The following is a 72,089-nucleotide window of genomic DNA, read 5'->3' on the forward strand; positions in this document are numbered from 1 at the left end:
CCCGTGCCCACTACTCTATCCCGGCCCCCCATGGGCCCATGGCCTACCGCGGCCGACTAGCCTGGTGCCCGGGGTACCCACTCAGCGATACTCACCTTTCGCAGCCACGCTCCCAAGCCCGTCAACAGGGCTCCTGCACCCCTCCAAATGGGTCTCGAGCCTACTTTCCCACCAACAGCAAAACGACCTCCATTTTCAATTTGACTAACCCAGCTAACTCACTTTACTCTGACCCCGGGGTCCCTTGGGCGGGAGTCACTCCTCCCCCCAATCACTCATCGCACCATGCATTCCCCATTCGCTCCACTCACACAGACCCGCTGGCCTCACTCACTCAACAAGTACTCACCTCACAACTCACCAACTCTTCAACACACACACCGCTGAACTCTGCCATCCTTCTAACTACCTCCCCTAACTAGCTCGTGCTCCCACGTCGTCCCTTAAACTACAGCACGTTCCTTTTAACCTACGTAGCTAAGCTACGTCCCCTCTACACATTCACAAGTCTGTCCATGTTCTCAAATGTCCCAAATAACTTTTATTTCCCAACCTAAAGCTCACTAAATCCCTCTACCTAATCCATTCCACGAACTCCATGAGGACTTACCCCTGCCCCATGAAGTCGGTCTAGCTAAGCTAACCCTTCCCCCTAACTAGTTTCCATCCTGTGCCCAAGCCAAGGGGGTCTTCCACCCCTTGCCCAGGAATCCTTTGCACCCGAAAGTGAGGCTTACTGTTTTTTTTTTGTTTTTTTTTTTCATGCGCAGCACCTGCGCGGCAACTCGCGCACTTTGCACCTGCCCGTGACGTCATGCAGCTGCACGTGTTCCTCGTCCCTCCTTGGACGGTACCATCCGGCAGAGATACCCCTCCTGCCGGATTCCAACCCCACGTGCAGCCATGGCGTCACCGTGCGCATATAAAAAAAAAACAAGCCCCACGTCTCGAGGGGTTCCCCACGCGAACACATGTGCTTTGCCCGTTGGAGCTTAACACACACGATCGCGTGGAGAACCCGTCCGGTCCAAATCCGTTTACCTGCCTAAACTTTGTCCGTCCGCGGGATCGGCAAATCCACCGCGTGCGTTTCCGGACCGGGACTTCACTCTCGCAAGCGAGCACGTGGTGGTCTCGTGCGTTGCACAGCACGAACCTCGTGCTCACTGCTGGGTGAACCCGGCACGGTCCCCGAAACAACTACAGCCGCTACTCGGCTTTCTCTCCTCTGTCGCCGTCTCCGTCTCCATTCCACACACGCATACCTGCGTGTTACGACGCACACAGTCCACACCATCACATTCACACCGGGAGACGCGGCTGCGTGCTCCCGCATGCCAACCGACATCTCCCTCTCATACCGCTCTCTCACACACACGGTCTCCCTTGCACACAGCGACCTTGCACACGGCCGTTCACTCACGCGTGCGGGGGCACTCACCCGCGGTGCCTCACTCGCACTCCGTGCCTCATCCACACACGCGGGGGCACTCACCCGCGGTTCCTCATCCACACACCGTCCCTCGCTCACACACGCGGGGGCACTCACCCGCGGTGCCTCATCCACACACCGTCCCTCGCTCACACACGCGGGGGCACTCAACCGCGGTGCCTCATCCACACACGCGGGGGCACTCACCCGCGGTGCCTCACCCACACTCCGTGCCTCATCCACACACGGCGTGCTGGGAAGCACGTACTCCGGCACCATCGCCACCACACCACTCACACACGGGGTCGCTTCCACACACGGGGACGCACTCACACCTTGCACCACACACACAGGGACAACCACACTGGGGATTCGTGTCCCCACAAGGGTCTCCGGGGCCTCTATACCTCCCAAGCTCTCCGTGCACTCGTTCACAGCACCCGTCCCCTCAACCTCGCAAAGCACGACCGAACTCACCTGGTCGTGACTCGCCTCAAGGGGGCATACTCCCTCCCCTCGTTCCTGGAGGAGGCCATCCAGGTGCTCGCACTGGGTCTCTACCCAGTCCGCCAGCTCAACCCCATTATCCTCCACTACCTCCGTGTGTGTGTGTGCGTCACTTACCCCGTCTTCATCGTGTAGTCTTCCCTCTATCGTTCCCATCTCCCGTGTCTCTGCCAACTCTTCACCCTTTACCTCTCTTGTCTCAACTATTATTTCTGTTGTCGTCATTTCGTGTCTCGTCTCACACGTTTTGGTCTCCCCATTTAATTTTTCCCTTTTGGTCACCGTCGATTCCTCTGTCACGACCCTCGCCCAACACGCCCCCCGAATTATTTTTTTACCCGCCTCCTCCGCGGGCCTGTCAGCCGTTGCACCCCCTTCCAGCTCGTTTGCTCCCACACGTGGAGTCGCCATTCCCAGCTCCCTGGTCACGGCCTTCATGCCCGCCTGCAGGCATCGGCCCATGTTCTGCGTCTCACCCCGCAGCTTTTTCGTTTCTTCCTTCATTTGCTGTGTACTCGCATCGATCTTTTCGTTCATGCTTTTCATTTCGTTTATAATTTCATTTGCGTTTGCATCCATCTTTTCGATCATTTCCGCATTCATCTTTTCGTTCATGCCTTTCATTTCGTTTGTATTTGCATCCATCCTTGCTGTCATTGCCGCCAGCATGGCGCATAGCTGGGCCATGTCGGATGCACTTTGGTGGAGAGGGGGGGGGGGAGGTGTCATACACCGCGGCCGCTGCCGCACCCATTTCGGGCTCTGGGTTCAGTTGGGCGAGTTCGTGTTCCTGCACAATCAACATTTCCTGCACGGGGATTCCATCCTGGACCATGGATTGTACACATTCTACATCCATTTCTAATACCCCCGGCTCCCGCTCGCCTTGAGACGCCATCTTGCTTCTCTTAAAGGGTTAATTTGAATAGCTCGTAATTTGGAGGGAATCGGGGGTCGCTTCTCTCACCCCTGGACCGATTCCCGTGAATTTAGCCGGAGACAGGAGAGCCCGTTTTCCCGTTCTCCGATACCAGTGCCGCGAGGAGGGCGATGGATTTGTATTGCACGACCTGACACCAGTGTTGCGGATTCGCGCCCGCCGGCGTGCTGACGGCCACGTAACTCGAATCGCGGCACGTCGCCCACCGGACGGACAATCCAGTCGTGACCCTCTCGGACTAACGCCGGGAACCAGTCACGGGTGGACCTTTCGGTCTCACCGCGATCGAGCCAATCAGCCCCCGCGTGGGATAGGGTTGCTCGCCAAATTCGACCTACCTAAGTACCCACGCGGAGGGTAGACCGGGCGATCGCACCTCGCCGCAGGTCGACTTCGGACACGGGCCACTTAAGCGACCCGTTCCGTACTATCGGGATAACCGAGCGTGTTATCGTCGACCTCGACGGTTCGATTAATTATCGGGCGTATTCAGCCCACTACCAACCCTTTACGTGAAGCAAGATGAGGATTCAATGAAGGAAATGACGAAGCGAAGCGGGAAACAGTTCAACACAAAGCACATTTATTCGCGATGAACGGAAAGCGCACATATTCAATTCCACCAAAAGCACACAGAAAAGAAAAACAATGCAATTTACACAAAAAGCAAATGCGACAATGCAGATCTAATACCGATTACGCGAGCACACGGCAACACTTATACAATTTTACTTCACAGACGGCGCCGACAACACATACCCAAAACCAAGGAAAGAATACCCTCAAGGATGAGGCGGGCCTGAGGCCGAGACCGGGTCGGGCCTACCCGTCTGGTGATGAGACGCGGAGCGGCGATGGTGCCTCAACTCCGCGGGCCTCGCGGGCAGTGTCTGGTAGGGGGTGGGAAAGGGGCTCCCTTGGTCGCACTATCTCAGCGCGGGGGGGAAACAGGAGGGGGTTGCTGATGCTCGGGGTATAGAGGATTTTTATTGTCCCGCGACGAGCGTCTCCACCACGGCCAGGTCGCGCTGTCGGCCTCCCTGGGGTGCAGCTCCCTGCACGACGCGAGCACCCCCTCGTCTGCCCTCGCCGCCTCTCCACAGCTCCGTCCCCTCCGCTCCGACTCCAACGCACACGACGACCAGCTCCTTCTTGCCAACTCCACCGCCCGCGAAGTCTTAACTCTCTGTTCTCTCTCGACTCTACTACTCTACTACTCACTGGACTGACGAACACGGTCGCTTATATCAGCCCCGTGGCTTCGCCCTCTCATCTTTGACCCCCTCCCTTCGACCTTTCACCTTGCTCCCCATTGGCCCGAGAAAAAGTGGGCGTGAATGCTTTTTGATCCATAAATTTGCATATATCGATCGCCCTCCAACGCCCTGGAGGCGGGGCCAAATCGCCCCTCGCTCACCGATTGGACGGCAAAAAGTGGGCGTGTGTCGTTTTTGATCCGTTTTTGAAGCACAAAATCCGTGATTTTGTACACGCTGTTCGGCGCGCGCCCTGCACGAGTCCAACACCGGTACCCACAAGCGGCGCAAGAACGGTGGCGATGCGACGGTTGCGAGGTGTGACGTGAAGGTCGTGGCGGTTGTGGTGAAGCGGCGTTGTGGTTGGTGGTTGATGTTGTGGTTGTGGTGGTAATCATGGCGGTTGGTCCAAAATAAAGATAGTAAAAGAAAAACGGCTATCCTGAAGAGTCGCAGCACGCATAAATGACATGTATTCCCACTAGACAACGGGTTTGGGCCTAACTACACATGTACTTACCGAGATATCTCACCTAAGGGACCTGAATGGTGGTTTGCGAATTTGGTAACCACAACAGTATTATTTATTTAGTTTGGTTCCAATCGTGTGTGGAGTCAGGCCAGCTGTACAGTGAGCCAATGGGTGTAAGATACAGCTCAACTAATTAGGTGTGCTGACCTATGGCCATGTTATATGTCACGTGCTATCTGTTAACCAATGAGATTGCATATAAATGAAAAAGCCAGAAAAGTGATCTTTAATGGTTGAGCTGGTGGATGAAAATACACTGAGGACGATCCTCGGATCGGACTTGGGCTGTGTGCCAAATTTGGTAGTTGTCGGTCCAGCATTCCTTGCAAAAAATGCGAACAAACACACAGACGGACAGGCATCCGACGAATCTTATTTTTCAGATTGACTGGCTTGTACCATTGATTGACCCTGCCATCTTCTTATTACAAATCATTGCCACAACATTTCGTTTACAGGTTTCTTGACCAGAAGACAACACGTTGTAATTGTCAGATCGAAACTGCCCCAAACCAGTCCATCTAAATTCACTCGCAGTTCTTGTCCTCTCCATCCCTCTCTCTTTATAACATCTAACTTTCTCTGATTCATTGACCTCACATTCCATGTTCCGATTTTGTGAACTTTTGAGAAGCTCAGAGGTTGACTTTCAGATTTGGTGACCATCGTGACTGGATTTCCATGCAGGTTTGATACAGTCCTGTCATAAATGCTAGTCCTACTCATCATAACATTTTTCTCTTCCCAGTGGCCATTCGGGTACGATCAAACATGGAGGGGTCCATCTTCTGGCCACGTAGGTTTCATGAATAGAAGTCATGATTGTTTTCCTTGGGATGTACAGATGTGGTCTGCACGCACGGAGGTGGTTTGCCTGTATCCGGGCAGTGTCGATAATAGACGGGTGATATTATCCATTGTTCAACATCATCTAATCCTCTGCCTAGCATCAAGGCAATGCAGCCATTACTTGCACTTTGTGCTAGCTGCCTGCATGGCCATCTACCACCGACTCCTATGGCTTCACGTAACCCTGATCAGAAGGCTAAAATGGGGGACTACACCTTGCCCAAGGGTGGCCCACTTGTTAATGAATGCAAAGGCAACCTCCTTTTAAAAAGGATTGCTGCCTTTACCCAATTTAACCCTTAGTCTTTGGTTTAAAATACCTGACCCACAAGGCAGTGGCAGATTTGGATTCAAAGTTTCCTTCTCCTCGATTTGCTACCTACCAAGGCGAACGAGCCCCATCTCCCCAAAGCAGTGATGGCATACATTGTTTAAATGTTTAGTTTCATACTAAAGAGCTGAAATATTAATGGAACAATCAACTGAGTTTAGCAATAGGATGAAGTGAAACTGAATTTTTAGTACAAGTTTCATGGAAGGACAAGGTATAATGGGCAGAGTGGAAATATCACAAGTTTGAGAGAGTAAGGTCATTATTGACAAGGTAGGAACAGCGACGACTATCAAATGTAGTTATGCATTGATGTTTGCAAATGAAACAGAGCATTTAACAATGCAGAACTTTCCCGGGGTTTATAGATTACAGAATATCTCAGAATGAACAACCAATGTCAAAGTACATCTGCATACAGACTAGACACAGAATGGCATGGACACACACCTGTACTTTCTGGAACGACCAAAGCTTATCCACGAACCTCGATACCTGTGCATTAAATAACAACTGTCAGCTCAAAAACTGTTATTTCTGCTAACCTAACCCACCTTGCATTTCTTTTACCTGCAGGACTATTGTTTAATACCATCCATCCATCTTGTCATCTCAATCTTCAACAACTCTTGATGATGTGTAGAAAAGACAACTCTTCACCTAGTTTGTTCAATGTACTTCCCACCCCTCATTCCTGGATTTAGCCTCCCAAATAAAAATAAAATTGCATTCCCCACCTAAAATATTGTCAACTCACACAGCAGTTATAATTCCACATCACGAACCGTGCACCAGGCCGACATGCCAGAGTTGAGAACACAGATTTAGTTATTACCTTAGCGCATAATCACAAGGCATTACTTTTGAAGGGGATGTGGGAGGGTGAGAGCGAGTGGAAGATTACCTGGGCTTGCAAAGCTGGTTATAATAGCAGTTCACTTAAAAAAATAAATAAAAAATTGTAAAACAGCTCATGAAACCAGTTAAGCAGTTGAGGGAGTGTGTAGCATTGGAATTCTCATACCTGTGCTACTTGTGAATATCTGCAGCTGTAGAGGAACTCGGGTAGAGTTTGAAACACGAAAGGGTTTACCTTGCGTAGCTTTTCTTTGCTGGAAGAGCATGGGGGTTAATTTATAGAAATCCTAGCCAGCTGGGGTAATTGATTCAGTGAGAACTGATTGGGTATTCCCTCCAATTACAGGTGACAGACCTGATTGGGTCTTAGTATTTGTATGTTAACTGCTATTGGCATGCAACGTGGTACATGCTTGGGAACCTCCATGGTGCACATTTCTGTCTATGCTGTCGCTGATGACTTATCAACAAGTGATGAAAGTGGTCTTGTGGCGGAGGGGGTTTGTAGCATTGGGATTCTCATGTATGTGCAACTTGTGAATGTCTGCAGCTGTTGAGGTACCCAAGTTGGATTTGAAACAGCAAAGGGATTATCTTGTGTAGCTTCCTGTACAGTGTTAACATGACTTCTTTTGATTGATTCAGGCTTCTCTTTTGATTAATCCCCAGCGAATTCAACCTCAACTCCTATGAGGTTGTTGTAATATCAAATCCATATTCAAGGTATAAAATCTAATTATGGTTCTATTAGATATAAAAATGTTATTTTTTTAAAAGACAATTATATCGAACTCTGCCGAAAGCTTGTAAATCTTTAACCATTCCTCTCCCTCCCTCCAAAATGTTTTTCCAGTTTTTCCTTCCTGAGACTTTGATTTTGTATCCATCTTGTCCAACCCGGCGTTCTCCCATACCTCTCATCCTTACCCACATCCCTTGTTTGTCTGTTTCCATTTATTTGGTCCATTGGCTCTGCTGTTGGTGTCCACCTCTCTCTCTCTCTTTTTGCTGTTCCTTTTGTGCTGTTTTATCCTGATGTGTTCTTTGTTCCAGCTCTTCCACAAGCCTTGACTTTGTATCAAATAATATTTTTCTAAAAGCTGGTCGAGTGCGCTAGTAGAGCCCATAGGCCATGTGTCACTCTTCAAACCACTGGCGGTATGGACAAGCACACTCTCAGGGCGGAGAAGCTCCTTGTGAGCCAACGGCCATCCATATCTAGTGCCCAACTGTGTCTGCGGACGTCCTCCTGCAGTTGGGTTAATTTTTTTATGAGGAGGTTGGTGGCAGGATTTGCACTCCGGCCACCGTAAAACCCTTCATTCCGCAAGACACAAAAACGCAAAAAAATCTGAAAACCCACTCCGTGGGAGTACCTCCTGTGCAGCTTCCCTTCGCAGGGCAGCTCACGGGAGGACGGGATTGGGTCAAAGCCTTCTAGACCCCCAATCTTTGATGATAGGAGGGAAACCACGGGGTAGCGTCCCTGGGTCAGATTGCGGGAGAGTGTGTTGGAGTGGTGCTGAGGTGTCGTCCACCAGACGGCGGTCTCCTTGGGTTAACCTGAGGCGGTCCCTTCGGGTGGGTGCCTGGAATGTCCTATCCCTAAGAGAGGATGATCACCTGTCTCTGTTATCATCTGAGCTCAAGCGTTTGGACATCGGGATTGCAGCTCTCTCTGAGGTTCGGAGACCGGATTGCGGCGAGATAATGGTGGGTGGTTACACCTACTATTGGTCTGGTCGCTCTGATGGTTACCATACCCAAGGAGTTTCTGTAGCTGTGTCCAATAAGCTGACACCAATGATAATTGAGGTAACACCAGTCAACGAGCGTATGAGATTAAGGAATCATCACTCCTTCGGTGTCATTTCCCTGGCCTCTGTTTATGCTCCGACTGAGGCGAGTGATCTCACCGTGAAGGATGAATTCTACACCACGCTCGAGTCTGTGGTTGATCAGTGCCCCAGACGAGATACACTTCTAGTCTTGGGGGATTTCAATGCATCGACTGGAACTGATAGGGATGGTTATGAGGTGTGTGTTGGTCCCCGTGGGTCAGGAACTATGAACCAGAATAGCACTAAGTTCCTTGACTTTGCAAGAAGTCATGGACTTAGGGTGGCTGGTTCATGGTTTCAGCGCCCACAAGCTCATCGCTGGACTTGGTATTCCAACGCTGGCGGTGTGGCAAAGGAGATTGACCATGTCCTCATTGACGGTCGTTGGAGGATGATCCAGAACTGCAGGGTCTACCGGAGTGCTCAGTTCCTCAATACTGACCACAGGCTTGTTGTAGCAACTCTAAAGCTGCACCTCAAATCCTGGAGAATGGTACCATCCCAGCCTAGGCTGGATGTTGGCAAGCTCAGGGATGAGAGAGTAGCTGAGGAGTTTGCAAACAGGCTGAGTGGACACTTGGGGGGTCTGGGTGCTTTGGGGGGTCCTGAAGAGTTGTGGAGTGCCTTCAAGACCACCGTGCTTGATGTTGCCGGTGGATGTCTTGGAACTCACTGCTGGGCAAAGAAGAATTTTGTCTCTCAAGGGACACTGGATACCATTGACCAGAGTCGCAGGGCCAGGCTGAATGGCAGAGCTGAGCTGTTCAGGGAGATGAGGCGTAAAACTGTACGTACACTGAGGGTGGACAAGGAGGCCTATGTGCGAGGAATCTGTGAGGGGGTAGAGCATCACCTGTGGACAGGTGATTCTCGTCCCGCTTTCAGGGGAATTCGCGCATTGCGTTCATCCAAGCCCATCCCTCGGAGCACTGCAGTTAGAGCAGAGAGTGGTAGACTTGACAGAGGAATCTGAAGTGAAGGCCCGCTCGGCCGGTTACTTTGAGTGGTTGTACCAGGCTGATCCACCAGCTGTCGAGTTGGACGTCAAGGGTGTTACAATCCCTGTTGCGGACCCTCTAATCAACTGTGGTCCACCTTCGCTTGTGGAAACATGGGCTGCGGTGAACCAGTTGAAACGGGGCAAAGCTCCAGGGATCTGTGGCATCCATGCTGAACTTCTCAAGGCTGGTGGAAATGCTGCACTTGTGTCGATGCATGCAGTTTTGTGCTCTGCCTGGAACACAGGCATCATCCCAACTGATTGGAAGAGGGGCCTTGTTGTTCCTCTCTGGAAAGGGAAGGGTGATCGCCAAGACTGCATCAACTACCGAGGGGTGACGCTGCTCTCAGTGCCGGGCAAGGTCTTTGCTCGGATAATTCTTGATAGGGTTCGCCACCATCTGCTTGAGCACCAGCATCCAGAGCAGTCAGGCTTTACACCAAAGAGGTCAACGATTGACCGTATCCTTGCTCTTCGTGTCCTCACCGAACGCAGAGGAGAGTTTCAGCAGGGGCTGCTTGCAGCCTATGTTGATCTCTGTAAAGCGTTTGATTCAGTGAATCAGGATGTCCTCTGGAGGATTCTTGGTCTTCGTGGGGTGCCACCAAAACAGATCGATCTGATGTCTGAACTCTACTCTGGTACTGAGAGTGCTGTGAAGTGTGGTGGTACCATCTCTGACTTATTTCCAGTTGTTACTGGAGTTCGTCAGGGGTGTGTACTGGCCCCCACACTTTTCAGCACTTGTATGGACTGGATTTTAGGGAGGATGTCGGAGAGATCAAGCTACGGTGCATCGTTTGGGAATGTCAAGATCTCGGACCTTGATTTTGCAGATGATGCAGTCATCTTTGCGGAGACTTTAGATATCCTTTTGGGGGCCCTCGACGTGCTGAATGAGGAGTCGGAGCCACTGGGATTATGGGTTTCTTGCGTCAAAACTAAGATCCAGGCTTTTGGTGACATCTTGGATGCTGCTGTCCTGTCTGTGTCTGTTTGTGGTGAGGATGTTGAGGTCGTGGAGAGATTCACTTACCTTGGAAGTGATATTCATGTCTCTGCTGGCTGTGAATCAGAGGTCAATAGACGTCTGGGTCGGGCCTGGGGAGTCATGGATTCACTGGATCATGGGGTATGGCGCTGCCGGTACCTGTAGGGGAGGACGAAAGTCTGAGTCTTCAGGTCCTTGGTACTTCCAGTCTTGCTCTATGGATGCGAGACTTGGACTCTGACCAAGGATCTGAGACCGAGACTTAATTCCTTTGGTACCAGGTCTCTTCGGAGAATCCTTGGCTATCACTGGTCAGATTTTGTGTCCAACGAGCGGTTGCTGGGAGAGACTCGGATGAGATTTGTTACCTGCATAGTCCGTGAGCGTCAGTTGCGGCTGTATGGTCATGTGGCTCGTTTTCCTGACGCTGATCCTGCTCACCAGATTCTCTCAGCGAGGGAGTCTCATGAGTGGAGGAGGCCAGTGGGCCGACCACGTGCCTCGTGGTTGCAGCAGGTTGACCATCATCTCAAGGAGATGGGGATGGGCCTGGCATCTGCCTGGGGGATGGCCAGACGGAGGCCCCTGGAGTACCGACGGAAAGTGGACGCAGCGACGCGCTGTTCTGGCACATGCTCCCATAGCTGACCTGACCTGACTCTTAGGCACTGTCATGGATAACTTGATATAATCCACATTCGAGGTGCAGAATCAACTTCTGGTTATATTGTTGCAAATTTGGAAGCTTACTGCACACAACAGCCAGGTCCAATAGATAAGCTATATTGGTAAGTATGTGTTTCTCGTTAGGGTCCCGTCCTATGTTTAATGAGTGATTAATTGTACGTGCGCTGTGAGTTATTTTGATAGTTAGGATTTAAATTACCAACAACAACAACGACGCCTGCCCTCGCTTCCTTCCACCATCATCCACCGGCACCATTGCACACGTGCGTGTCAGCACATATGTGGGCAGAGTCCAGTGTGCTCGGCGGGGTTTCTCTGGACGTTGGTGTGCTGGCTTCGCCCCAAATATGGGCACAAGCGTTACGCTCTGGCTTCGCCCCAAATATGGGCACAAGCGTTACGCTCTGGCTTCGCCCCAAATATGGGCACAAGCGTTACGCTCTGGCTTCGCCCCAAATATGGGCACAAGCGTTGCGCTCTGGCTTCGCCCCAAATATGGGCACAAGCGTTGCGCTCTGGCTTCGCACCAAATATGGGCACAAGCGTTGCGCTCTGGCTTGGCTCCAAATATGGGCATAGAGTGTTCTCTCTGCCCAATGAGGGAGTGTGAGCGGGGGATAAGAGAAGTGCGTGTGGGCCAAACGAGAGTTGAGAGAGTTGAGAATTGTCTGCTGGTCTTTGGTCTTCGGACATCTGGTAGTTTTCTGAAGCCAGTCATCGCCTTCCTGGGGTCCCACCAACAGAGCGTCTTCTCTTGTGGCCTGTGTGCCTGCGAGCCTGTCCCACGAGGATCGCCTGCCTGGGCTTGAAGCGGCATTGTGTGGCGGGTTCGAGTCCTGCAACACCGGATCGTCGAAGACCACACGAGGCGGGAAGGTCCAAGAATAGGCTCTGACCTCCAGCTCGCTTTTCCTCGAGCTGGAGGCCTCCAATAAATACCTGACGGGTCCGTTTCTTTTTGGGTGGACGTGTGTGTGTGTGTGTGTATGTGTGTGTGTGTGTGTGTGTGTGTGTGTGTGTGTGTGTGTGTGTGTGTGTGTGTGTGTGTGTGTGTGTGTGTGTGTGTGTGTGTGTGTGTGTGTGTGTGTGTGTGTGTGTGTGTGTGTGTGTGTGTGGCGCCAGTCTATTAAGTATAACTGCATAAGTACTTGTACATAAATTGCTATTCCCTCAGTATTCGGTTAACTACTCTGCCTTCTTGCGTGCTCTCCTGCCCCATTATAAATAAATATCCCTTTTGTTTAATGTTCCAGCTCGTTTCTGTATTTCTTTCATTGGCTTGGCACAGTGTGGATTGAGAAATAGCGAGGCGGTAAATTGTTCATTTGGTCCAACGGGCCTTGGTCATCTCCGCTCGGGTTACACACGGTTCGGGCTCGGTAACGGCTCGTTCCGCTCGAGGTCTGTCGAGGGAGTGAATTCCACGGTAGCTTTGTCCGTGTGGGTAATTAGGTATATTGAAGTTTGGCAATTGACCCTACCCCACACGGACGAATTATTGGCGATTCATGGTCCAGTAAGGGACCCGTGCCTTTCGGACTTATCCAAAAGGCACGACCTCAATTCCGTGTGTTCGGTGGAGCCGACTCTACTGCTCCCTCTAGCGGTCGTGCTCGCCACCGATACCTGGCCCAGTTACAATGTTAGACATAAAACATATTTTGGTTACAACAGACACCTTTGTGTAGTTATGCCGAAGGCCACTTAGGACGTTTTATTCAAGTAGGCTGTGCTATATTAAAGTTGATCTGTGTGCGGACTCATTCACATACACATACACAAACATACTTCGATTAGAATAGTCTCTCCCTTTTATGCAAGGCTGAAAATTTAATTCCAAAATAAGTTGAACAATAGACTTTGAACATTCAGGAAAAAATAAATTAAATGGAAGTAGATAAATAAAACCAGCAACCAAGGAGGTGCTCAAAGATGCTCCCCCATCAAAACAAAAGTTCAATTATGAACCAAATGCGATTTTTATGTAGATGGCAAAGGTTGAGGATGATGTAAGAAACTTTAACACTCAAGGAATTGAAAGATAACAGCGAAGAAACTAGAACGGCACTCAGTATAGCTCAGAGCCCGCCAGGCTGCACAGTTTATATTTTGTATCCCACTGAGAGGCCAGATATGGATCCAGACCTAAACCAAAATCGAATCCAATTGTTCTTGTCACCTACCCAACTCATCCACCTCGTTTTGTCAAAACTCATCCACAACGTTTTGAAATATCTTGCAATGTATAGTTCTTGGTCCCATCTCTCAATGGTGAAGAATCACGTTAAAAAAAATTATAGATCCGGATCTTCACCAAAATCTAATCAGTTTTGTCCTTATGTATGTGCTACTTGTGAACGATCAAAGATGAAATAGGTTGATGAAGTTTTTCACCAAGTTTCTTCTTATTTATCACCCAACCTGTATATACTTCAATTTAAATGAAATAGATTTTAACACGTCGACAGCCAGCTAAGACTATAATCGTCGTGCTCGGGGTACCACATTCTGGCACTACAAATATTCTCCTGAAAAAGATTACACCATTGTTTTGTGAACAGAATATGCTGCCGTGCCAGATAATGCAACAAATGATCTGTTGGAATTTCTGTGAACATAAATCCATGTAAAAATTGTAATTATCATTATCAGTCTCCATCAAGTCCAGAAATATCGACTTCCGGATGCTATACTCTATTTGTACAAGATAACTATACTCCCACTTGTGGAGTACTGTTGCCACATTTGGGCTGGATCGCCAGAATGCCGTTGTCCTTATTAGACAGGCTCCAGAAGCATGTAGTCAATTTGGTTGGAGTAAAGCTCGGCTCTTCTCTACAAACACTTTCATATCGTACATCTGTTGCTCCTCTAAGTTTGCTTTGCAGATATTTTCATGGTAATTGCTCTATTGCTCTTTCCAACTTGGTACCTTCTGGCGGGGTCGTTTGTCAGGAAACTCATCTTGCCACCACTTCACCGCTATACACTCTGGCCATACCGAGGTGGCGACCGAAGAGCTATGCGAGTAACTTTTTTTCCATGTGCTGCATCAATTTGCAATTCTTTGCCGGTCACATGCTTCCCCACATCTTATGACCATTTTCTTTCAAGAATAATATAAAATAACTACCTCCTTCATCTTTGATCGGTCTTCTTTTCTTCATTTTTTACTTATATTTTGAAGCTATACACATTTAGTGGCTCTCAGCCTCGTTTAGGGCGAATTTAAATTTTAAAAAAGTCTCCATGAGAAGTTTTGCCACTTCATCTTCATTCACTTGTGCCATTTTGAAAGGTAATGACATGTTGCAAAAAGGAGAAAACACACGGTACTCAGCACATGGGCTACCGTGAGCAATGCCGTAACACCAACATTAATTCAGTGGTAAAAAAAAAAAAAAGAGTCCAACCAGATAGATCGTACCTGGCATATGTAATTGAAAATCTTGTCTCACTGCCTGCTACACGTTTTCACCTGGGGTTTCCCCAGCAATGGATAAGAAATGAACTTAGATTTGCTCATAGATTGTTAAAATTTGAAAACAAAGTAACGTATATGCATATGCATACTTGATTACTTGGCTTGCAAATGGGAGTGGTGTATACGATAAGAGTTGGCAGTCAACGTGTAAAGGATCTTTGTAAAAATCCAAAAGTTTACCACCATTGAAGGAGTCTTATCCATTACCTTATACACTGTAATAAGATGACATGGAGTCGTAGTTTAGGAGAATCATAGAACCCCCGATAATGTCCTATCTCACATGCCGTGCCCTCTCATGTTATATATATATATATATATATATATATATATATATATATATATATATATATATATATATATATATATATATATATATATATATATATATACACATGGGCGTCGATTGCTTTTGAAAAGTGGGGGGGACATTGCACGTCCAGACCACGAAGCCCGCTTCATGCCGGCGTGGACACAGCAAGTCTACCGTTGCAAGTTCTTGATTTTATACGCTCGTTGACGTGCTGCCTTCTGATCACACAAATCCGTTAAATTAATCTGACCATCTATCGACCATCTTTTTATCAAATGTATGCAGACGGAGCGAAATTAAACATTAATTATACACATTTCAAAGTTTCAAGTGTCATCAAAGAAATATATATATATATATATATATATATATATATATATATATATATATATATATATATATATATATATATATATATATATATATATATATATATTGTTGCGGATTCGTGCCCGCCGGCGTGCTGACGGCCACGTAACTCGAATCGCGGCACGTCGCCCACCGGACGGACAATCCAGTCGTGACCCTCTCGGACTAACGCCGGGAACCAGTCACGGGTGGACCTTTCGGTCTCACCGCGATCGAGCCAATCAGCCCCCGCGTGGGATAGGGTTGCTCGCCAAATTCGACCTACCTAAGTACCCACGCGGAGGGTAGACCGGGCGATCGCACCTCGCCGCAGGTCGACTTCGGACACGGGCCACTTAAGCGACCCGTTCCGTACTATCAGAATAACCGAGCGGTGTTATCGTCGACCTCGACGGTTCGATTAATTATCGGGCGTATTCAGCCCACTACCAACCCTTTACGTGAAGCAAGATGAGGATTCAATGGGAGAAATGACGAAGCGAAGCGGGAAACAGTTCAACACAAAGCACATTTATTCGCGATGAACGGAAAGCGCACATATACAATTCCACCAAAAGCACACAGAAAAGAAAAACAATTCCATTTACACAAAAAGCAAATATAAAAGCGAAAACACAATGCAGAGCTAATACCGACTACCGAGCACACGGCAACACTTATACAATTCTACTTCACAGACGGCGCCGACAACACATACCCAAAACCAAGGAAAAGAAATACCCTCAAGGATGAGGCGGGCCTGAGGCCGAGACCGGGTCGTGCCTACCCGTCTGGTGATGAGACGCGGAGCGGCGATGGCGCCTCAACTCCGCGGGCCTCGCGGACAGTGGCTGGTAGGGGGTGGGAAAGGGGCCCCCTTGGTCGCACTATCTCAGCGCGGGGGGAAACAGGAGGGGGTTGCTGATGCTCGGGGTATAGAGGATCTTTATTATCCCGCGACGAGCGTCTCCACCTCGGCCTGGTCGCGCTGTCGGCCTCCCTCGGGTGCAGCTCCCTGCACGACGCGAGCACCCCCTCGTCTGGTGTCGCCGCCTTTCCACAGCTCCGTCCCCTCCGTTCCGACTCCAACGCACACGACGAGCAGCTCCACTGCCCGCGAAGTCTTGACTCTCTGTTTCCGACTCTCCTACTCTCCTACTCTCCGCCTCTGGACTCTCGACTCTCCTACTCTCCGCCTCTGGACTCTCTGACCCTCTGACTGACGAACACGGTCCTTTTATCCCCCTGTAGCTTCGCCCTCTCCTCTTTGACCCCCTCCCTTCGACCTTTCACCTCGCTCCCCATTGGCCCGAGAAAAAGTGGGCGTGAAGGCTTTTTGATCCATAAATTTGCATATATCGATCGCCCTGGAGGCGGGGCCAAATCGCCCCTCGCTCACCGATTGGACGGCAAAAAGTGGGCGTGTGTCGTTTTTGATCCGTTTTTGAAGCACAAAATCCGTGATTTTGTACACGCTGTTCGGCGCGCGCCCTGCACGAGTCCAACACCGGTACCCACAGGCGGCGCAAGAACGGTGGCGATGCGACGGCTGCGAGGTGTGACGTGAAGGTCGTGGCGGTTGTGGTGAAGCGGCGTTGTGGTTGGTGGTTGATGTTGTGGTTGTGGTGGTAATCATGGCGGTTGGTCCAAAATAAAGATAGTAAAAGAAAAACGGCTATCCTGAAGAGTCGCAGCACGCATAAATGACATGTATTCCCACTAGACAACGGGTTTGGGCCTAACTACACATATACTTGCCGAGATATCTCACCTAAGGGACCTGAATGGTGGTTTGCGAATTTGGTAACCACAACACTACCCCCTCCCCTTTTTACAGACTCGTCCCGAGTCGTCAAATTTTCGTGTGCCATCATGTGTAGTTTTCCCCTAGTACATTTTACCTACGGATCCCTGAGTGCGACATTCATGGTATTCGTGTCCCCAAAATAAATAACCTGAGGGCTGCGTAACTATCTAAACAAACTCACTCACACGGACGACTTAAATAAAATTTCCGGCGCTAAGACATACATGCCGGGGGGCGCACTCATATTTACAGTACATCTTAACCTTAACTTACAAATTTTACACTAAACCATGGCCCAGGATCAATGAACTCTGCAAAAGAAAAGCAGTTAGCAGGGAGCCAGGCTGCTCGCATGCAGTCTCTGGCTCAAAACAATGCAGGTGACAGGGAACGTGGCTGGCTGCTCACACGCAGTCCAAGGCCTTCCTTTTTGAACTGAACGCAGTGAACCACAACGGTGCATGGGCTGCACAACGCAGTCTCCGTGCCAGCTCAAGTGGCACACGCAATGAGCACAACGAATGGATGCATGAACACAAACACGGTGCACGGGCCGCCACTGCAGGCCCGTGTTGTCGCTGCCAACAGGGCAGTTCTCGCAGCTTGCAAACTGTTGCCTTGATCCTGGCGCACATGGAAATGAACAGGGGGGGGGGCAAAGCAAAAATTGAACGGGGCTGGTGAACGTGGGCAGTGGGCATGGCATGGCAAAGGTGAGCAGGCAAACACAGCCCGCAGAAGAAGACCGCTGCAGGCAAACACAGCCGGCAGATGAACTGGCCGGCACAGGCCTTGCAGCAAAACAACAGCTGCCGATGAAGTTGGCCGGCCTCCGCCTTGAAGCAAAACACGGCCAGCCGATGAAGTTGGCCAGCCTTTGCCGTTCAATGGAGGTTGGTGGAGGGAGTGCGGTGGTGCTGGCCACTTGGAAGGCGGGCTCGGACCTACCTACCTGTCTCCCTCCCAACCTATCGCCTTTGCCTGTCACTGTACATACCCACTCCCTTAATTTGTCAAACCCCAATTTAGCCCCAACTTATTTTTCTATTTATTTATTTTATTATTTTTTTTTACTTCCCCACTATAAATCGTCCCCTAACCCCCTTTATCTTCCTTGTTCGGCTAACCTATCCTGTCACCTAGCCTACTCCCAACCCCTTCGTTCCCTTCCCGGAGGGGAACAAGGGAGAGCTTGCGTCCTGTGTCGAGGCCCAACGAAGCCTCAGAATGGCCTCCCCAGAGTTCGGCGATCTATAACCAAAGTGGGTCCAGCGGCCCACAACGACAGCGAGGGGATGGATGGTGCGGAGGGGTACACTTCCTAATCTACCCTAACCATTTAACAGTTAAACTACCCCGGGGCTTCCAACAAGCGCCTCTCGCTTAAACTATTGGTTCTAACAACCCAGATTCCCGTCGCCTGTGTTGGTGTCCTCACAATTTCGGGCCTCGCCCCCCAATTTTCTCTCCGTGCCCTCACACGGTCTCCTGGCTGGGACACGTGGCTCCCTTTGGCAGGCACGACCCTCTGCCGAATCTCCCGCTATGGCACCCCCGGGCACTACACTGCCTCCGAGCCTACCAGCTCCCTAACACCGGGGAGTGCCCCCCATGGCACCTCCCCTGAAACGCACACGTGGCAGGCCGGCCTCCCGGGCCCCTTTCCGAGGGTCACCCGTGCCCACAACACTGCCCACGCGGCTAATGGCGCCCCGGGCCCCCGCACCAAGCAGGCGCACCCGTGCCCACTACTCTATCCCGGCCCCCCATGGGCCCTTGGCCTACCACGGCCGACTAGCCTGGTGCCCGGGGTACCCACTCAGCGATACTCACCTTTCGCAGCCACGCTCCCAAGCCCGTCAACAGGGCTCCTGCACCCCTCCAAATGGGTCTCGAGCCTACTTTCCCACCAACAACAAAACGACCTCCATTTTTCAATTTGACTAACCCAGCTAACTCACTCTACACTGACCCCGGGGGTCCCTTGGGCGGGAGTCACTCCTCCCCCCAATCACTCATCGCATCATGCATTCCCCATTCACTCCACACACATAGACCCGCTGGCCTCACTCACTCACCAAGCACATGCCTCACAACTCACCAACTCTTCAACACACTCACCGCTGAACTCTGCCATCCTTCTATCTGCATCCCCTAACTAACTCGTGCTCCCACGTCGTCCCTTAAACTACAGCACGTTCCTTTTAACCTACGTAGCTAAACTACGTCCCCTCTACACATTCACAAGTCTGTCACTGTTCTCAAAATAATCCCATTTTATTTCCCAACCTAAAGCTCACTAAATCCCTCTACCTAATCCATTCCACGGACTCCATGAGGACTTACCCCTGCCCCATGGAGTCGGTCTAACTAAGCTAACCCTTCCCCCTAACTAGTTTCCATCCTGTGCCCAGGTAAGGGGGTCTTTCACCCCTTGTCCAGGAATCCTGTGCACCCGAAAGTGAGGCTTGCTTTTTTTTTTTTTTTTTTCATGCGCATCACCAGCGCGGCAACTCGCGCACTTTGCACCTGCCGGTGACGTCATGCAGCTGCACGTGTTCCTCGTCCCTCCTTGGACGGTACCATCCGGCAGAGATACCCCTCCTGCCGGATTCCAACCCCACGTGCAGCCATGGCGTCACCGTGCGCAAAGAAAAAACACAAGCCCCACGTCTCGAGGGGTTCCCCACGCGAACACATGTGCTTTGCCCGTTGGAGCTGAACACACACGATCGCGTGGAGAACCCGTCCGGTCCAAATCCGTCATCCTGCCTAAACTTTGTCCGTCCGCGGGATCGGCAAATCCACCGCTGGCGTTTCCGGACCGGGACTTCACTCTCGCAAGCGAGCACGTGGTGGTCTCGTGCGTTGCACAGCACGAACCTCGTGCTCACTGCTGGGTGAACCCGGCACGGTCCTCGAAACAACTACAGCCGCTACTCGGCTTTCGTTTCTCCCATGTCGCCGTCTCCGTCTCCATTCCACACACGCATACCTGCGTGTTACGACGCACACAGTCCACCCCATCACATTCACACCGGGAGACGCGGCTGCGTGCTCCCGCATGCCAACCGACATCTCCCTCACATACCGCTCTCTCACACACACGGTCTCCCTTGCATACAGCGGCCTTGCACACGGCCGTTCACTCACGCGTGCCTCACTACTCACACAAACCATACTACTCACACACGCGGGGGCACTCAACCGCTGTGCCTCATCCACACACCGTGCCTCACTCATACACGCGGGGGTACTCAACCGCGGTGCCTCATCCACACACGGTTCCTCACCCACACACGCGGGGGCACTAACCCGCGGTGCCTCACTCACACTGGCCGTTTCACTCACACACACGGCCTCACTCATACACGGTGCCTCATCCACACACGCGGGGGCACTCAACCGCGGTGTCTCATCCATACTCCGTTCCTCACTCACACATACGGGGGCACTCACCCGCGGTTCCTCACCCACACACGCGGGGGAACTCAACCGCGGTGCCTCATCCACACACGGCGTGCTGGGAAGCACGTACTCTGGCACCATCGCCACCACACCACTCACACACGGGGTCGCTTCCACACACGGGAACGCACTCACGCCTTGCACCACACACAGGGACAACCACACTGGGGATTTGTGTCCCCACAAGGGTCTCCGGGGCCTCTACACCCCCCAAGCTCTCCAAGCACCCGTTCACAGCACTCGTCCCCTCAACCTCGCGAAGCACGACCGAACTCACCTGGTCGTGACTCGCCTCAAGGGGGCATACTCCCTCCCCTCGTTCCTGGAGGAGGCCATCCAGGTGCTCGCACCGGGTCCCTACCCAGTCCGCCAGCTCACCCCCATTATCCTCCACTACCTCTGTGTGTGTGTGTGTGCGTCACTTACCCCGTCTTCATCGTGCAGTCTCTCCTCTATTTTTTCTGTCTCCCGTGTCTCTGCCAACTCGGTCACCTCTTCACCCTTAACCTCCTTTGTCTCAACTATTATTATTTCCTTTGTCACGGCTTTCATGCCCGCCTGCAGGCATCGGCCCATGTTCTGCGTCTCACCCCGCAGCTTTTTCGTTTCTTCCTTCATTTGCTGTGTATTCGCATCCATCTTTTCGTTCATGCTTTTTATTCCGTTTATAAATTCAGTTGTGTTTGCATCCATTTTTTGTGTATTCGCATCCATCTTTTCGTTCATTCCTTTCATTTCGTTTTTCATATTCGCATCCATTTTTTCGATCATTTGTTTGTTCATGCCTTTCATTTCGTTTTTCATTTCATTTGTCATTGCCGCCAGCATGGCGCATAGCTGGGCCATGTCGGGTGCGCTTGAGTGAGCCGTTTCGGCAGGGGTTGGGGAAGGGTCTTGGTGGAGAGGGGGGGGGGAGGTGTCATACACCGCGGCCGCTGCCGCACCCACCTCGGGCCCTGGGTTCAGTTGGGCGAGTCCGTGTTCCTGCACAATCAACATTTCCTGCACGGGGATTTCATCCTGAGCCATGGATTCTACACATTCTACATCCATTTCTAATACCCCCGGCTCCCGCTCGCCTTGATACGCCATCTTGCTTCTCGTAAAGGGTTAATTTGCTCGCTCGTAATTTGGAGGGAATCGGGCGTCGCTTCTCTCACCCCTGGACCGATTCCCGTGAATTTAGCCGGAGACAGGAGAGCCCGTTTTCCTGTTCTCCGATACCAGTGCCGCGAGGAGGGCGATGAATTTGTATCGCACGACCTGACACCAGTGTTGCGGATTTCGCGCCCGCCGGCGTGCTGACGGCCACGTAACTCGAATCGCGGCACGTCGCCCACCGGACGGACAATCCAGTCGTGACCCTCTCGGACTAACGCCGGGAACCAGTCACGGGTGGACCTTTCGGTCTCACCGCGATCGAGCCAATCAGCCCCCGCGTGGGATAGGGTTGCTCGCCAAATTCGACCTACCAAAGTACCCACGCGGAGGGTAGACCGGGCGATTGCACCTCACCGCAGGTCGACTTCGGACACGGGCCACTTAAGCGACCCGTTCCGTACTATCAGAATAACCGAGCGGTGTTATCGTCGACCTCGACGGTTCGATTAATTATCGGGCGTATTCAGCCCACTACCAACCCTTTACGTGAAGCAAGATGAGGATTCAATGGGAGAAATGACGAAGCGAAGCGGGAAACAGTTCAACACAAAGCACATTTATTCGCGATGAACGGAAAGCACACATATACAATTCCACCAAAAGCACACAGAAAAGAAAAACAATTCCATTTACACAAAAAGCAAATATAAAAGCGAAAACACAATGCAGAGCTAATACCGACTACCGAGCACATGGCAACACTTATACAATTCTACTTCACAGACGGCGCTGACAACACATACCCAAAACCAAGGAAAAGAAATACCCTCAAGGATGAGGCGGGCCTGAGGCCGAGACCGGGTCGCGCCTACCCGTCTGGTGATGAGACGCGGAGCGGCGATGGCGCCTCAACTCCGCGGGCCTCGCGGACAGTGGCTGGTAGGGGGTGGGAAAGGGGCCCCCTTGGTCGCACTATCTCAGCGCGGGGGGAAACAGGAGGGGGTTGCTGATGCTCGGGGTATAGAGGATCTTTATTATCCCGCGACGAGCGTCTCCACCTCGGCCAGGTCGCGCTGTCGGCCTCCCTCGGGTGCAGCTCCCTGCACGACGCGAGCACCCCCTCGTCTGGTGTCGCCGCCTTTCCACAGCTCCGTCCCCTCCGTTCCGACTCCAACGCACACGACGAGCAGCTCCACTGCCCGCGAAGTCTTGACTCTCTGTTTCCGACTCTCCTACTCTCCTACTCTCCGCCTCTGGACTCTCGACTCTCCTACTCTCCGCCTCTGGACTCTCTGACCCTCTGACTGACGAACACGGTCCTTTTATCCCCCTGTAGCTTCGCCCTCTCCTCTTTGACCCCCTCCCTTCGACCTTTCACCTCGCTCCCCATTGGCCCGAGAAAAAGTGGGCGTGAAGGCTTTTGATCCATAAATTTGCATATATCGATCGCCCTGGAGGCGGGGCCAAATCGCCCCTCGCTCACCGATTGGACGGCAAAAAGTGGGCGTGTGTCGTTTTTGATCCGTTTTTGAAGCACAAAATCCGTGATTTTGTACACGCTGTTCGGCGCGCGCCCTGCACGAGTCCAACACCGGTACCCACAGGCGGCGCAAGAACGGTGGCGATGCGACGGCTGCGAGGTGTGACGTGAAGGTCGTGGCGGTTGTGGTGAAGCGGCGTTGTGGTTGGTGGTTGATGTTGTGGTTGTGGTGGTAATCATGGCGGTTGGTCCAAAATAAAGATAGTAAAAGAAAAACGGCTATCCTGAAGAGTCGCAGCACGCATAAATGACATGTATTCCCACTAGACAGCGGGTTTGGGCCTAACTACACATATACTTGCCGAGATATCTCACCTAAGGGACCTGAATGGTGGTTTGCGAATTTGGTAACCACAACAATATATATATATATATATATATATATATATATATATATATATATATATATATATATATATATATATATATATATATATATATATATATATATATATATATATTGTTGCGATTTCGCGCCCGCCGGCGTGCGAGCGGCCACGTAACTCGAATCGCGGCACGTCGCCCACCGAACGGACAATTCTGTCGTGACCCTCTCGGACTAATGCTGGGAGCAAGTCATGGGTGGGCCTTTCGGCCTCACCACGATCGTGCCAATCGGCCCCCCGCGTGGGATAGGGTTGTTCGCCAAACTCGACCTACCTAAGTACCCACGCGGAGGGTAGATCGGGTGATCGCACCTCGCCGCAGGTCGACTCTGGACACGGGCCACTTAAGTGACCCATTCCGTACTAGCGGGATAACCAAGCGGTATCGTCGGCCTCGACGGTTCCGATTAATTAATTATCGGGCGTATTAAGCCCACTACCAACACTTTACGTGAAGCAAGATGGAGATTCAATTAAAGAAAAGAAGAAGCGAAACGGGAAAAACATTTCAACGTAATGCACATTTATTCCGCAGCACACGGAGAGCACACATATACAATTACAACAATTATGCACCAAAAGCAGATGTAACAAAAGAAACACAACAATGCAGATCTACTACCGACTACGCGTGCACACGGCAACACTTACACAGTTTTACTTTACAGACGGCGCCGACAACACATTTACTCAAAAGCAAAAGAAAAGGGCCACCCTCAAATTCAAGGGGACAGACGGGGCCTGTGGGCCGCGAGACCGGGTGGATCCCACCCGTGTCTTGTGATGAGCCGCAAATGTGGCGGCCGGCGGTGCCCCAACTCCGCGCTCCTTCGCGGGTTTCGTTGGCACTGCTTGGAGTGGGGTGGGAACGGGGCCTCCCCTTTTCGCACTATCTCAGCGCGGGGTGAAAAAAGGGGGACTTGTTGATGCTCTGGGGAAAGAGGATAGCTGGCTTGCTTGGGTCCCGCGACGAGCGACTCCACTGCGAGCTCGTCGCCGACCGCCGTCTTCCTTGCCTCGGACCCGAGCTATTCGATCTCTTCCCCAATTCTCCTCAGCCGACTGCAGCGAATCACCTCGACCGCGCTCCAGGCTTCCTCTCTCTGCAGCTCCCCGACAGACTCCGAACCCCAACAGACTCCGACCTCCGACAGACTGACTCTCCTCCAGACCCGACTTGACTGCCTCGACCTTTTCTCCAACTGACTGCCTCGAACTCATCTCCAACTGACTAAATTCACCCCACGCTCGGCGCTTTATAGTCCGGCAGGAGAACCCATATGAAAATTTCTGGATCAGAACGAGCTCGGGGGTGGAGCCACGCTCGCCCATTGGACGGAGAAAAAGGGGCGTCAGTCTCCCCTGATCCTCGAATTTGCATATATCGATTCTACTCCGACGCGCCTGGAGGCGGGGCCAAACCGCCCCGCGCTTGCTGATTGGACGGATCAGAAGTGGGAGTGTATCATTCCTGATCCGAATTCTCCTCGGAAAGGCCGCACTTTGCACCCGCGGCTCAGCGCGCGTCCCGCACGAGGCCAGGACAGCCTGACGCTCGGTGCCCACAAGCGGTGCGGGAATGTCCGCAGAAGGAGAGGCGAAGGTGGTGGAGGGTTTAAAGTGGTGGTCCATGGCCATGGCGATGTTTGGAATGGCGGTGATGCGATGTTTGCGGGAGCGAGTTGTGAAGGTAAAGGTCGTGGCTGTTGGCGTTGTTGTTGTTGTGAAGCGGCGTTGCGGTTGGTGGTTGTTGTGTGATGGCGGTTGAGACGTGGTTAGTTCAAAATAAAGATAGAACAGAAAAACGGCTATCTCAAAAGGTCCTAGCCCGAATGAATCACATTTATTCCCTCTAAACAACGGGTTTGGGGCTAACTACACATGTACTTACAGAGATATCTCACCTACAGGACCTGAATGGTGGTTTGCGAATTTCCTCAACCGCATCAATATATATATATATATATATATATATATATATATATATATATATATATATATATATATATATATATATATATACATATATATACATATACATATATATATACATATACATATACATATATATATATATATATATATATATATATATATATATATATATATATATATATATATCAAGGTATCAAGTATACAGGAAGTATACAGGTATACTTCCTGTATCAAGTCTCTTCGGAAGCTTGCACTTACGAGGGAGGGTCACTGGATCGAGTTGGCACTGCTGGAGCTTTTGTTGTGCTGCTTCAAAAACCTCCTTAAACGTCTGGTCGGTACGGAGAGATTGGAGATTCTGTGCAGTTACCTTTGCAGCAGTAAGCATACCAGAGACGGTAACTTGTGAACCCTGAAGTGTCTTATTGAGGTATTCAAGGGATTGGACAACGGGCAATGATGCAAACAGACCGAGAACACACTTTCCTGATGAAAGACAGCTTCGAATACCGTTGGCTCGCGATACCGTGTTCGTACCAAAGTCATCACTTGCTTGTTGAAGGGCATCCAGTACCGCTTCAAAATTATCCAATATCGATTTCACGGCAGGAGAACGAGTTAAGCAACGCGTCAGGCAAATTGGCCTCAGGCGTGTAGGGCAAGTTGTGTCAGCATCGTCAGTGTGGATATTCAAGTACAGATGCTTGAATTTTCCAGTTGTTGTAGATGTTTCTGAGTACCTGGACATAATTAAGGGGGTCTCTTATGAACGGTGCAGTTTGTAGGGCTTTGGATGTAATGAGTTGGGTGACATGAGCTCCACAGTGAACATAATTGGCCAGCGGTTGGAGTTTTTTTAGCTGTGCTTGACAGCCCTTGTACTTTCCGGACATGTCTGCCCATCGTAAGTCTGCCCATCGTAAGATGGACATGCCCCATCGTAAGTCTGCGCTCTAAGGTGTTCAATAGGGAGTTGACACCGAATTAGGACATTCTGAAGCATCTTTCAAAGTGATACTCTGTTGTTGATGATACTTGGTAGAGGCCGATGAGATCTTCTTGAACATCAAAGGAATCCGTCACATAGCGCACACACACCGACTCCTGTTCATTACCCTGAATATCGTGCGTTCCATCAGTTACGAGTCCGAACTGAGTGGACATTTCATTCACGTTACTGCAGATATTTCTGAGGATGGCATGACTCATCAACTGGAGAATTTCGTTCTGAATTTCTCCACTTGTGAACGTCGTCTTCCTTGACAGCGACGTCTTGAGGTTTACATCATCCCCGGCCCGCAACTGTAAGAGCATTTTGAAATTCCCTTCAGAGGCATCCTTCCCACGAATTGCAAAACCTTACCAGGCTAAATATTGCAGGGAGGTCATAATCTTCAGAAGTGCTGACCATGCAGATCTTTGCTCTTCTAGCAGTTTGCTGCTCAGCTGCACATGGACACCAGGTTGACTTCTGCGACATTTCAGATTTTCAGAGGCAAGCCTATGTGTGTTTGATTGTTCGTGTTGTCTGAATTTTTCTGTAGCCTTTTCCCAGTTCCGAAAGCCCTTTGAGACAAATGTATCTTCTGCACAGCGGGCAAGTTCGGTAAGTTTTTCACGAGAAGTGTCCGTACAGGTGTGACAGAGTACACAGCCGATGCTCTGACCAAAATGAAGCCACGGAAAATCTTTGAACCACTGTTGTTGAAACTTCAACTTTCGGTTTGGCAGTATTTGGACTGGGATACAACTGGCATCATGGGGTTGAAAAGGCTGATCTGGGAAATTAGGCCAAGTACTCACACATGCACCCTTTTCTGCTATCTTCTCCTTTGAATCGTCCACCTCTTTCTGGGAACTTGATTGCTCCAGGAGAGTGGTCGGGGATGTGCTACTTGATGCTGTCACGAAAAAGTTTCTGATATCCATATCCTCTATGAAACGAGAAGGGAATTACATTTCAGTTGAATAAATTTTGACATGTGAATTATAAGGGTTATTTTTGCGTAACAGGGCATTTTTCAGGTAAACATACTTTTGGCTAGGTCACTATACCTCCAGGCACAATGTTGACATGTGATAAGCTTTGTGTAGCACATGTATTACGAAAAGAGCACTGATAGGAGTTCAGTTCTTAATTTAGCATCTGAGCTCCCAATTTTGCATTCCATTACTCACTTAGTTCCTGGCTACGCTCATATTACTTTTATTACTTTTGGTTAGGGTCAGATACCCTGGTATTTTATTACCTGGGATTATTAATATTCATCATTTTAATTAATCTGCATTGAATTAACCAATAAGCTAAAGTTGAGTGAGATGATTATGATATTATTGGTTCATAGTTAGCGTTGTCGTTAAAGATTGTGTTCTTGATTTGCATGCCATCAAAAGGGTTCACCAAAGGAATGAGCTAAAATCAGTTGTAATGTGAACATTTATGTCATTCTTTACCTCTCACAAACCACGAGACCAGGAGACGAGGGATTAAGATCTGTTGCCATCCGGACGTGCACTCTCTTCTTTCCAATTATTGTACATAGTTTGTTGATTTGTAAATACGTTCATCATTTCCACTAGTACGTGCCCGTACGTGCATGGCTGTACGTGCAAAAAAAAAAAAAACCACAACTTTGAAACCGCGTGCCTTTGTTTAAGTACTGTATAGTGCGATATAAGTTAGAAAGGTGAAATAAACCATTTTGGTCGCTAAAGGGGCCCAGAACCATTGTGGGATCGACATGGTGAAGAAGCAGCTGACAATCCTCTTTGCTTTATTTTCAATGCTGCATTTAAAATCTCTAATTTAATCATTCTAAATCACACAGTTTAATGAGACACCTTATTCTGTCGGTCTCTCCTTCGTCTTTGTCCTCGTGCAAACGGAAAATTATTCCGATGATGGCGGAAGAGAAATTCCTTCCAGAACGTTATTTTTCCCAGTAAAAATTGCAAGTTGTGGCTAAGCTACTAAGCTTAAGCCTTTTTAATCAGATTTTCGAGGTAATCTCATTACTACCCTATAGATACTGTATAACCCAAGAACAGAATTCAAAAATAATTTTGCGTTCGTTTGTCCGAACCACTTTTGTGAATTTTTCATATTTTTCAACAGCTACCTTTTAAAATCTATAATATAAACCTCATAAGTCCGACGACCGAATGATACCTCTCGTTTTGTAGGTCTATACCTCTCCTAAGTCCAAGTACCGATGAAAACATTATTACATTAACCGCCGCAAAAGCGAGTGAATCAGCGCATTTTAACCCAAGTATTCAAAGCTAATTTAGTCGCCAAAATACCCACTTTCCTTCGATTTTCACCCAGTTTTCAACGTTGGGATTTAGGCCACTGTTATCGACTGCAAAATATGAAGACAGAATTACAAAATATCTTTCCGTTCGTTCGTGCGACCCGGTAGAGTGAAACCGCGTCATCCTGCACAAGCTCCACCATCTCAATCAGCATACCAGGCCGCGAAATCTTTTATTGGCTTATAACTCGACGGTGCAAAGTCACAGGAATTAAACACACACATCATCGTGCAGGTAATAATATCAGGCATCCGGTGATATAAGTTAGAAAGGTGAAATAAACTATTTTGGTCGCTAAAGGGGCCGCGAGCCGTTGCGGCCTAATAGTATCCGAGGCGTGGCGCTCCGGGCCATGAAGCCGCGATTTCTTTCAGCACTCATAAAATGACGATACAAAGTCCGAAAACGTCCCAACATTCCTCAAAATGTCCAGGTCACGTTCCCTGTTAGTGGGTGAACAATCCAACACTTCGAGAATTCTGCTTCGCAATGATAGGAAGAGCCGACATCGAAGAATCAAAAAGCAACGTCGCTATGGACGCTTGGCCGGTGGGAGACCATGGCTTGGGAAGCACGGATTCTCAATGTTGAATTGTTAACCTATCATCTTTAATACAACTATAATAGACCAATAAAACTTCAATAGAGATTTAAAAATTTATTCTTGTATTTGAGGAGCATCTCGGCCTGGTTGTACTAGAGCAGCTCGTTTTGTGTTACGTCACTTACGTTCAATGAAAAAAGTGTGGGGGGGGGGGAAATTGATATGTTGTCCCCGCCCCCCCTTGGTAAAAAGTGTCCCCCCCATCCCCCACCAATCGACGCATATATATATATATATATATATATATATATATATATATATATATATATATATATATATATATATATATATATATATATATATATATATATATATATATATATATACATATATATATATATATACATATATATATATATACATATATATATATATACATATATATATATATATATATATATATATATATATGTATATATATATATATATATATGTATATATATATGTATATATATATATATATATATATATATATATATATATATATATATATATATATATGCCGGTAGGTGACATGGGTGGTCGCTATATAATTGCATACTAGTCATACAGTTTTTGACGGATCGGGCTGAAATTTTTTGCCAAAGAGGTTGATTATAGTGCGCATAAAAGCGCGGAAGCCGATTTTTGATTTTATTAAAAAAAATTCAAAGTCCCGTTGCTAGGCAACGGTGGCGTCCATAGCAACGGTGCTCAAAAACATACAACTAGATCCTGGTATGAACCTACCAGTCAAGTTTCATCAAAATCGGTTGACTCCTCTGGATTTTCATATTTTTCCTTCAGAGCTGTCCATTACATACATACAGACAGACAAGCTGGTAGGTGACATGGGTGGTCGCTATAAAATTGCATACTAGTCATAGTTTTTGACGGATCGGGCTGAAATTTTTTGACAAATAGGTTGATTATAATGCGCATAAAAGGCTGGAAGCCGATTTTGGATTTTGGATTATTTTTTTTTGATTTTTCAAAAATGTCAGTCCCGTTTCTCGGCAACGGTGGCGTCCATAGCGACGGTGCTCAAAAGCGTAGAACTAGATCCTGGTATGAATATACCAGTCAAGTTTTATCAAAATTGGTTGACTCCTCTGGCCTCCAGTGCTGTCCATTACATACATACAGACGGATGGAAAACCTGAGAATAACGGTAGCCTAGCGACCACCCAATGTATGTATATATATATATATATATATATATATATATATATATATATATATATATATATATATATATATATATATATATATATATATATATGATTATACATAATCATATATATTTATATATCTCATGGTTCTTGGAAATATTATGAAGGCTATTTATGTTCTACAGTGTACAAGTTTATAATTCAATTTAAATAAAAGTTTAAAGGTGTATAAGTTAATTAATTCTGGGTTTTACCACCGTTTTACCAAGTGTCTATTACATCACCCTATCTAATACGTTACATTAGTTATTTGTGCCTGTTATTTGTGTCCTTTATAACATCCTTAAAAACAGTAACTTTCCTGTTTGGAATGATTTTCAATTTTGTGTGACTGCCAGGCAGGCCAGACAGTGTAAAGATATCATCTCGCTCCCCTCTGTGGATGTGTGGTCAGGACAAATTCAGAGCCAAGGAACGGTAAAACGAGAAACTTGTCTTTATATTCATGTTCCAATTCATGTTCAAAATATAACATTCAATTTAAATAAGTTGTCCCTCGATCATAAACTGATAATTAAGACAGATGGACGGACAGACATGACCCAATTGCTTAACCGTGCTTTTCGCTTCACATGCGTGGGGTAACGACACAAATGAAAGCAAAAACAAACTATACACAGAAGAAACTAGAAGGGCAATCGGTAGAGCGATAACCTCCACCACGTAATGCCTGATCCACGAGAACATATCGGGCCCAATACATTTTTGAAATATCATGCGATCTATCGTTTTTGAGCCCTGTCTCTCAATGGTGAAGAATCACTTAAAAATTAAATAATTATCGTATCCAGATCCGAATTCGGATCTTCACCAAATTCGAGTCAATTCGTCCTTGCAACACACCCAACATATCCACCAAGTTTCGTCCGAATCCGTCCACAACTTTTTGAGATATTGCACTATATATAATTTTAGCTCCATCTCTCAATGGTGAAGAATCATTTTTAAAAATTCAAGTTGTCGGATCCGGACACGGATTTTCACCAAAATCGAAGCAATTAGTCGTGGTCACACACCCAACCTGTCCACCAAATTTCACCCGAATCCGTCCACAAATTTTTCAGATATTGAGCTTTATATCTGTTTTGCACTATCAATGATGAAGAATCATTTTATAAATTTCTAGTAGTCGAATCCGGATCCAGATCAACACCAAAATGTAATCAGTTCGTCCTTGTGACACATCGAACTTGTCCACAAAATTTCATTCGGATCCGTCTGCAACTTTTTGAGATATCCTGCACACAAACAGATAAACAAACAGACAAACAGACAGAAGAGGTGAAAACATAACCTCCTTCAACTTCGTTGGCAGCGGTATCAATGGATTAAATTAACAGAACATAAATTGAGGTTTGCTAACCTCCATGGGAAGGAAGAAGGTGACTTTATCTTCTCCCAACATGCTTCTACCTCACATTCCCACCGATCAATTTCATCCTCCATGGGAGGATCAACGTCTGCTAGTTTGAGAGTATGACAATCTACCTTCTCAGTGAAGACTTTTTCTGGAAAAAAAAATCTGAGAACAATGATGTTACCAAAGATCAGTGTGATCTAGTTCAAGTTCGTTTAGCAGCATCCACAAATCGCGTGCGTTGCATCACGGCAGCTCGGTTTTTCTGAGGACGACAGTGGTTGGCACGTCTTCAGTGGAACAGCTTGCTGGGTCAACATCTTTGGAATTTCTATCAAGAAGGAAAGGACTTCTGAGAGGGGCATGACACGCGGTGGTAATTATGATACAGAACTGAAAGGGCGTTCAGCTGAATGAAAGAGGCAGTTTTCTTGGCATCCGAGAAAAGGCCAAACACTGGGAAGTATTGATCAGGATGTTCCATATCGATTTTGTACTCTACTCGTTATACACCCGCTTTGCTATCTTGCACGACTGGACAATTCCACAGCATAAAGCGGTCAATGAAGGCGATAAGGTACAACCTGCAACATTGCACGACCACCTTTGGCCCTGCTGCGGGTAAAAGTTAAGCAGCTCTTCTGACAGCACCATTCTCCTTCATGACAAAGTGATCTGTTGGAGGACCGGTAGTGGGAGGTTTTTCCTCCTTCTTCATCTTTTTTGGAGGGAAGAAGGAGGACTGATTCAGGTCCGTGTGACTTTTATCTCTTTCTCAGTGCAAAAAAAATCATCAATAAATAAACAGTCGCATTCAATGCTGAAATGATGACTTTCAAAGTGCACACACGAAGATGGAGTATTTTTGGAAAGAAATGTGAGCCTTGTATATTACACAACACTATAAAAAACAACAACAACAACAACATGACCTTCACTTCTTTTCTATTCCTTATGATTATTTTGAGCAAACGAGAGTGCTCCATAATCGGCCATAATGGTTCACCGATTCAGTTCTCACTTGGATGGAAATGAAAGGCTGTCAACACGGATGCAAAATGTTTGTGCAACCGCTTTGGAAAAGTGATATGCGTGCCTCTAAAATTATCCAACTAATTCCCAGTGACATTTTTGTGCATCAGGATCATTATTTGGGTTCTCAGGACAACATTTAGAGGGTGAAGAGACACCTGCTATGGGTTACCGATTTACAATCCTCCATTTTCAATCAGCTTATGCAAAGCAGCAAAGAGCAGCATGTTCATGTTGACAATGCTGGCAGGACATTCAAAACAAAATATCATTGCGTTCATCTGATTCTCATGAATGCATTTTTCATAAATGTACTCATTTTGGATATGCACATTATACAAAGGGTACTCTTACCGTGGAACACTTGCTCTTCAAAAAAAAACCCAGCAGGATTAACATCACACGTCTAAATAGACAAATTGAATTGACGTTAATGAAATCCACGGCTCGCCTGTAAGGAGTATAATCAACCTGCTATCTCTTTCAATGAGGAAATGTTCATCCCAAGCTCTCTGTCCATCAGTAAGATTGACTGTCAAACCCATCAGTTTACTTATGTACACAATCCCTGGAAGAGGTCTCTGGAACTCCTTGGTCTTACTCCAAGTAAGGGGCATCTTCGGCGCTCCCTCTCCCTTTGTGTAACTTTTGAAAACGTTATGATGTGGGGGTGGTAGTGAGACCAGGCAGAAGTGAGGCGGTAGTGAGAGCAGGGAGTGGTCAAGCAATAGTGAGGGCAGGCAGGGGTGAGCGTGCAGCAATAGAGATAGGTAGGAATGAAGCCTGGAAGTTTTTGTTGGTGATAGAGTTCTGATAGAGACATTGGGTTCTGTGCAGTTTTGAAGAGGCAGAAGTTAGGGACATTGGAGGAAGTGTAAACGATATTGTATCGGGTCATGGCAGGAATATGTTTTTTGTGGTACATCTCAGAGCAATTGATGTAGATAAAGTTTACTCTGAGGTTTTTAAAAAATAGGTACAGGATATTGGTTAAGTTGCTTGAAAGCAAAGGGTTGTAAGGTCATGTTTTCTGGGATCCTCCCAAGATTAGGAAATGGAATATAATTTTTGAGCAGAGCGAGAGATAACTTATGGCTGGTGCAATGGTTTAGGGAGGAAGGTTTTACATTTTGGAAGCAGTGGGAATAATTTTAAGTGGAAAAGGATCGAAGTTTCCAAGTTGAAGGAGACAGGGCTTTATACATGAGAAAGGAAGCTGTTACAAGAGGATATGATAGAGATGTTTAAGATAATGAAAGGTCTCGATAAAATAAATGCGTTGTACATTCTGCACTCAAAAACTGCTTTCGCCCACCCACCCCTCGACCCTCAACCCCCAATTTTTTTTTTTTAAAGGTTCATTTTATTTTTAACAGCCTGATACTCCTGATCCTACTACACTTTTCTCATCCCCGCTCCTCCATTCCCGTAATGGAATTAAGTCTTTACCTTGATGGATTTATTTAATCTGGTGTTGGTGTAACACAGGCATGGTGGGCCGAATGGCCACCTCCTGAATCTAATTTCCTCATTATAGATTTGTGGTACGTGCACCCCCCAACCCCCCGAGCTTGGTGCCCCAGGTAGTCTACTGGATCGCCTGACCCAAAGCCAGCCCTGGTCTTACTCAGTCAAATCCTATTTTAGGTGCATCAAATCTCCGAAAATGACTTAAAGCCTGACCTCTCCACTTTCCCCCTCCCCCACCCCAACTGTCATCTCCATCTTTCTTCTTCAACTTCTCACCTCCTCCCACCAAGTTCTCAAGCATCTTTCACAACACAAACTCCTCAAACTCCTGCCCCCAACCCCAACTCCTCAACCCCCTCCACAAACTTCTGTCTGTCCTCTGCACCCCACCCCAATTCTGTCTTCCCCTCCATTCTTCTTCCTCAAGTCATTAACTCCCAACCCCTTTCTTCTTCACGTCCTCAACTCCCCCCAACCAAACCCCAAGTCCTCAACCCCAACCCAATATTAATTTTTAACCTCACCGTAGGAGAGGGTATTGCGTTTGGGTCCGTTTGTTTGTTTGTTTGTCCAAACAGAACTTAGTATTTTTCTCTGCATCTGCTTGTCAGATTGACACAAAACTTTCACAATTTGAGCGACGAGTCATACAGAATCTTTTATTGCTAATAATGACGTCATAGGTCACGCGGTGTAGTGGCCATGTTGGAAAAAAGATAAAACCTGGGATCTCAGTGTCTCTGAAACCACACGAAGGAAAAAATTGAAACTTGGCAAATGGCAAGTACTCCACATGGGGAAAAAGCATCATGTTTCATGATGTCATTAGGTGCCTTCGTTATGACGTCATTGTATACATAGAACGCGAAATCCCATCAGTATAAATTTATTGAGGGTCATCTAGGGATAAATTTGTACACAGGAAAAAAAAATGATGATGTCAATGGTCATGTGGTTTGGCAGCCATATTGTTTTTTTTAATTAAAAAAAAAAAAACCTTCAAAAACCTTCTTCTCTTAAACGATCAAACAGATCGAGGTGAAAATTTACACGTTTGACCACCTATCCATGAGGAACAAAACGTTCACACATATATGACGTCTTCGGTCACATGGTTTTTTTTTTTGGTTTTTTTGTATACCTTGTCGAAGCTCGTCTGAGAGCCAACACACAACGCACATCAAAGGGGCATGAGACAAGAGGGGAGGGAGTGGGAGGGACAAAACAGTGGAGAACAGACACATTAGGAGATCTGTGGAAGGAGAACATGGGGAATAGAAGATGGACATTACAGGGACTTTCAGGAAGGAAAGCAGAGAATTTGAAGGAAGAGGGCTTGGGTGGATTATCGGGGGTAGAAAAGATCGAGGATTTGGATGGGGGATGATAAGAGGTGGTGGTGAACAGCTGTTTTGAAAGCCTGGAGGGAAGAATGGGAAAGAATAGAGTGAGGGAGTTTATTCCAAAGGCGGGAAAAAGAGGAATGAAAGAGTGAAGGTGAGCAGTGATTCGTGATTTTGGTAGTTTTACCAGAAGGGGGTTGTTGGCTGACCGGGAGCGCCCTGAGGAAATGTGGTGGGGACAAATCGCAGAGAGAGCGGGGGGGGCAAGGCTAAAGATGAGATGGTAGAAGACAGAAAGACCACCAACCAACCTGCGGTGATTGAGTGAGAGGCCCAAAGACTCAGCCTCATTGCGGGAGATGGCGATGATCCGAAATGCCCTGGTTTCCACAGCGTGAAGCCGAGAAAGGTGGGGGGCAGGAGCACCAGCCCAGAGGGGAGAGCAGTACTCCATCAGGCTACTGACAAAAGCTTTGTAAGTGGTCAGGAGCTCAGGAGGGCCGAGCAAGGACTTTGCACGATGGAGGATTCCCAGTCGGCGACTGACTTTGGAGGCGAGGTTTGAAATGTGGCTTTCCCAGGAAAGGTCATGGCAGATAGTGAGACCCAGAAGCTTGAAAGAAAGGACTTCTCCCAGGGGATTGTTGGGAAAGTGGATGGGTGGGTTTTCTAAATGGTCCTTTCGAAGAGATATAGTGAGAGTGTGAGATTTGTCCGGATTGAAACACATGTTCCACGTGTTGGACCAGTTTGTGATTTATCCAGATCAGCAGTGAGCGAAGAAGCTGCTGCTTGCCGGTCTGAGGGATGACCGATGGTACGGCAGAGGGTGGAGTCATCAGCAAAGAGATATAGAGGATTTTCCACAGAGTCAGAGAGATCATTGATGAAAATCAGAAAAAGAACAGGGCCCAGAACGCTACCTTGAGGAACTCCAGACTGGACAGGAAGAGGAGATTAAAGAACTCCATTTAGGGCCACACGGTGACTGCGACAGGAGAGGAAGTCTCGAAGCCAAGAGTGGAGATGGCCTTTGATACCATGGGAAGAGAGTTTGGTGAGTAGGGCAGAGTGCCAAACTGTGTCAAAAGCACGTGATATGTCCAGGGATATGGCTTGGATTTCATGTCTGGCATTGAGGACCTCCATCCATTTTTGGGAGAGCAGAAGCAGCATATTCAGGGTAGAGTGACCAGGTCTGAAACCAAATTGATGATTGGAAATCAAGCCATTGGAGGAGAGGAAGGATTTCATGTCTGAAGCGATGATGGATTCCAGAACCTTGCTAATAATTGGGAGAAGGATGATTGGTCTGTAGTTGGAGGGATCTGTTTTTGCACCTTTGTATGCAGGGCAGTGATGTTTGCAGATTTCCAAGCAGATGGTAGATGACTTTGAGCAAATGAGAGGATGAGTAGAACAGAGAGAGGGTGAGCAAGAGCAAAAGAGCAGGCTTTGAGCACAAGTGGGCTGATGCCGTCTGGACCGGTTGCAGAATCCGAGTCAAGGTTTGACAGCAAGCTCTCCACCTTGTCAGGAGAAAAGGACACAGAGTCCAGGGATAATTGGGTGTGACTGGGTAAGGTGGGTAGAGAAAGTGATGGGTTTTTGACACAAGATTTAGCTGCAAACACCGAGTTTAGGCATTCAGCTTTTTCACGTGTGGTATCAGCAGTGCGGCCATTTGAGGTAAGGGAGGGGATGGAGGGGGAACATACATCAGAAACAGATTTGATTAAACGCCACCAGGATTTTGAGGAGGGAGAGAAGTTTGAGACTTCAGACTTGAGATAAGAAAGATGTTGTTTTCTGGATCTCCTGAGGGTAGATACACACTTGTTCCGAGCTTTATGGAAGGAACTGAGATTGCCCTCATTTGGGTTTGCTTTCCATGAGGCAAGTTGTTTCAGGACAACTGCCTCGTCACAAGCTTCAGTAAACCAAGGGCAGGATGAAGGGTAGGACAACTGAAGACGAGAGGGGATAAATCTGTGCATGAGGGAGAGCAAGTTTCTTTGAAAGAATTCCCAGGATGAGTTGATGTTGGAGAAAGTAGTGATAGGAGAGCAGTCTATAAGTTTGATGGCTGCTTGGAGACCCTGCCAGTCGGCTTGAGTGAAATGCCAGACTCGACGGCGGTGAGGTGGTTCTCTGATAACAGCCAGAGAGATGTCCACTTTGACAAGGACGTGGTCAGAAGAACCGATTGTAGCGGAGGAAGAGCAGCAGATATTGTCAGGGAAATTTGTCAAAATCAGATCCAGAAGAGATGGAGTACTATTGGTTGAGATCCGGGTGGGGAAGTTGTCCAATTGAGTCAGTCCCAATGAGTCGCAGAAAGCTTTTGCTGAGGTGCCATGACAGGTGAGAGAGGTCCTCACACCAGGTCAACTGGCATGATGACAATTGAAGTCGCCACATAAGAGAAAGAGAGAGTTTGTATGAGAAGATAGAAGATGGTCCATGTTTTCGGATAGTGAGGTGTAGATGGAGTCATTACTGTTAGGTGGACGGTACACTACACATATAAACATGAGGTGGGAGTGGAGGGGAAGCCGTACACAGAGGTATTCCTGGGGGTGTGGGGGAGTGAGAGCAGTGCATGGAGAGTGAGGAATAGAGTCTTTGATGAAGAGAGCAGCTCCTCCACCAGGACGAGGCTCAGGTCTGTCATACCGGAGGAGGAGTAACCAGGGAGAGATACTTGGGAGTCAGACACGTCTCGGGGGAGGAAAGTTTCTGTTAGGCAGATTATGTCTGGTTTGTCAGTGGCAACCTGTATGGAAAGATCTGAAAGGTTTGAGCGAAGGCCCCGGATATTTGAGGTCCATACTTTTAATGAAGCGGTAGGGGAGGAGGCTTTGCGTGCAGGGGGTGGGGGGAGGGGAGGGGAGGACAATGGACGAGGCGGGGGAAGTAAGGAGGGTTGTTGAAAGAGTGTGGGTGTTGCAGAATAGCTAGGGGAGGGGCCGGATGAGGAGGAGAAAAGGCTCTGTGGTGCTGTGGCAGAGGGGGACAAGAGAGTGGGGAAGAAGGCAGATGAGGATTTGAAGAGGTGGAGTGAAGAGATGGAGGTGAGAGGGCAGTGGAAGGAGGCAGCTTTGTGGATGAGGGGGGGGACTTTGAGAAGCATGAGTGAGGGGGATGAATGGTGGGACAAAGGTGAGGGGAGAATTTTTGAGAGAGGTGAGAGGGAGGGTTGGAGGGAGAAGAGTGGGATGGTTGCTATGAGAGTGAGAGTGATGGGTGAGAGGAGTGAGTTGGCACTGAAGTTGGAAAAAAATAATGGTTGATGGAAAGCAAACATTCATAGCAAACTGGAGTTTTTTTAAGTTTTAGTTCAGAGATGCAATTTAACACAATTCTTGATGGATGCAATAAAGGCGGATCCAGAGAATGGAGAGAAGAAACGCTGTAACAGTTGGATTTTTTAGGCAAGGAATGAAGGAGAGGTCGAAGTGAGAGCAGTCTGTTAAAATAGCAGAAGAGTAGTGCATTATGAAACAGTAAAGAGTACCACATGTGTGAGAGAGGAAGATGAAGCATAAGATATTGTTTTTGTTATTATTATGAATGTTTGAGAGAGTTCTCAACAGATTAGGTCATGGAAGTGTTGTAGAATAAATAGAGGAAGAAGAAGAGGAGGAGGAAGAAAAAGAGGAAGGAGAAGACACGATGAAGAAGAAAAAGAAGAAGAGGAAGAAGAAGCAGAATCAGGAGAAAGTTGGTGGGTTTATTTATTTATTTATTTTTAAAGATAAGAAATAGAGAGATTATTTGGGAGAAATGGGGGACGTTAGGAAAGTGGGGAAGATAGAAATTGAAGGTAATGGGGAGAAAAAACAAATAAAACGATCGTACACCGAGGGGAACCGGTAGGCCTCAGCCTCGGCCTCAAGCCTCAAGCCGAGGCGTCAAACACCCAGTAAGACAACGTCGCCAAAAACTCACAAAATAGCACGATTTTTGAAACAAAACCGAACTTGGAACACACCGTAACATGTAGGTGAGAAAAATAAACAGTTAAAACGGGACAAATAACGACCGGAAAAATATATTTGAGATCGTCAGCAGAGAGCCCCGAAGGAGACCTCTCGACGCTCAAAACCCGGAACCGGAACCAATGGTTTGGCAGCTATATTGTATTTACCACAAAACCAATAAAAAAATCTTCTTCTCCTGTATCACTGGACAGATCGAGGGGAAAATTCACACAAATGTCCCCCAAGCCTTGATGATACCAGGGTATTCACGAATAATTGATAGGTCACATGATCTGGCTGCCAAATTGGATTGAGCGAAAATCTTAAAAAATTCTTTCTCTTGAAATGATTCATCTATCAATGTGAAACTTCACAATTATGATCTCATAATTATGGGGAATACATGTTTTTAATTTCAACTTGATCAGATGTGTCGCAGCCAGAATTTTTTTTTCATCTGGGCTCTTTTTGATTTATGTATGTATGTATGTATATATATATATATATATATATATATATATATATATATATATATATATATATATATATATATATATATATATATATATATATATCTATATCTTCTTCTTCTTCTTCTTTCGGCTGCTCCCTTTTTAGGGGTCGCCACAGCGGATCATCCGTATGATCCGCATAGAGATTTGGCACATGTTTTACGCCGGATGCCCTTCCTGACGCAACCCTGGTCGCCTCTTACGACACAGGGATAATATATATATTTTTTTGAATAAGCCTCACTTGGCTGTTCCTGGATGGGTTTGAGGGTAGAGGAGTAGCAGCTGAAATGTGAATCTTATCCAGGTTCCTGCTAATGACTTCATCTTTTCCTTTTGCTTGTTCGGGTTCCTTCTGATGACTCCAATGCAGGACTGTACCTATTTGGTCTTCCGTTTTATTTGAATTGAATTTATTAATTGAATTGAATTTTATTTGAATTGATTTATTTAATCCCATCCTAAATTCAATTGAATCATAATAAATATCATGGGTCAGGGTCAGGTGTCCGATCATAGCGGGGTTGCATCAAAGCAGGATGTCTTGGTACTCAGTCATTGCTGCCAGCAGTTATAATGTGGCAGTTCTCGTTATGTCTCATTAATTATGTAACACACCAGAATGTAAACACCACACAAAATACACAAACACAACACAAAACAAGTCCTGGCGAGGGTCTGCAATCTCTGATTGCTCTTTTTGCCTGTCATATAGATTTGATGAGACACCACCAGGATTTGGAGGAGTGAGAGAGGTTTGAGATTCAGACTTTAGATTAGAAAGATATTGTTCTCTGGTTCTCCTGAAGGTAGATACACACTTGTTCCGAGCTTTATGGAAGGAACTGAGATTGTCCTCAGTTGGGTTTGCTTTCCATGAGGTAAAGGCAAGTTGTTTCAGGACAACTGCCTCACCACAAGTTTCAGTGAACCAAGGGCGGGAAGATGGGTAGGACAACTGAAGACGAGAGGGGATAAATCTGTGCATGAGGGAGAGCAAGTTTCATTGAAAGAATTCCCAGGATGAGTTGATGTTGGAGAAAGTAGGGATTGGAGACCAGTCTTGAAGTTTGATGGCTGCTTGGAGACCCTGCCAGTCGGCTTGAGTGAAATGCCAGATTTGATGGCACTGAGGTGGTTCTCCAATAACAGCCAGAGAGATTTCCACTTTGACAAGCACATGTTCAGTAGAACCAATTGGAGCAAAGGAAGAACAGCAGATATTTTCAGGAAAATTTGTCAAAATCTGATCCAGAAGAGATGGAGTATCATTGGTTGAGTTCCGGTTCGGGAAGTTGACCAATTGAGTCAGTCCGAATGAGTCGCAGAAAGCTTTTGCTGAAATGCCATGACAGATGAGAGAGGTACCTACACCTGGCCAACTGGCATGATGACAATTGAAGTCGCCACATTTGAGGAAGAGAGAGTTTGGATGAGAAGATAGAAGTTGGTCCATGTTTTCGGCGAGTGAGGTGTAAATGGAGTTATCACTGTTTGCTGGACGGTACAGTACACATATAAACATGAGGTGAGAGTGGAGGGGAAGCCGGAGCCAGAGGTATTCCTGGGGGTGTGGGGGAGTGAGGGCAGAGCACGGAGAGTGAGGCATAGCATCTTCGATGAAGAGAGCAACTCCTCCACCAGGCCGAGGCTTAGATCTGTCATGCCGGAGGAGGGAGTCATGTCAATCTATTTTGTCGTATCAATATGCATTATGTCTATGACTTCTCTTTCCTCTGTGTTGTAACCAAAGTGTACAGTAAGTCACCGATTTATGTTGAGTCTATTTACGTCGTTTCAATGGAATGTCGTAAACACATTATGGAATAATAGTCAATGTACGTGGTGCTAGTTAGATAGGTATGTCGTTCAAAAATTTTAAGTTGAAAATTTTAAGTAGTCTCTTCTTCTCAACACACGATTCGTCATCATACAAACGATCCATACTTCTCTGGCGCTCTGATCCCGCCATATTCCGGCATCTCGGTGATGACTTCTCCGCTCCACATTTTCCGCACGGCCCATTCGATAGCTGATCTGAGATTGCTTGATGCCAGATTCACTGTGCGCCTCATGCGAGAGGGCTGCGCCGTATCACTCCAAGCTTACCTCCCCCTTTGCCTTCCCAGCTCACAAATTCTTAGAGCAGTCTCTCCGAGACATGAAGGCCTGCCTCTCCCTCCCAGTCATCCCTCGACTCTCAACACATAAGATGAAATTATTTATTTGTACTCATACATTATTTTAATCGAGTTCTTTATCGATTTGTTTATTTTTTGTCTCCAACATGTACTTAAGTGAAGGTTAAGTTAAATGAGGGTGACCAAAGCCTTTCCCTGGCAATGCATCCCCCAATTACTGTATAACACGATGCATGTGGGAATATCATATCCGAATAACGTAATTTCATATGACGTCACAGTTTTTAGGAACACATCCACATCGTAAATCAGCAACTCACTGTACCTTCCTTTCATGATGGATGACGCATTGTTCAGTCTTGAAATGTACATAACCTCAGACATCCTCTTGTGCACAAACATTAGGTAGAAAAACCTTTTTTTTTATGGTGGGGTATAAAGAGAGCACTCCCAAAAATGAAAAAAAAAAAAACACAACATGGTTACATACATGAAGCAAAACCATGCCAAGTGCTTAATGTGCATATATAATACATCATGGTTATATAGGTCAGGAAGATTGCACTGGCCCTTAAGCTGACTCCTGAGGCCTGGCTTACCATTGCACTAACATGGTGGATATATGATTTTCTTGCTTATAATTATTGTGGATGGAGTGAGGCCAGCTGTCCAGCCAATGAGTTTGAAGGATTCGTACACACGCAGACTCCTTATATTTTTAATCTACTAACAGGATAACGGCAATCACAGCCCATACGACTCCCACTGCCACTACCCCACCCTCCTTCCACACATGACTAATAGTAAATATCATCATTTTTATCTCACCACTAGACGACCCGTGAACCCGTTGGGTTCCCGTTGTGACAGCGGTTGATAAAAAAAATCATTAAAAAAAAAACATAGCCCCAGTGAACTATACCGCTGAGGTTGTTTGCATTGATCAAATAATCCCGAAGAGCACTTGACTGAATCGGGAATTGATTTTTTAAATAATATTTTTGGTTGCCCGATTTGAATGAAACTTGATACTGCACACCGCAGGAGACTGTTGAGTGAGGTGGGCTGAAAATTTTTGCGCTATCTTGTGCCGTTTTGGCTGTATTTTGGGAACATACATACATTCATACATACATACATATGAACAAGATGAGAGTTTTAGTGATATATAATTGTGCATTGACAAGCTCGAGATATGACCTTCACTCGCTGGCAGGGATGATCATGGAGGTCGGTGATAACGCACCGTCCACAATCCACCCACAGGCCTTGCACCGGTCCACATCCACGGCAGTTTGCAGTGCGGAAAGCTGCAAGATCTCAACTTTTTGGGCGAGCTGAGAAATATCTCCAAGCTGAAGGAAACCGAAGTAGAATGAGATTGTTGTGAAGTGCAAAAAATTAAAGTTAAATACTTTTTTTTATCAAGCGAGGAGGGAAAATGGGACGCCGTTAAGGATGTATAAAGTACAATATTTGGGAAGAAAGAAGCAAAAAGATGATTACGGAGACAAAAGGGACACAACATTTTCACAACAGCCAGATGTTGGAATGGCTATAAAGTTGGCCTTGAACAACATGAAAATGATTTGATGAATATAGCACAACAAGGTACGATTGAACATGGAAAATTGGACAGAAACACAAACAGCAACATAGGGATGGAGATGTAACCGAAAACATAAATGTGGTTCCGAAAACGTCGCTTTTATGAGGTGGAAGTGGCAGTTGCACAGAAATTCCTGAACCACAGAAAGAAGAAAAAGGAAGAAACTTGGAATGATGGAAGAGAAGACATCCGATCTGCGGCTGACTTTAGATGACAGTTTTGCCGTCGGGTCAGCTCAAGAGTCCAGGCTGATGGTGAGACCTACACTTTCAAAAGTCTGAACTTATTTCAGTGACTGAGCATGGAAATAGATAGTTTGGTTTTATTTTTTGATCCTTCCAGAACAACAAGACATGACTGTAGGATTTACCAGCATTTTAAGACAAATTCTACTTGTCAGAGCAGCATCTAATCAATGCCAAATCAGAAGAGAGTGATGCAGCTGCCTGCTGGTAAGGGAAATTGGGGTATGTACTGTGTGACACAGTGTGGAGTAGTCTGCAACAACTAAGAAATGGTTTTTTCCAGCAAGAGAGAGAGGGGTCATTTATGCATACGAGCAGCGAGACTGGGTCCAATGCACTGCATTGTGTCACCCCAACCTCATCTGGGAGAGGAGGGCAAATGAGAGGGTTCAATGACAGCAACATGTTGCCTGTGAGAGTAAAAGTCAGAAAGCTACGTATGAATTCAGCCCTGTATGCCACAGCAAGCGAGCTCAGCAAGCAGAGCTGGATATTAGACTCAAATTTGAGTGACGATGACGGAATCCAAAGTGATGGTGATAGATTAATTGATTTTGAAAAAGGAAAGACTTCACGTCAATAGCAATGATGGACTCCATGAGTTTGCTTCTGATTGGAAGTAAGTTTACTGGCCCTTATTTGAGAGGATCTGTTCTTGCACCATTCGTGTGAATGGAAGAGACGCTTGCTTGCTTCCAGGAAGACAGGAGGCCACCAAAGTAAAACGGCAGGATGCAGAGAGCAAAGGAGGAACATCATGAGAGCACGCACAATTTGAGAGCGCGGGCACCGATTCCGTCTTGGCCCGTCGCCGATGAAGAGTAGAGCTGCCGGTCGAGACTCTTTAACTTCTCAGTTGTCACAATCAAGCGAGCGAGCTGTTGAGAATGGATTGAGAGCTCTCCAAAAAGTTGACAACTACCTAATTATAGGATGTTTCCAAATGCCAGCCTTTTTTTTTTAAAGGTTCCATCTTGACAGGTGTTTCTGCCTTGATGGCATCAACAGCAAGACGAAAATAAGCTTTGAAATGAAAGGTCTTTGGCTCGACCTGCGTAAAAGAGCATGATTAGAGAACTGTGATTTCCTGAGATTGGCATTATCCAGTGTCACATTTAATCTCACCTGCTGGTGTCAAAGTACAGCTGTGACGTGATTTCCATGGCCAAAAAAAACTGTACAAGTACAATGGCTGGAATTAGTGGCTTTTGAGCGTGAAGAGTCTCCGTTGAAATTGCTTCAAACGTGAATTGGTTAGTGATGCTGAGTGTAATGGCTGACGATGTGATTACACATGGAGAGTGGTGTAATTACAAGTGGATGCAGTGGCCTGTTATTTACTCCTTGCACGAGTGCTGCTTTGCTCGGCTCCACCGTACTATTTTCCACATGAGAGGACATGCACGACTAGTTATTTATTTATAAATAAACGATTTAATTGGTACTGTGTTTTCATGTCTCATCACCTTGAAACATGCAGAACATGTCATGCCAGTCACATGGTAGAAACCTAGTCAACTCGGTGCTTGGTCAGAGTATGTGTACCGTGCCGTGAATCTGAGGTTCATCTCATGATTAAATAGTGTCCCATCAGGATACCCCCAGTTGGTTGCAAGTTCGCCATTGAATGGGCCAATGTGGTCTTGAAATTCTGATGGAATCGTATATTACTGGAAACTGCTATTCTATGGAAGTACCGCTGCGTGGCGGTGCATGCCATCCTTCAGCTACACTGCCTTCTTTTCAACTATTATTACTACTACTAGTACTACTACCTCATTAATGGACCCAATAATTCCCACCTTATTGTGGGGTCGACTGGGTAACGTTTTTGCCCAAGTATTTCAAGGACCAGTTGGTTAGATCTGACGTTCAAGTGAAGGTGGTAGGAATTTGTAATTTGCTCAGGTATGAATCCAGCCTTGCACGTCGTCCAGGATGCTGACAATAACTCATAATATACTCATTGCAAAAGATACCGCAGGATCTTTAAAATCCACCAGCTAATACCTGCAGAAGGGACAGCCAGCTTTACTTTCATACGACGGACAGGACACTTTGTGATGTAACACCCTGCCAGCAAAGCACCAATCCGACAGGTTGTAGTCGGGTCAGGATTCGAACCTAGCTAGACTCAACTGCTCGAAGGAAGCGCGTGCTACCTCTGTGCCATGGTTGTCGGAGACATCGTACATTTCAGTTGAAGACGTTAAATTCCCCGTGATATAATTATTCTCGGCTTTTTGACATTGGCTGCATGATTACAGCACCACCTACAGTCAGTGCCAGTGCTGCCTGTTGACGTGGCATTGGGAACGATGTGCAAATGCCCCTGTTCTTGCGATGCTTTTATAATCGGTAAAGACTTGCTGAAGGTCGTTGAGGGCAGAAAGTGTTTTCCGATATCTCAGTCTTCCATTTGCCATACAGATATTTATGAGATTTTAATGAATTTCTCCACACTTGACATGAGATCGTGATAAAATTCTCATCAGATTAAGGAGGACAATCATAGATCTGTTCAGTTATCACAATCACCCATTTGAGAAAATGAAATTCTCATCAAGAGGAAGATAAACCATAGATTTATGGAAGCAGGGTTTCCCTAACTAGATAAACTAACTTCAAAGGTAATGCGTTTTGAAAAGAGCATGGTGAATCGATGCTGGTTAAAGTTTTCCTTTTGTCAAATGGTGCCTTTCCACATGCGTCTCATGCCATAACAGGGCCCTTACCACGACGTATTAAGCGGGCACTATGCCCCCACACCTCTCCGCAGAGAAACACTCATGGCACTTCATGTAAAGTGGATAGCAAGCTGTTGAGATAGGGATTATATACTGCATACTGGAAATGTTTGCATATATATATATATATATATATATATATATATATATATATATATATATATATATATATATATATATATATATATATATATGACATCCAGATGAAAAAGTGTCATTCCTTTTCTTGGAGGCATATTTATTCATGTAATTGTCCAAAAGTAAACATGGGATGCATATGCCACCTTGTTCTATCATGCAAAACATACAGATGACAAAATGGATCAAAACCAAGAGGTCTGCAGTCCTAATGAGCACGATCTTAGTCATTGTGTTCATCTCAATCAGCCATGGTACCACTATTTTGCTCCTCTCCTACTCTTTCATTTGGGTCCAGCACCTGCCTGTAGCTGTAGCTTCCATCAATGCTCGGAATCTGGCTGTGCCCCTCATTCACTACCCCCTCTGCACGTTAGAGCAGGGATTTGTAATTTATTCAGGGTTCTGCGGATAACGAGACTCATCAGGTAAGACACTGTTGGAACTTTAACATCCACCAACGACCAGTGAAGACAGACTTGTCCTCTGGCTTCACGTCCCACCGATGTCCAGAGTAGGAAACACCAGTGTGATGATTTATTGCTGGGTCGAGATTCGAACCCAAACTGGCCAACTCAGAGGAGAGTGCGCACACCTCAAGGCTATCCTTGCCCAAAGCTCCTGCCTACTTGTGCAAAACAAGTGCATGTTGCAGTTTCATGGCTGGCCTGGCTCTGTTCAAGTGGCTTTTCCATTATGAGATACAGCATCATAAAATCTCACCTTGTACGACTGACTTTTACAAAATATGGATGGCAGATTTGAATATATATGGCAAGTTCCAGAATAGATTTAAGAATCATTACTTTATCCTTTAGTTATTCTTCAACAAGTGTATATATTAGTAAAAATCCTTTATTACATTCAGAGTAGATGAAAAGTGTTTTTTGTGGACTAAAACGTACGAATTGTGCACACGACATCAAGACGTTCAATTTTGAAGGTGGATTAGCAAAATCTTGCTCTCAATAACGTTTTATCTTTGATTGTAAAGGGGGAATTAATTTATTTTTTAATCTCATTCCACCATCTTAAAATGCTCCAACTCTTCAGGTCCATCTCCAGAGCAGGTCCATGTGCCCACTGTGCAAGTGAGAGCTTGACTCAGTTGATAACTGATACACTCCAGAATAATATCGACTTGGATGAGTACCATGCCGGCCCATGTAAAAGGGGGAAGACTGAGGTGGATGTGGGCTTGGAAAGAGTAGATAATTTGACCTGGCAACCTTCAGATCACCTGTTGTACTATGAAGTATGACTGTATGAAGACATCTTTGCACTCACAGTATGAGCTCCAACATCTGACTGTCATGGATTGGCAGCTGTTTCATGCCTTGCCAGACAATACCGAGCCACTGGAATCTGCCCTTGGATTGTGAAGCGAAAATCGCAGAGCTCCCTGGGGCCCGTGGCTCAAGCATGAATTGTAACAGCCTTGCATCTGTCTCTGTACACACAAGACAATGCATGCTTGTTTTTCAAGCAGTAATAAGCTACTACAGTGTGATTGTAATGGCAATTATGCATGCTTTTTTTTTAATCTCGAGGAAAGGAAAGTCCTTGATAGGTGATTGCAACATACTTACAAAGCTAACAGCAGACTTTAACTTTCTTGATGAGAGTCAAGCTAAGGCAGACGTCTAGCCGAGGGAAAAGAACAAGCAATGCCAGCAGGGTAAATGTGTGCCTGGAATGGGTAAAGACATCATCCTATTAACCTGAGTGAGACTCCCACCTTTGTGTGTAATAGGGTGACAGTATAATGAAGGTATTGCAGCTTGCTAAAACAAACTAATTATCCTGCGTTTTATCGACAGCAAGGTGATTCTACAATGGAGCTCATCATTTGCAGTGTGAAGAATGATAAGGGGCATAAAACTATATTCTGCAGTGCAGATCATGCTGCCAAGCAGTCACGTGGTACTGTCACTGTTTTTCAGTCAAGACACTCAAGACGAAGATAGGAAGCAGGGGGGGAGAAAGAGAGAAAGAGAGAAAGAGAGAAAGAGAGAAAGAGAGAAAGAGAGAAAGAGAGAAAGAGAGAAAGAGAGAAAGAGAGAAAGAGAGAAAGAGAGAAAGAGAGAAAGAGAGAAAGAGAGAAAGAGAGAAAGAGAGAAAGAGAGAAAGAGAGAAAGAGAGAAAGAGAGAAAGAGAGAAAGAGAGAGAGAGAGAGAGAGAGAGAGAGAGAGAGAGAGAGAGAGAGAGAGAGAGAGAGAGAGAGATAGAAAGAGAGAGAGAAAGAAAGAGCGAAAGAAAGAGCGAAAGAGAGAGATGGCTGGCTGTCTGTAAGCGGTGTGCTGAGTGGATGCCAGTTTGACCGTTATTCATCCTCAAGGACGATGGTGTTATGAACAGTCAAAGAGGTTTCTCAGTTGGACCTTCAAGCAGGCAGCTATCACTGGAAAGATGGAATTTGAAATAAGGACCTCAAAGATATGCTATGCAGAATATCAGAAATGAAATGCAGGAGTATAAAGCAACTAATTACACCTTTGTGAATATTCCAGGTTAACCCAATCCGAATGGTCCAAAAGCGTAGGATGATCAGGCTCCTTCACTACCCAGATGAGATTTGGTAAATGCACAAGGTAGGATCTGTACTCTTTATGAAGGATTATATCGATAACTAGCAGAGGAACCCACACCTTGTGCGGAAGGAATTTAGAGTTTAGACAAAAAAAAGATGATTTGTTTTTATGTATCTACGTATATAGATATAAAAAGATAATTTGTTCTTATCTATGGATATATATATATATATATATATATATATATATATATATATATATATATATATATATATATATATATATATATATGTGTGTGTGTCATTCTAATCACTGACTCACTGACTCACTGACTCATCCATCCATTGGAACCATACTCTGTGAAGAGCATTGGTGCTGCCTCAGCAGTCTCATTGGCTATTGGACACAATCCTGGACAGGTCACCACTCGAACACAGTATACCAGAAAGCTGGCACTCATCTTTGCCAACCTCAGAAGGATGACAGGCAGAGTCAACCAGAGTTAACCTCATCTGGTATTAATTCAACAGCCAAGTGGGATTTGAACTCAGGATCCCAAGCCCACCACACAAAACCATTAAGCCAACACCAGGCATAATGACTCATTGATTGACTAATATTGAAGTTCGGTACCTTCCAGGTGACGTAGAAAGCTGAAATTTCCCGTGCTGACGTACATTGAAGCCGATACACTGGAGAAAAAAAAATCATATAACCATCGGAAAGCATCCATAAATGAAAATATAAATAAATGAAAATGAATAAAAGAGAAAAAAAGAAAAATAAATACAGTTGAGCAACCTGAGCAAATGGGGGCAGCACAGTAAGTTTGCCAATACACCAGGAAAAAAAAAATCAAAGAACCATCAGAAATCATTCGTAAACAAAAATATAAATAAATGAAATAAAAATAAATAAAGGAAAAAAATCACTGATCGAGCAACACTTGGCAAAACAGAACAAAGTAGAATGGCACTCCGTAGAGCGCATACCTTCGCCAGGCTGAACAGTTTATGTTTTGTATGGCACTTCTGGGCTGGATCTGAACCAAAATCTAATCTGCTCATTCTTGTCACTAAACCAACTCTTCCACCTTGTTTTGTCATAACTCGTCCACAACCTTTTTAGATATAGTGATATATTTAGGTTTTGTCCCTATCTATCAATTTTAGAAATTAGGCCTGTGTTGACCTTTTCACCTTAAAATTAGTTGGTAATTGAATTCAATGACCTGACATGAAAATACTCTCAAAATTTCAAGTCAATCGGATGAAAATTGAGGATTTTAAAAAATTCGGCCCAAATTGGCCTTTTGGCCTATTTTGACCTTAATGGCCTATGTTTACCTCAAAATTAATATGTGGTTGAATTCAGTGATCTGATATGCAAATACTCTTCAAATTTCAAGTTAATTGGATTAATATTGAGGATTTTAAAAATCCCAACAAGGTTGTTGACCTTGGGCCTATGTTGACTTTTTGGTTTATGTTGACCTCAAAAATAATTAGCGAGTTTAATTCAGTGACCTAAAATAGAAATCCTCTTCAAATTTCAAGTGAATCAGATGAAAATTGAGGATTTTAGAAATCTCACCTAAGTTGTTGACCTTTGGCCTATGTTGACCTTTTGACTTTTTGACCTCAAAAACAATAGGCTTCTTCTGTATGACAAACTCGACCACGTGGTGAAGTTTCGTGAAGATCGCTTTGCAATTGTGATGTGTAGGCGATATACAGACAGACAAACAGACAAACAAGAAGAAGATGTAATGCATAGCACGATCCTTGCAAAATCCTTAAAACAAATTTGACCTCAAAAAGAATTGCTGGTTGAATTCATCGACCAAATATGCAACTCCTCTACAAATTCCAAGTGAATCAGATGAAAATTGACAATTTTAGAAACTCGACCTATGTTGACCTCAAAAATAATTGGTTGTTGAATTCAGTGACCAGAATATAAATCCTCTTCAAATACCAACTCAATTGGATGAAAATTGAGGATTTTAGAAATCTCACCGTTTTTTTTTTATTTTAATATTTTTTTTTCCAAATTGTCGAGACTCTTATGAGAGCTAACACACAACGCACAGGAAGGGGGCATGAGACAAGAGGGGCGGGAGTGGGAAGGACAAAACAGTAGGGAACAGCGACACGAGGAGATCTGTGGAAGAGAGAGTTATGGGGCGGGGAACATGGGGGTACACAAGCGGACACTACAGGGATTTCAGAAAGGAAAGCAGTGAATTTGAAGGAGGTGGGTTTTCTGGTGGATTAATGGGGGTAGAAAAGATCGAGGATTTGGATTGGGGACAATAAGAGGTGGTGGTGAACAGCTGTTTTAAAGTTCTGGAGGGAAGAATGGGATTGAACAGAGTGAGGGAGTTTATTCCAAAGGTGGGAAAAAGAGGAATGAAAGAGTGAAGGTGAGCAGTGATTCATGATTTTGGTAGTTTTACCAGAAGGGATTTGTTGGCAGACCTTGAGCGCCTTGCGGAAATATGGTGGGGACAAATTGCAGAGAGAGAGCGGGGGGGGGGGGTGGCGGGGAGTGAGAGTGGAGAGGAGATGGTAGAAGACAGAAAGGCCACCAACCTGCCTGCAGTGAGACAGTGAGAGGCCCAAAGACTCAGCCTCATCGCAGCAGATACCAATGATCCGAAATGCCTTGGTTTCCACAGCGTGAAGCCGAGAAAGGTGAGAGGCAGGAGCACCAGCCCAGGGGAGACAGCAGTACTCCATCAGGCTGCGGCCGAAAGATTTGAATGTCGTCAGGAGCTCAGGTGGTCTGAGGAAGGAATTTGCATGACAGAGGATTCTCAGTCGGCGACTGGCTTTGGAGGCCAGGTTGGAAATATGTCTTTCCCAGGAAAGATCATGGCAGATAGTGAGACCCAGAAGCTTGAAAGAAAGGACTTCTTCCAGAGGATTGTTGAGAAAGTGGATGGGGGTTTTTTCCAAACAGTCCTTTCAGAGAGACATGAGAGAAATTTGTCAGGATTGAAAGACATGTTCCAGGTTGTTGACCTTCGGCCTATGTTGACTTTTGTTCGATGTTGACTTATAAAATAATTGGCTCATTGAATTCAGTGACCTGAAATATAAATCCTCTTCAAAATCAAGTCAATTGGATGAAAATTGAGGATTTTAGAAATGCCACCTTAGTTGTTGACCTTGAGCCTATATTGACATTTTTGTCATGTTGACCTCAAACAGAATTCACTGATTGAATTCAGTGACCTGAATTGTCAATCGTCTTCAAATTTCAAGTCAATCCGACAAAAATTGAGGATTTTAGAAACACCACCATAGTTGTGACCTTGGGCCTATGTTGACCTTTTGGTTTATGTTGACCTCTAAAATAATTTGCTAGTTGAATTCAGTAACCTGAAATATAAATTATCTTCAAATTTCAAGTCAATCGGATGAAAATTGACGATTTTAGAAATCTCACGTAAGATGTTGACCTTTTGACGTTTTGACCTAAAACAATAGGCTTCTTCTGTTTGACAAACTCTACCATATGGCGAATTTTAGTGAAGATCGGTTTTCCATTGTGACCTGCCGGCAATAAACAGACAGACAAACAGACAGAACAAGAAGATGTCATGCAGTGCACGATACTTGCAAAATCCATAAAACAAATTTGACCTCAAAAATAATTGGTGGTTGAATTCAATGACCAAATATGCAACTCCTCTCTAAATTTCAAGTGAATCGGATAAAAATTGACAATTTTAGAAATTCGGCCAATGTTGACCTTTTGGCCTCCAAAATAATCGGTGGTTGAATTAAGTGACCCGGAATATATATCCTTTACAAATTTCAAGTCAATCAGACGAAAATTGAGGATATCAGGACCCGTGAGGAGGAGTGATGCAAGCGACATTTTTTAGTATAATGATGATGATGGGCTCGGATGATAGGGGAAGGGTTAAATAGTGCTATATGGCATTAACTCCAAAATGGCTGATGTGTCCCTTACATCACTCCTCCTCGCGTCACCTCATTTTAGAAATAATATCTTAGTTGTTCACCTTTGGCCGATGTTGACCTTTTGGTCCATGTTGATCTCAATAATAATTGGCTCGGTGAATCCAGTGACCTGAAATATATATCCTCTTCAAATTTCAAGTCAACGGATGAAAAATGAGGATTTTAGAAATCGCACCTTAGTTGTTGACCTTGGGACTATGTTGAGCTTTTGATCGATGTTGACCTCAAAAATAATTGGCTCGGTGAATTCAGTGACCTGAAATATGTCTTCTTCAAATTTCAAGTCAATCGGATGAAAATTGAGGATTTTAGAAATGCCATCTTAGTTGTTGACCTTTGGCCTATGTTGACTTTTTGGTCCATGATGACCTCATAAATGATTTGCTTGTTTAATTCGGTGAATTGAAATATAAATCCTCTTCAAATTTCAAGTCAATCGGATGAAAATTGAGATTTCAGTAAAAACCACCTGAGTTGTTGACCTTCGGCCTGTGTTGACCTTTTGGTCTATGTTGACCTCAACAATAATTTCTTGGTTGAATTCATTGACCTGAAGTTCGGTTTAAAATTGTGACCTGCAGGCGACAAACAGACAAACAGACAAACAGACAAACAAACTGACAGAATAACAAAATCGACTGACCAATGTACTTGAAAAATCTTCGATTTTGCAAGTAACAAGCAAATATACAGAAAGGGGTGAAAACATAATCCCCTTCACCTTCAGTGTTGGAGGTAATTAAAATTCAACTAAATGCAAGGCCACTCAAAGCGAAACCAGCGACATCTTGTATTCTCAAGAGAATTTATTTTCTCTTGAGAAGTGTATTCTCAGCTACTTCTTCCACATCGTAAAACACGATGTTCAAAGCATTCATGTACAATCCTTGTATAATCTAACAGCTTATAATAAACATGTAGTGAAATGCATCTATAACTTCCATGAAAAATTGTATTTGGACATATTTATGAGAAGAAAACCGGCGCAGCCTTGCATCTATCCGAGGTCCGAACTGTGACGCCATCAGCTAGACCCGAACTTAAATATTAATGACTTTATCATTATAAATACAGCTACTCGTAGGTATGAACATCAGGCATTCGATGATATCAGCAAGGAAAGTGAAAACAACCCAACATTTTGAGTGCTTAATCGTTCAGAAATCATTGTGGCCTGTTCAAAGTCAAGGCATAGTTGAGCAGGCCAAAAAATACGGCAGCTTCAGACCACAGCAAGGTAATCCAGGATACGCCATGAGATCTCAGAGAGTGAAGTGGCAGAGGATGGCTTAATAAAGGATGTATAATTAAATATGGCTGTTAATTATCTTTAAAAAGGGGTGTCTTAATTTAACCAAACATCCAATTTTCACTCATACACTTCCTTGGAGTTCCCTTCGTATGTATGCAAAGTTTTAGGCTGATAGGTTTCATGGTTTTGGAGTTATGGAAGAAACACACACACACACACACACACACACACACACACACACACACACACACACACACACACACACACACACACACACACACACACACACACACACACACACACACACACACACACACATTTATTAGTGTAGATATGTACAGTGTATATTTTTGGAGACAAAGTCAAGACTCGTGGAAGAGCGAGATCACTGAACAGATGAGGATGCAACAGAACAAAAGCAACAGTAGAAAGAGAGGGGGTGGGGGGGGGGGAATACCAACAGCAGTGTTGAAAGATAGAATAGAGTGAGACTTGGACAAACAATGGATGTGAGCGGAAAGATGCGAGGGGATGGGGAGGACCCATTGGGTGGACAAGATGGATACGGAAGCAAACTCTCAGGAAGGAAAAACTGGAAATTTGGAACGAGGTGGGCTTGGGAGTGGGAGTGAGGTTAACGAGGGTAAAAAAACAAACATGGTTTGGGATGGGGGATGATCTGAGACGGTGGAGAACAGCTGTCTGAAAGACTTGAAGGGAAGAATGAGATTGAAAAGGATGTGGAAGTTCGTGAGATTGAAATGGTTCGTGGTGGACTGTGTGCACCCTGCATAAAGCTGGGGGTGATAAAGCACAGAAAGAGCAGAGGGTGCAAGACTACAAAGGATGACATAGAAGACAGAGAGACCACCGACGTGTCTGCAATGGGAAAGTGATGAGCCCATAGACTCAGCTTCATTGCGGGAGACACCAATAATTTTAAAGTCCTTGCTTTCCATGGCGTCAAGCTGAGCAATATGTGAGGCAGGGGAGCCAACCCAGAGGGAAGAGCAGTACTCCATCAAGCTGTGGATTAAAAGCTTTGTAGGTTGATAAGAATTCAGGTGTGCCAAGAAAGGACTTTGAATAATGGAGAATGTCCAGTCGACGGCTGACTTTGGAGGCCAACTTTGAAATGGGGTTTTCCGAAGAAAAATAATGGCTGACATCGTGAGACCCAGGAGTTTGAATGACTGAACTTCCTCGAAAGTAGAAAGTAGAAAGTAGAGAGGAAGGTTTGCCAGATTATTATTTTGTCGAGAGATAATGAGTGTGAGAGTTGTCAGAATTGAAAGACATATTCCAAGTGTTTGACCATCTTCTGATTTGTTAAGGTCCCTCATGGCAAGCATGACTTACGCACTTTGAAAGATCGAAGTCTTTGTTAAAGTTCGAGTGAAATAAAGGAGCTCATAGACCCATTAATCCTGGCATTCATTCTGCAGGTGAGCAGCTTAGCGAATGCTGCGTTTCCACGTACAAGGCTTGTTGTAATAGGTTTCTTATTGTGGCATCAGCATTCCTGTGACACCGTTTAAAACACACTCGATAAGTGCATGCACTGAACAAACCCGTGAGCTTTATTGGGATGACTTTCATGTGCAAATGTAGTGTAATCAATAAAACGAACCAGAGATGTGGGTGGTTGCGGAGAGAAATGAACTCAAAAATCAAAGTAAAGCGTCAAAAATGTGACGAACGAGGTACTCACATAAATCCAAGACATTATATAATACATTTCTCATTTATTTATTTTTATAATTAATTAATTATTTGCTATTACTATTATATTTTTAATTATATATATATATATATATATTTTTTTTTAAATAAATACTCCTCAAAAATAAATTATGCAACGAATTTTAAACATATGTGAAATAAACGATAGATTCACAGTTTGTATATTTATGGGTCAGAACTTAGATGTATGTAAACCATGTGAACTGATGAAAGAAACACAATCATGAAATTGGTTGTGCAACATACAATGCCACAAATTATAGTTACCTGAACTGAGCAATCCGGAGATTCAGCCGCAAGTCACGCACGCCTCCCACAGAATCAGCATACATGTCTGGACACAACCCATGTCAATTCTCGACAAATTGTCCACCCATACTGTTTCAGTTAGTTTAGGAATAGCAAGGCATCACTTAACACCAAAATATTTGGCTCACACCACTAGGATGGTTTAAGGGGAAATGTCTCAAACTGCCCTGACTGCTATGAAAATTAGATTGGAAAGCATCAATTCCAGGGCACTGGCAAGGTACTATCAGACTGTCCAATTCACAGACAGACCTCATTCAAGTTGCCCAAGGGATACAACGTCTCATGAGGATTGTTATTTTGTCAACCTTGCCAGAAGCACCCACTTTTCAAGAGGAAAATCTTTCCAAAATGACCTGCAAAGAGCAATCAATAATGAAATATATTTAGACAGTTCTGAACAGGCTTCACAGTATTGTGTAATGAGGTTCAGGAGACCAATGATCTGCATCACTCGAAAATTAACAGCAGTGCTTCCAATTGGTGAGGCAATGTCATATACAGAGGATAAACCATTTGCCCAATTTTATTTCCAACAACGAATCGAGATTTACCTGAGACTTCAATGAGGGATATGTTCGAGTCTGTGGACGAGGTGCAGGGGAAGTGATTTGCTAGTTATGTCATTAGGCAGTTCAATCAGTTTGGTTGGTGGCAGCCTGATGGTATTGGCTGCAGGTGTTCAAGTTGCCTGAATAACTTATCTGTCATCATTTGGAGGGAGAGTTATAATTGGTGTCAGATATAAGAATGATAAAACTACACCTGTAGTTGCCCTTTTAGGCCAACAGCATGGTCCCAACTTCATCCTTATGGATGAAACCACCCATCCCCAATGCACTCCATAATCAATGCTGCACTTCAGCACCACATCATCATTTGCATGGACTTGCCTGCAGGAACCACAGACTAAATCCAATTGAACATGTTTGAGACATCCTGTGGACCAAGTCTGCTTACTGCCTTTTGATTAACTGCAAGTGATTTTGATCGATGAATGGCACAACATTGTCCATAGCAAGAGCAGGATCATCTGATGTGCTCGATGACAAGATGTGTATATGCTTGTATTGGAGTCAATGGTGGTCACACACATTAATCAAGCCATTTCTGCAAATGTAAACTTGCTGATTATTTGTAGACTGGCCTCACTGCCAATTGCAATGGTCATGTCAGACATCCATGTTTTTTTAGATAACAACTTAAGGTCGGCCTCCACTAAATGTTTACTTTTGGCATGCACAGTTTATGATTCGGTCCCCCTTCAATCAGAATATAAACATGATTGAAGTACCATAGAAAACACTATAAGCCTTCAAACTTTTGTTGCTCTTTTTTTGTGAGGAGTATACTAATGCAGTGAAGAACGAGAATGTAACAGGGCAGAGCGCATACCTCCGCCAGGCTGAACAGTTTACGTTTTGTATCTCACTGAAAGGTGAGATCTGGATCTGGACCTGAACTAAAATGGAATCTGCTTGCTCTTGTCATCTAACCAACTCATCCACCAAGTTTTGTCATAACTTGTCCACAACTATTTGAAATATCATGATATATATATATATATATATATATATATATATATATATATATATATATATATATATATATATATATATAAATAATTTTGGCCTCATCTCTCAAAGGTGAAGAATCACTTTTAAAATTAAAAAATTTAAAAAATTCTCGTATCCGGATACGGATTCAGATCTTCACCAAAATTGAATTGATTCTTCCTCGTCACACACAAAACCTGTCCACAAAGTTTCGGCGAAAACCGTCTATAATTTTTGAGATATCGTGCTATATATCAAATTTGGCCCGGTCACTCAATGGTGAAGAATCACTCAAAAAATTCTAATATCCAGATCTGGATCTTCACCAAAATCTAATCGTTTCAGCCTCGTCAAACTCTCAACCTCGCCACTAAATTTCATCTGAATGCATCCATAACTTACCGTATCTCGGACTATTGCAAGTATCTCGTTTGATGAACTTTTAGAACCTCTCTCTCAGATGTTCATTATTACGGATAAACACAAATCTTCATGCTTAACTACATGCTAGATTGATGATCGCATTAATGGGGGAGGACAAGGTTGTGGAGATGCAGAACTGCAGAGTTCTGGCTTCCCACACCTTTGTTGAAGTGAAAAGCTCCATTGGAGTTTCAAGTGGTAAATAGGATTAAAACAGCACAATAGAAATCATTGGGGATTCAACATTTTAATCCCAGATTTGCGATTATTCACCATGATGATGTGGTTTCTCGTATCTCCTAAGTTAATGCATTGATCCCACAGGGAATCCTTTCCTTTTTCGAGTGAGAATTCAATCCATAAACATGCAGACACACACAGATTTCACTTGCAGTGTAGATCATCAGCAAGCTGCCAAATAAAGTGTCAATGTTCCCTTCAGGCTGCTCAGTGGATTGAAGGGCTCCTTTAACATGGCCAAGTACCACTTTGAAATGGATAAAATAATGTGTTCGTTTTTAAGAATGCATACCAAACACGTACTGTGTGAATTTTCCATATTTTTCCCAATCTCGGTAGTAACCCATTGAGCTAAGGCAGGCCATTGTGCTTGCATCAAAAGAGTGTCATCATTAAGTTATATTTTTTAGCCCCCGACCTGTTCCATCTGTCCGTCCATCCGTCCGCCTGTCTGTCCGTCCCACCTGTGCTTTTTCCGACTTTTTCCCATACCCTTCAACATGGTCAACTTCAACTTGGTACGTAGCTTTATTATGATAAATTAGAGAAAAAGTTCAAGTTTCAGGGCGTTTTGTCAATTTTTCAGAGTTATGCCCCTTTTAGACTTAGAAAATATCACATATTATACATGGATCAGTGTTCAGCAGCTGCCCTGAGTCCACCCCACTGCTTTACATCCATTGGCTTGACAGATGGCCTGACTCCACCTCCATAAAATCATGCGGCGCCATTGCATGAAGCAGCACAGATCGGAAGGCCTTCGGTCCTAAGCCTTTGTGTTCGTCCATGACCAAGTGCATTTGGAATGATCGCAGGTAGATAACCACGATGTAATATGGAATAGGCAAAGCCGAGAAGAAAACGTAGAATTCTTCTTAAATATATCAAATTAAACGGTCTTTTTGCTATGAAAAAATAAATATTACCTTAACATTAACTTCACAACAACTACACCACCAAGAACAGGATCTCATCTGCAAAAATAAAATTACCTCAGCATTACCTTCACAACGACAACTACACCACCTAGAACAGGATCTCATCGGAAAAAATTAATAATACCAACATTTCCTTCACAACAACAACTACACCGCCGAGAAAAGGATCTCATTGAAAAAAATAAATATTACCTCAACATTACCTTCACAACAACAACAACACTGCCAAGAACAGGATCTCATCTAAAAAAATAAATATTACCTCAAGATTTCCTTCACAACAACAACTACACTGCCTAGAACAGGATCTCATCTGAAAAAAAAATCCTCAACATTACCTTCATAATGACAACTACACTGCGTAGAACAGGATCTCATCTAAAAAAATTAATATTACCTCAACATTACCCTCACAACAAGAACTACACCACCGAGAATAGGATCTCATCTAAAAAAAAAAAAAATATTACCTCAACATTACCTTCACAACGACAACGACACTGCCTAGAACAGGATCTCATCTAAAAAAATGAATATTACCTCAACATTATACCTCAACAGTACCCTCACAACAACTACACCACCTAGAACAGGATCTCATCTAAAAAAATTAATATTACCTCAACATTACCTTCACAACAACAACTACACCACCTAGAACAGGATCTCATCTAAAAAAATTAATATTACCTCAACATTTCCTTCACAACAACGACACCGCCGAGAACAGGATCTCATCTGAAAAAATAAATATTACCTCAACATTTCCTTCACAACAACAACTACACCGCCTTGAACAGGATCTCATCTGAAAAAAAAATATTACCTCAACATTACCTTCACAACAACTACACCGCCAAGAACAGGATCTCATCTAAAAACATTAATATTATCAACACTATACCTCAACATTACCTTCACAACGACAACGACACCGCCAAGAACAGGATCTCATTGGAAAAAAAAATTCCTCAACATTATACCTCAACATTACCTTCACAACAACAACTACACCACCTTGAACAGGATCTCATCTAAAAAACTTAACATTACCTCAACATGAAACCTCAACATTACCTTCACAACGACAACTATACCGACAAGAACAGGATCTCATATAAAAAATTAATATTACCTCAACATTATACCTCAACAGTACCCTCACAACAACAACTACACCGCCCAGAACAGGATCTCATCTAAAGAAATAAACATTACCTCAACATTCCCTTTACAACAATAACTACACCGCCGAGAACAGGATCTCATCTAAAAAAATTAATATTATCAACACTATACCTCAACATTACCTTCACAACGACAACGACACCGCCAAGAACAGGATCTCATTGGAAAAAAAAATTCCTCAACATTATACCTCAACATTACCTTCACAACAACAACTACACCACCTAGAACAGGATCTCATCTAAAAAACTTAACATTACCTCAACATTATACCTCAACATTACCTTCACAACGACAACTACACCGCCTAGAACAGGATCTCATCTAAAAAATTAATATTACCTCAACATTTTTCCTCAACATTACCTTCACAACAACAACTGCACTGCCGAGAACAGGATCTCATCTGAAAAAAAAAATCCTCAACAATACCTTCACAATGACAACAACACCGCCTAGAACAGGATCTCATCTAAAAAAAATTAATATTACCTCAACATTATACCTCAACATTACCTTCACAACAACAACCACACCGCCTAGAACAGGATCTAATCTAAAAAAATTGATATTACCTCAACATTATACCTCTAGATCACCTTCACAACAACTACACCGCCTAGAACAGGATCTCATCTGAAAAAATAAATAATACCTCAACATTTCCTTCACAACAACAACTACACCGCCTAGAACAGGATCTCATCTGAAAAAAAATCCTCAACATCACCGTCACAATGACAACTACACCGCCTAGAACAGGAACTCATCTAAAAAAATTAATATAACCTCAACATTACCTTCACAACAACAACTACACTGATGAGAACAGGATCTCATCTGAAAAAAAAAAAAATCCTCAACATTACCTTCACAACGACTCCTACACCGCCTCGAACAGGATCTCATCGAAAAAAATTAATATTACCTCAACATTATACCTCAACATTACCTTCACAACAACAACTACACTGCCTAGAACAGGATCTCTTCTCAAAAAATTAATATTACCTCAACATTATACCTCAACATTACCTTCACAACAACTACACCACCTAGAACAGGATCTCATCTAAAAAAATTAATAATACCTCAACATTTCCTTCACAACAACAACTACACCGCCAAGAACAGGATCTCATCTGAAAAAAAAATCCTCAACAATACCTTCACAACGACAACTACACCGCCTAGAACAGGATCTCATCTAAAAAAATTAATATTTCCTCAACATTATACCTCAACATTACCTTCGCAACAACAACTACACTGCCTAGAACAGGATCTCATCTGAAAATAAAATCCTCAACATTACCTTCACAACGACAACAACTGCCGAGAACAGGATCTCATCTAAAAAAATTAATATTACCTCAACATTATACCTCAACAGTACCCTCACAACAACAACTACACCGCCCAGAACAGGATCTCATCTAAATAAATAAATATTACCTCAACATTAACTTCACAACAACAACTACACCGCCGAGAACAGGATCTCATCTGAAAAAAAAAATTCCTCAACATTACCTTCACAACGACTACAGCGCCTTGAACAGGATCTCATCTAAAAAAATTAATATTACCTCAACATTATACCTCAACATTACCTTCACAACAACAACTACACTGCCTAGAACAGGATCTCATCTCAAAAAATTAATATTACCTCAACATTACCTTCACAACAACAACTACACCGCCTAGAACAGGTTCTCATCTAAAAAAATTAATATTACCTCAACATTATACCTCAACATTACCTTCACAACAACTACACTGCCTAGAACAGGATCTCATCTAAAAAAATTAATATTACCTCAACATTATACCTCAACATTACCTTCACAACAACTACACCGCCTAGAACAGGATCTCATTTAAAAAAATTAATATTACTTCAACATTATACCTCAACATTACCTTCGCAACAACTACACCGCCTAGAACAGGATCTCATCTAAAAAAATTAATATTACCTCAACATTACCTTCACAACAACTACACCGCCTAGAACAGGATCTCATCTAAAAAAATTAATATTACCTCAACATTATACCTCAACATTACCTTCACAACAACTACACTGCCTAGAACAGGATCTCATCTAAAAAAATTAATATTACTTCAACATTATACCTCAACATTACCTTCACAACAACAACTACACTGCCTAGAACAGGATCTCATCTAAAAAAATTAATATTACCTCAACATTATACCTCAACATTTCCTTCACAACAACTACACCGCTTAGAACAGGATCTCATCTGAAAAAAATAAATATTACCTCAACATTTCCTTCACAACAACAACTACACCGCCTAGAACTGTAGTGTCCGTAGGGCAGCAGGACTCGGATAGTCGTGAGGGTTGTCGAACTCTGTTTATTGCCCGTCCGAATGCACACTACTGCAGACTAGACACACGCCTCAAGCAGCGCAAACACCTATAAGCCTTGTGGACACGTGACCACCAACACCACACCTCCACACCCCCACAACGCTCCCTGCATTGTGCCTTGCGCACGTTTGCCAATACACCACACTCCTCCCTCCTAAAAACATGAGTATAAAATGCCCATTACAATGATAAGCAACATCGGCAAAGCAACCTCTGGTATAAAAAAAAACAAAGCGGAACAAAACGACGATGAATTCGAGTTGTTTTCTGAACAGTTAGGTTGCTACTTTTGGGCGAATGATGTAGAGGATGAAGAGAAACGCAAGGCGATCTTGCTCGCCTCGCTATCAACGGAGCACTACTGCCTGCTGAGTGATTTGGTGGCTCCAAATAGACCCAGTGATGATGTGCTATCCTTTCAGGACATCGTGGCGAAAATGAAGACCCACTTGGCGCCGGAGAGGTCGTTACATCTCGCGCGGTTCCAGTTCGATCATCTCGCTAAGGGTGGCGAGGAGCGCGTTGTGGACTTCGTGGCACGAGTGAAGCATTCGGCTGTGCCTTGCAAATTCACGGCAGAGGAGCGTCCGACAAGGCTCAGAGATCGTTTTATTTCTGGTCTGCGAGACGCGAAGATGGTAGCGGCTATCCTGCGATTAACCGACATCACATTCGACTCGGCGGTCGTGACTGCTTCGTCTGTCGAGCAGACGCTCACGGATGTCCGTGCCATTGCTGGCCAGGACACAATGAGTAGCTCCAGCTGGAGTATGGCGGCTAATCCCGAAGTCCACGCGGTAACCGCACAAGTTCCGCGAGTCACGCAGCCCGGAGTCCGAGCGGTGGCTCAAGTGCCGCAGGTCGCACGCGCGCCTGGTGGTGCGGGACGAGGGGCACCGCAGCACGGTCGCACCGGGAGCGAAGGGGCACCGCAGCACAGTCGCACCGGGAGCGAGGGGGCACCGCAGCACAGTCGCGCCTGGAGCGAGGGGGCACCGCAGCACGGTCGCACCTGGAGCGAAGGGACTTTCCGCGGCTGCTGGGGGTGTGCGGGTCCGCACCTGCGACAAATGTGCCCGTATAAGAACACCGTGTGTTTGCATTGTCACAAGGTGGGACATTTGAAGCGTGTGTGTCGGATGGCGGGGGCCGCCGTTGGGGTCTTGGATGACGAGGTGCGAGAGGACCCCAGTGACCTAGAGATCGGCCTGCAACCGGGGCCTGACAATGCCGGCGAGCCAGAGCGGGAGATGCAACCACGGTTGAGTCTGTTTTCCGTTGGTTCGGAGATGACGATGCCTTTCACGGTTGAGGTCGAAGTGAATGGCCAACTGACTGTGTTTTGCGTGGATACCGGGGCAGCAGTGTCGGTCATGGATGAGCGGGCGGCTCGTGGTCTTCGCGGTATTCGCCTGGTCAAGACGGCCTTGTCGTTATACACGTATACCGGTGAGGCGATTGCACCGCTTGCGAGGGCCGACGTCTCAGTGCGCTACCGAGATTGACGCGCCCAGCTCTCGGTGTTCGTTGTACGAGGGGAGGGGCCCCCCCTGTTGGGTCGAGACTGGCTGGCGCACCTCGGACTGGGTCTCCGGTTCGTACCTCCAGATGTGCCAGTACTCTCTTCGAGGCCTTCGTCGAGTACCGAGGGCGAGGCTCTGGCGGGCGGCGAGAGCCGTATCAGCTCTCGCGATGAGTTCCTGCGCTTCACTCGCGATGAGTTCCCGCGCTGTGGCAGGGTTCGTGAGGCAATGTGCGTCGGTGTGGTGCAGGCAGCTTCGACAGGTGACGGTGGGCCCGTGGCGTTGGAGGGAGTCGCGAGTCACAACATCGAGTCGACAACCAAGAAGCGGACTCGTGATGCGGGTTGTGGGTTGTTGTTCATGGCATATGTGCTTTTCCTTGCTCTAGTGATGCAGTTTAATGTTGTTGAAATAAATGCCAGCAGTTCTCGTGTAAAAGTGGATGTGGCGGAGATCAGTCAATGGGAGTTGGATTATGATCAATGTGATGTAGGGGCTTCAGGGGCGGTGGTGGCGAATAAAAGGGTTGAGTTGGCCGTCCACTGTCCCGGGCCGCAGGTAATTGCTTTGTCATGTGCTGGGATTTTATCAAAAAAGCACGCTGTACGGAAAAATGAATTTGCGATGCTTCGAATATTATTCATAATGATTTATAACGAGCCTATGATTGCAGTGTGGTTTAAGTGGAGTTGCTCCCGTCTAGCGGCCGTGTGGGTCTCGGAGATCGACTCGGAACCAAGACTGGTGCCCTGGTCGGCGTTACCCCCACCTCTGATTGCGAGCGCAACTCGCTGTGTTCGCTCAAGGCCGTTGGGACGGGCGTTGACGTCTCAACTGATTGTGGTGCGTGAGTTGTTTTGGCGCATTAAATGCATGCAGCTAGCGGCGCTGTTCAGTGCCCCCGGCCAAGGTCTAAGGCTGGCGCCACGACTTCCAGATAGCGGGCTGCCGGCCTCCGGATGTTTATCTACGTCGGGTCTGCCTGGGGGGAGTGGGCCGGAGGCGTTTGATGGGGCCGGAGGAGGTTGGCTCGAGAGGTCGTTACGACCTTGGCCAGGGTCATGTCAGCATGGGCCGCCTGGGGGCGTTTTTGCTGCATAGTGCTGCTGTGCTTCTCATTTTGCTGCTTCATATCGGTAACGCGGTCAGACCTGACCTTTGCTGCTCCACTCGCTCGCATCGACACATTATATGATGTGGTGTGCTATTATACTTTGCTATTTTCATTTTATTTCCATGATTATTATACGAAGTCCTTCGTGTTCTGCATGCTTCTTATAATGGTAATCAGTTAATAATCATAGTTTTAGGGGGGAGGAGTGTGGTGGAGTCTGCGGGCCTATGGGGAAGGGCATGGTGATGTTGCATGGTGGGCGTGATGATGGGAGGTGGCCGTGGGGGTCGGCAAGGGATATGAGGTGTGCGCGCCGTCTGAGGCGTCGTAGTAATGCTGGAGTCGGCCGGCTCGTGAGTGTACCGAGTACGGAATAAAGGGGAGCCGCGGGCACAGTACGCCCGCGCTCGCACTCGTGCAACACAGCCCGGCTCGACTGTTCCTCCGCTTCGTGTCTGCCTGCTAAGCATCTCCCATTTCAGTACAGTACAATAGGTACCACAACACAGAAAACAACCAGAGCCAAAAATGGCATTAACCATGTGGCCGTGTTAAAGATATAAAGAAGCAAGTTGGGAAGCACAGTATCACTACGCAGGAGAAGCGCCCCCAGGCGGCTCATGCATACACGCTAACCGGCGAGGTCGTGGTGACATCCCAAGCGAACCTCCCCCAGCACCATCAAATGTCCCCGGTCGACAAGTTGGCACATCTCCCTCAGACAGGACCGAATCAGGTAAACATCCCGAGCCTGCAAGCCCCGCGGCACCAGCGTGGCTGACCTTGGCGAGAACAGAGGTTTGCGCTCCATGGCGCCAGGCACGTCTGACCTTGGCAATATCAGGGGTGGGGGTGACGCTGAACAGCGAACCTGCCCCGGCTCCGAGTCGATCTCTGAGTCCCACACCAAAACCACGCATCAAACCCAATCGAGAAAACCATACACGTCCACACGGACGATCAGTGTAACCTGGAGACATATCAGTGTCATACAACAGCAAAAACATCGTCTGCTCTGATGCAACCTTCCCCTCACGTACAGCGCGTTCTCCCAGTATAATCCCCACACATGACAGGGTAGCGAACCGTGGACTGCCCTCGCAGCTGGAGATCAGAAAGACCTCTTTATTCGCAGCGGTCATCCGCACGTTCTTCACATCATATCGATCATATCGGTCATCCCATGGAATGATCCCAAACAAACATATGCTCACACGCGGACTGTCGGCACTTGCTTTAACAATGCTAAATCGAATCACTCGTGCAGTGAGAATCAAACACACAACAATTAGCAATTCATGAATCACATCGTGTGTACGCCTCTTGGTTGTCACGACGTTGAGATGACTTGCTTGCCGTCGATGGTTGTGTTCCGCGAACTTCTTGAACGGCTGCTTCCTGGCTGCAGGCCACTCTCCAGGTCGCTGGGGTCGTCCCGCACCTCGCTATCCAAGACCTTAACGGCGGCCCCCGCCATTCGACACACACGCTTCAGATGTCCCACCTTGTGACAATGCAAACACATGGTGTTCTTATACGGGCACACCCGCCGCAGGTGCGGTCCGCCACATCCCCGGCACCCCTGTGTATTCATCTCGCTGCCTGCACGGTCGCGCTGCGGCATGCGGCCACAGCCCGCACCGAAAGGCATGCGCGTGACCTGTGGCACCTGGGTCATCGCGTGGACCCCGGGGTCACCCGACATGCCCCAGCTGGAATCACCCATCACGTTCTGGCCGGCGATGGCGCGGACATCTGTGAGTGTCTGCTCGACAGCTGAAGCAGTCTCGACCGCCGAGTCGAATGTAACGTCGACACTTCGGATTGGCAGAATCGCGGACACCATCTTCGCATGTTGCAGCCCAGAAATAAAGCGATCTCTGAGTCGAGCTGGACGCTCCTCTGCCGTGAACTTGCAAGCCATGGCCGAATGCTTCACTCGCGCCACGAAATCTGCGACGCGCTCCTCCGCACCCTACGCGAGGTGATCAAACTGGTATTGAGCCAGCTGCAATGACTTCTCCGGCACCATGTGGGCTTTCATCTTCTCAACCACGTCCTTAAACGACAGCCCATCGTCACTGGGCTTATCCGGCGCTACCAAATCACTTAGTAGCCGATAATGTTCCGTTGATAGCGAGGTGAGCAAGATCGATTTGCGCTTGCTTTCGTCGTCTACATCATTCGCGTGGAAATAGCACCCCAACTGCTCTGAAAACAATCCGAAGTCGTCTCTGGCGAAAACGGGCACTCGTCCGTGCGCCGTGCCCCGACCTTAAACCATCCTCGAGCCGTCCTGCCGTTCACTCAACGCGAATTCGCAGGCGACGGCGAGACGTCTGACTGCAGGGCTCGACCCGCACCGAAGACTGTGCGTGCGACCGCGCGAAACTCGCGATGCGCTTCCCTGGGCTCCTCGCCAGGTGGTCGAACTCGAACCGCGCGAGCTGCACTGATTTTCCCGGCGCCTCGTGCGCACTGCAATCCAATTGCTCCGGCAATGACCCCAAGTCAAAACCGAGGAAATCAGGCACTCTGCACATGGCGATCCGAAACAGACTCGTCGCCAGTGTAGTGTCCGGAGGGCAGCGGGACTCGGATAGTCGTAATGGTTGTCGAACTATGTTTAGTGCCCGTCCGAATGCACACTACTGCAGACTAGACACACGCTTCAAGCGGCACAAACACCTATAAGCCTTGCAGACACGTGACCACCAACACCACACCTCCACACCCCCACAACACTCCCCGCATTGTGCCTTGCGCACGTTTGCCAATACACCACAAGAACAGGATCTCATCTAAAAAAATAAATATTACCTCAACATTACCGTCACAACAACAACTACACCGCCTAGAACAGGATCTCATCTAAAAAAATTAATACTGGAAGCGAACATAGAATTCTTACATTCCCTTCTGACTTTACCTATAACTTGTTGACAACTGTATACGCAATTTCTGGTTACTTCGGCCTGGATTCGGGATCAGCGATCAAATTATGTAAAATCACGATTAGAAATTATTTTTTGATGATGCGGGAGATATCTTTATTAAAATCAGTGGATGAAATATACACCATGTCTGATATTTGGGTCTTTCATGTCTCCGACGATGCCTTTATCTCCCGGCATGCATCATTCCCCATGACAAAAACCGGAAGCAAAAAAAAAACCGGAAGCAAAAGGGTCATAGCCAACGACACGGATTCCAAATTGCCAGGGTATTGTGTTGATGTTATTGTTGTTTCCGATTCTCTCACGTGCACGTGTTAAGTATGAAGCTCACTACGTTCGCTATTACATATGCCAATAAGCCGTAGAAATGTTTTTGCTTCATGGATGTACATCTGGTTATTTTTTCATTATTATTTTCGGCACCGAATGTGCCATTAGACGGTGCCCAAATAAACGCACATTAATTGGGACCGGTAGGGAACACGTGTTGCAAAGCAATTGTCGCTCTTATTCTATTTCAACCTCCTCATATTCTCACGTCATAATAATGCCTTTCATTTACTGCCAAGTGGTATGTTTATGCATGGCGGTGCAGAGCCGACTGACACATTTGGAGATGCGATAATTGAAACACACGAGGTTTATGTTCAAAGCTTGCAATTTTATTAGTTATGGTAGATAACATCAGGAAGGTGGTCTCTGCCAGGTGCAGTGCATTGTCTTAGAAAAATGTTCCCACAAAGCCAAAAGTTTTTACCGCACCCCTCAGACAGGAGAGCAGTCTGAAATGTGTCAGTCTGCTCTGCACCACCGTGGAGTAGTCAGATCGTCCAGGCGAATGATTTTCCTACATTTTTGTTTTCACAAGCTTCTGGCAGCACTAAGGCTATCCAAGTCATGTAAATGTTCAAATGCCATTGTTATTTGCTGACATGTTGACTGTTTACGACAACAAATGCACCTCTATAAACTGTATGAGATCAGATGGAGACAAAGACAACACTGACAATGTACCCTTTGCTGTATTTACATTCCAAATGGAGAACACATGTACTTCCAAGGCTCTATCCCAACAATCCCCCACATGACATGGTATTGATGACAACGGAGGTCCCCCATGGCTAATGTTATGGATCAACAAATCCATGAGCCCCTATTTTGGACTAAGTCCGACGGGGGATAATAACATACAGTGCTTTCAGAAAGTATTCACACCCCTTGAATTTTGTCACGTTTTGTTATTGCAGCCTGAATTTAAAATGGATTAAATTAAGAATTTTTTGTCACCAATCTACACAAAATACCCCATAATGACAAAGTGAAAACAGGCCAGTCAAAACGAAGTATGAACTATACTTATCGTAACTTGTAAAAAGGAAGCAATGATGCTCATTCCATCACCCAAATATATTGTTGCGGTTGAGGAAATTCGCAAACCACCATTCAGGTCCCGTAGGTGAGATATCTATGCAAGTACATGTGTAGTTAGCCCCAAACCCGTTGTTTAGAGGGAATAAATGTGATTCATTTGGGCTGCGATGCTTTGAGATAGTCGTTTTTCTGTTCTATCTTTATTTTAAACAAACCACGTCTCAACTGCCATCACACAACAACCATCAACCACAACGCCGCTTCACAACAACAACGTCAACAGCCACGACCTTTACCTTCACAACTCGCTCCCGCAAACTTCGCATCACCGCCATTCCAAATGTCGCCATGGCCATAAACCACCACAATAAACCATCCACCACCTTCACCTCTCCTTCTGCGGCCATTCCTGCACCACTTGTGAACGCCGAGCGTCAGGCTGTCCTGGCCTCGTACAGGACGCGCGCCGAACCGCGAGTGCAAAATGCGGCCTTTCCAAGGAGAATTCGGATCAGGAATGATACAAGCCCCCTTCTGATCCGTCCAATCAGCAAGCGTGGGGTGGTTTGGCCCCGCCTCCAGGCGCGTCGGTGTGGAATCGAGATATGCAAATTCGAGGATCAGGGGAGACTCACGCCCCTTTTCCTCCATCCAATGGGCGAGCGTGGCTCCACCCCCGAGCTCATTCTGATCCAGAAATTTGCATATGGGTTCTCCTGCCGGCCTATAAAGTGCCGAGCGCAGGGTCGAGTCGGGCTCGGAAGAGTCCGTTTTGGAGAGCAGAGTGTGGCAGCGGCAGAGTGTGGCAGCAGCAGTCAGTTTGAGAAGAGACAGTTAGAGTGGAGTCAGTCTGGAGAGGTCGGAGAGCCGAGGGGAGCTCGCAGTCTGCCGGGGCTCGGAGTCTGTCGGGGAGCAGTCTGTCGGGGTGTCCCTAACCCTAACCCTAACAGCTGCAGAGAGAGGAAGCCTGGAGTGCAGTCGAGTCGGTTTGAGCGCAGAGTCGGCCTTGGAGGAGCGGGGAGTGAGTCGGGAGGCGAGGGCGTACGGGTGGTTTGCTGCGGTCAGCTGAGGAAAGTTTGGGAGGAGACCGAATAGCTCGGGTCCGAGGCAGGGAAGACGGCGGTCGGCGACGAGCTCGCAGTGGAGTCGCTCGTCGCGGGACCCAGGCCCGGCTGTCCTCTTTCACCGGAGCATCAACAATTCCCCCCTTTTTTCCCCCCGCGCTGAGAT

At 45.9% G+C, this 72,089-nt stretch overlaps 1 long non-coding RNA gene across 1 annotated transcript; it reads right to left on the reverse strand.

Annotated features, from left to right (window-relative positions):
- Positions 1 to 42,760: 42,760 nt before the first annotated feature.
- Positions 42,761 to 57,175, reverse strand: LOC147024194 (uncharacterized). Its single transcript, XR_015058806.1, has 3 exons — positions 57,102 to 57,175; positions 50,478 to 50,536; positions 42,761 to 43,929 (listed from the first exon to the last, which is right to left on the reverse strand). It is a non-coding gene; the product is annotated as an uncharacterized LOC147024194 (long non-coding RNA).
- Between the last annotated feature and the right edge of the window lie 14,914 nt (positions 57,176 to 72,089).

This window comes from Eptatretus burgeri, chromosome 6, assembly GCF_056783735.1.
Source record: "Eptatretus burgeri isolate ZD-2024b chromosome 6, Ebu_testis_v1, whole genome shotgun sequence".
Classification (NCBI taxonomy): Eukaryota; Metazoa; Chordata; class Myxini; order Myxiniformes; family Myxinidae; genus Eptatretus; species Eptatretus burgeri.